The sequence below is a fragment of the Pyrus communis genome, chromosome 3 (assembly GCF_041283825.1).
Source record: "Pyrus communis isolate YQ-2024b chromosome 3, ASM4128382v1, whole genome shotgun sequence".
Taxonomy (NCBI): domain Eukaryota; kingdom Viridiplantae; phylum Streptophyta; class Magnoliopsida; order Rosales; family Rosaceae; genus Pyrus; species Pyrus communis.
Window position 1 is genome coordinate 18,202,538 of NC_142567.1, and position 71,736 is coordinate 18,274,273.

At 36.9% G+C, this 71,736-nt stretch overlaps 6 protein-coding genes, 2 long non-coding RNA genes and 1 pseudogene across 12 annotated transcripts in view; 1 reads left to right on the top strand and 8 right to left on the bottom strand.

The window, feature by feature from the left end:
- Window positions 1-897: 897 nt before the first annotated feature.
- On the bottom strand, window positions 898-2,543 carry LOC137714826 (casparian strip membrane protein 2-like). Its single transcript, XM_068453957.2, has 3 exons — window positions 2,107-2,543; window positions 1,867-1,990; window positions 898-1,290 (listed from the first exon to the last, which is right to left on the bottom strand). Exons 1-3 carry the CDS (start codon window positions 2,421-2,423, stop codon window positions 1,075-1,077), a joined length of 657 nt encoding a protein of 218 aa, XP_068310058.2. The 5' UTR covers window positions 2,424-2,543; the 3' UTR covers window positions 898-1,074.
- A 1,489-nt stretch (window positions 2,544-4,032) lies between these two features.
- On the bottom strand, window positions 4,033-11,243 carry ELM1 (fission ELM1-like protein (DUF1022)). Of its 2 annotated transcripts, XM_068454974.2 has the most exons (11): window positions 10,853-11,215; window positions 8,900-9,126; window positions 8,460-8,556; window positions 6,642-6,791; window positions 6,343-6,469; window positions 5,453-5,565; window positions 5,308-5,371; window positions 5,115-5,208; window positions 4,914-5,022; window positions 4,263-4,367; window positions 4,033-4,168 (listed from the first exon to the last, which is right to left on the bottom strand). In XM_068454974.2, exons 1-10 carry the CDS (start codon window positions 11,033-11,035, stop codon window positions 4,266-4,268), a joined length of 1,266 nt encoding a protein of 421 aa, XP_068311075.2. In that variant the 5' UTR covers window positions 11,036-11,215; the 3' UTR covers window positions 4,033-4,168; window positions 4,263-4,265. The 2 variants fall into 2 exon arrangements, with proteins under 2 accessions (XP_068311075.2, XP_068311074.2); XM_068454973.2 differs by having other exon boundaries at window positions 4,033-4,367; window positions 10,853-11,243.
- A 21,996-nt stretch (window positions 11,244-33,239) lies between these two features.
- On the bottom strand, window positions 33,240-34,997 carry LOC137715467 (capsanthin/capsorubin synthase, chromoplastic-like). The gene has a single exon (XM_068454808.2). It carries the CDS (start codon window positions 34,913-34,915, stop codon window positions 33,425-33,427), a length of 1,491 nt encoding a protein of 496 aa, XP_068310909.2. The 5' UTR covers window positions 34,916-34,997; the 3' UTR covers window positions 33,240-33,424.
- A 2,134-nt stretch (window positions 34,998-37,131) lies between these two features.
- On the bottom strand, window positions 37,132-38,549 carry LOC148698075 (uncharacterized). Its single transcript, XR_015960328.1, has 3 exons — window positions 38,363-38,549; window positions 38,188-38,261; window positions 37,132-37,327 (listed from the first exon to the last, which is right to left on the bottom strand). It is a non-coding gene; the product is annotated as an uncharacterized LOC148698075 (long non-coding RNA).
- Window positions 38,550-38,630: 81 nt separating this feature from the next.
- Window positions 38,631-45,037, bottom strand: LOC148698076 (uncharacterized). Its single transcript, XR_015960803.1, has 4 exons — window positions 44,851-45,037; window positions 44,676-44,749; window positions 38,863-43,815; window positions 38,631-38,768 (listed from the first exon to the last, which is right to left on the bottom strand). It is a non-coding gene; the product is annotated as an uncharacterized LOC148698076 (long non-coding RNA).
- Window positions 45,038-47,696: 2,659 nt separating this feature from the next.
- On the bottom strand, window positions 47,697-51,417 carry LOC137715767 (vesicle-associated membrane protein 714). Its single transcript, XM_068455112.2, has 4 exons — window positions 50,739-51,417; window positions 50,435-50,625; window positions 49,935-50,098; window positions 47,697-48,101 (listed from the first exon to the last, which is right to left on the bottom strand). Exons 1-4 carry the CDS (start codon window positions 50,953-50,955, stop codon window positions 48,011-48,013), a joined length of 663 nt encoding a protein of 220 aa, XP_068311213.2. The 5' UTR covers window positions 50,956-51,417; the 3' UTR covers window positions 47,697-48,010.
- Window positions 51,418-58,955: 7,538 nt separating this feature from the next.
- On the bottom strand, window positions 58,956-60,423 carry LOC137716401 (NAC domain-containing protein 90-like). The gene is made up of 3 exons (XM_068455849.2): window positions 60,209-60,423; window positions 59,764-60,071; window positions 58,956-59,624 (listed from the first exon to the last, which is right to left on the bottom strand). Exons 1-3 carry the CDS (start codon window positions 60,360-60,362, stop codon window positions 59,322-59,324), a joined length of 765 nt encoding a protein of 254 aa, XP_068311950.1. The 5' UTR covers window positions 60,363-60,423; the 3' UTR covers window positions 58,956-59,321.
- Window positions 60,424-69,781: 9,358 nt separating this feature from the next.
- LOC137716291 (protein WVD2-like 3) overlaps window positions 69,782-71,736 on the bottom strand; it is a 16,362-nt gene continuing 14,407 nt past the window's right edge. For all 4 annotated transcript variants that reach the window (XR_015960813.1, XR_015960812.1, XR_015960811.1 and 1 more), the window contains one exon: window positions 69,782-70,141. The gene's annotated coding sequence lies outside the window, so the exon portion shown is untranslated. The remainder of the gene's footprint in view (window positions 70,142-71,736) is intronic.
- Window positions 70,988-71,736, top strand: part of LOC148698077 (uncharacterized) — a 2,953-nt pseudogene continuing 2,204 nt past the window's right edge.

A 71,736-nucleotide genomic window follows, 5' to 3' on the forward strand; every position in this document is an offset into this window, starting at 1 on the left:
TTTAAAGAGTGATTTTAAAGCTAAGGGCATTTTTGGTATTTCATGGGAGAAGGTGAGAAGGGAATTTATTAATTATATACTTATAATTTCGTGTGATAGAAAATTATATGAATTCCAATGTAGTTTTTCTTTCTAAATTTCAAGAATAAAGAGTTTAAAATTAAAAAACAAAACTACACACCTACCTCTACCATCGTTGCTGCCACAACCCCACCACTACCATCGCCACCATCACTACCACATTGTCCATGGCTACCATCATTACTACAACTTCCACAACTCACCATTACTAGTGCCACCACCACATTCCCATGGTTATCAACCCCATCAAACCCACATTGCCGGAACCCCTAACTTACAACCATTGTTGCCACCACTACCCCACCACTATCTGACAACTCAGCGACCATGGGTGATGCTTCTAATAGATTGCTATCTATCACATGCTTCGGGTCTAGTACATATATTATTATACTTTTAGGTTAGTCAGACAAAAATCATCACAAATTCTAGAAAATTGAATTCAATCATTTTAATATAGGAAAACTAATAAAAATAACTTGAAAACTTTGAGTTTTAATGATAAGGACAAAATAAAGGGTAAAGTGAATAATACCAAGATTGACTTTTTAATATAAAAATTTGGTTTTTCGTTAAAGTAAACAGTATTGAGAGTCGTTAAAGTCCCCTTTTAATATTTCAATATTTCATAGTACTCTTAAATTTATTCATCTAAACATGGATTAGAGTGCAATCCAAAAAGGTAATCTTGCACTCTTTCTTCTATTTGGTTATTCGTTGTGGAGGTGTACAACCCTAACCTAAAGTACCATAGTTGTTAATTAGTATGAAAGATTCTTAAAAATAAAGGAAATAAAGAAAGAAAAACAAAATACATAAACAAAAACTACTTTTACCATATTCTTTGAAGCCAATTCACACAAATCTTTCATTACAATTATATCATTTTACATTCATCTTAATTTTAATGCAATTAATAACATACACAATCGACAATATGCATCTCTGCAATTTAGAAGTCTTAACTATACAGTACTTAAGCTCCTTAATTTCTCATTTTCTTTTAAGAGCGAAAGTAGAATTCACAACCAGAAACATAAAAAAGACTGCTGCGACAAGTGAAGACACAAGAGCTCCACTGAGTGCCTGGCAGAAGTCGTTGTATTGCCTGCAAATAGCAAGCCAGTTTGCGTTCATGTTCCCGTTATGCGCCAAGTACACAATTGCAGATGAAGCGCCATCGGCAGCTATGATTAGAGCAACCATCACCTGCAAAGCATTTAGAAATTAGTTTTTGCAATGCTTTCAGTAAGTCAATATATATATATATATATATATATATATATATAGATCAACATATATAATTAAGCAAAGAGAAAACGGGGATCTCTTTAACAATAGAGTTACGATATATATACCATGGGAGTAGGTTTTCACACATCCATTTTAGCCTCTCATACACGACACAACCTTCTTTATTTATGATGGTCGGATTTGAAATTAAAGAGAGATAACAAATATAATCAAACATGGGTGTGTAGGAGGAGAAAAGGAGTGATAATTATAATTTCCTAGATACATCTAACTGATCATTTCTAGAGCGTTGTTTCATTAATAATAAAAAAAAATTAGTAGTTAGATTCAAAAGGACGGATCACGTGATATGCTGATTATTATATGGACGCTAATTAGTCTCATATTTAGGTTTAAAAGTTTAGATTCTAATATTTTACACGTGTTATAATTTGAATGAACAAACACTCTAAAGTCACGAACAAAAAATAAAAAGCACTCATCATTATGCCATGCGAGGTATTGAACAGTAGAATTTGTTAGTCATATTACCGTGTCAAGGATAACGAGTAGTAGCCTTGGTCCTATTGCATGAGGTCGAATAATGCAGATTATAGAGAAGGGCAAGGAGAACCCTATGTATCCCACAGCTACTGCATTTGCAACAACAAAAAACCTGCACATATCAACGAATTAATCCATCACTTCCTTTTTAATCAAGCAAATAATATTAACTTGTTACTTGAAGGAGATTTCACAATTTGAACGAAGCATATAAATATTTTTTCGTACGTGAAAGTTGGAAGATCATTATACTGAGCATGGAACTGGAAGAACTGTGTGAAGAAAGGAAGAATCTGTTCAGTATTCCCTGCAGTGTAAGCCGCAGCAACAGCAGCTGAACCGGCACCAAGCCGCAGCACAATGTCTATGATCGCCAGACCCTTTTTCCATCCTCCTCCCATAGTCCTGATTTTGGTAGCTTTTGCGGTGACTGCAGCAGCAGCAGCAGCAGGAGGAGCACCTTCAGCAGCCTTTCCTTTGGCACTGGAATTCGCCTTTTCGCCGGTACTAATGGCTACTACTTCTCCACTCTTTTTCGATTCCATATTATCGATGCAGAAATTGAAATGATTTTGTATGATCAAGGGAATGCTGGGATGCGGTTTATATAGGGATATGCAGTGATTAATTAATGCATTAGTTTTAACATTGTTTTTAATTAGAAGATGAATTGAGGAACAGGAGTTGTTGCCAAAAGCTCACTTGCTCCACTAATTAAGCAACATCATGGGAAAATGGTAATCAAAGTGTTTAATTGTGTACATTAATCTAGCTAAAGCATTAAGTTTGATATGTATGATCTTGCTGCGAGTATAATCCCCACTTAATTAGTAGTATTTAATATATGTTAGTATATTGGTTGATGGATCAAGTCATTGGTGGGATGATTAATCAGCAATGAGATCATCAAATATCGTTATTTAAATTCATTTTAAGGTTTCCATGAATTAATTTGCATGAGACTTGAAAACATATGACATCAGAGAAATAAAGCCGTTATTACACGTTGTAAAAAGTTATTGTGCACTCCTCTATAATTTAAAAAACAAATAAAGAGAAGCGAAATGCCTTATTACATTTTAACGATCTTTACTCTCCTAATTTTTTGAGGCATCATTTCCCTCACGATCTCACTCTCCTCCATCACAATCTCAACATCCCCGTCTCCCTCACGGCCTCGCAACTCGATACACGCCTCGAACTGTCATCCACTTCACGACCTGCATCCACGCCTCCAACCCGTCATCCACTCTTTCTGTTAGACATCGTTGGTGGATTCGTTTCGTGGACCGGAGCTGGATTTTTAGTTTGGGCTTCAAGTGAAGATGGAAGAACTCTAACCCGAATAAAATTGACAGGACCTAACCTATACCGGACCAAATCAATTACTCGTTTTCAATCTTGGGGGTGAAGCAAACAGACCGGGTCCGCGCCGAATCAAAGTCCAATCTTAAAAGGTTAAAGTATCAAAGTCCAATCTTAATTTTAGCCGACTACTCCCTAGAACTTTTATAATTAGCTAATTCCCTCTTGAACTTTAATTGTAGCCGATTACCCTCCTGAATTTTTATAAATAGCCAATTTCTCCCATCATTGGATTTTAAAATTTTCATCCAATTTTCCATCCATCTTGATCACGAAAACAACATGACACCTGTATAAGGGCAAAAAAGATGGAAAATTGGATGGGAAAAATTGAATGAAAGTTTTCAAAATCTAACCGGGGAGAATTGGCTATTTATAAAAGTTCAGAGAGTAATCGGCTAAAATTAAAGTTCAAGAGGGAAATTAGCTAATTATAAAAGTTCAAAGAGGTAATCAGCTAAAATTAAAGTTCAGGCAGCTCCATACAAATTCAGAGAGCAAATTAACAAATACCTCAAGGTAAAAAAAGCTGGTTCTCGAAAGAACAATTTGATAAAATCTGTACATAACCAAACAGGTCACGGTGCATGTAAAAAATTATGTTAGCTAGTGAAATTTGGTTATATTCCTCCAAGTAATTGTAAATCAAACAGAATATAATAAACCACTTTTAAATTAAAGATGAATTGTTTTCAGAACAAGAACCATCCCACCTCTTTTTTTTTTTTTTTTTTTTTTTTTTTGAACAAACGAAATTATTTACACTAACAGAGAGAGAACCATCCCACCTTTAGACAAAAGAAACGCTCACCCCTCTTCAAAATTTACAAGCCGCACAATGACAGAAAGCCTTTAGTCTCGTCTCAAGACCACCGAAAGGGGAAGTATCAAAGATAAGAGCTACAACAGCCTTTAGCCGTCATTCCTATACAGTATCACAAAAAACCTAACTTTCAATGGGTCTATCTTTTAACATAAGATTTGAGTGTTTTTACAATTAAAAATGGTTATCGACTCACTTCCTATGGTCGCAATCTCCATCCACGCTCCGCAAGTGCTTTGTGCACTCGACTGGCTGCTTCTGCGGTTTCATTGAGCGGAGGGTAACTCCAGCTCTCTGAAATCTGTCAAAATATTCAAAGCAACGAAGATCATAAGATTGAGAAAAGAAGAAAGTATGCTTGAGACCAATATATAAATCTTTATTCAGTACAAAGAAGTTATTACACGGAAGGTTTGTCAAAGTATAAGGAAGTTCCAAGCATTCCAAATGCACATATTATCATCATTAGCAAACTGAAGTCGGACATTTGTGACTCCACCAAGAAACGAAAAAGTGTAAGACTTTAAAACTATAATGGCCCATAAACCTTCCAAAGAAAGAGAAAAAGGCTTTATCCTCACCTTTCGTGCCAAAATCCACCATTACAATGTGTGAAAACAAGAAATATTTCCTCAGTTTTGGTATAATCCTTTGGAATGGATAACAAAGCAATTTTTTTAGCAGCACTACTGAGAATCTGTGTGTGTATGTGTGTCTACAAGGGGAGAAAATGACGTCTATGTTGACAGAGAAGAATGAAAGAACAATGCAATCCTAAGAAGGGCATCCTTCTATAATCTGCCACCATGTATGGAAAAGTTAACAAAACAAATTAGTTTTTACTTACATTCTCAGAACCTGTAAACGGCCGAACTACTCCTCGATCCTTAAGTGATTTATGGAACTCTGAGAACTTCCATGTACATCTCTCAGCTCCCATAATATAGACAGGCTTCCTGGAAATATGCAGAGACAAAATTAATATGCTTAAATAAAAAATACGTTAAAGAAAATATCATCAATACAGATGTAATTTCCTCAATCATACCCAGTGCTGCAAACCTCACTTATCATACTGACAGAATCTGCAGTGACAACAAATGCATCGGCCCAGGCTAAATGGCCCAGGTGCGGGTTTGGCTCTGGAGACCAAAATATTTATCAGTACAGCACTAACACCCCAATTCATATCAAAGATAAGACTTGACCTAAAAGCCAAATGATTAAATTTCACATGATACCTTGACCATCCCAGATGTAAACTTTTGGATTACCACCAAGCTCTTTCGATATAACATTAGATACCTATAGACGAGCAAAAGGAAAACAATTAGTACCACTACAAAGTACAAACCAAAGTAAGAATATGTACATCTGTAGCAACACCTTTTCAGGAGTCCTATTAGAGAAACATATTCTGATACTCCCACAGCTATCAAGAACACTAAGCAGATTGGTTGTCAATTGCCTTGCAAGGTCCGCACCATAACGACAATTGCCTATTAAAGGAAAAAAAAACATCATACAAGCCCTAACGGGAATAAGTGGGCCGCTCCAAACAAAATTAACAAAGTAGGATGAGAACAAGTTGTTCCCAAAATTCTTGAAAACTCAGAAAATGAATGATCTAATATTCATCAAAGAAATCAGCTCTCTATTAACTCTCGAATCACTAATGTGCAGCAGAAATCTCTGTAACATAAAAGAAACTAAAATATCTTCAGTATACCTACATTTCTGTAATAATTTCAACTTTGAGATTCGACAAATCACAAAAAAAAAAAAAAAAAAAAAAAAAAAAAAAGAGACAAATAAAACAACTCTTGCATTATCCTTCTTAGTATAAATTTGGAGTAAAATTTGGGCTGGTGAAAATAACAAAACAAAAAGGTATGCCACACAACATAAGTCACTTACGATATCAAAGGAATGCATTTTTTCTAAAAAAGTTGCAAACTTCACAACATGAATCAACATTTTCTGGTAGGACAGCACTAGCTCATGCATAAATTAGTAAGTACATATTTTGAACTCTCTTTCCTAGCTAGCTAAATGGCCATTTGGTGACTTTAAAAGACACGGGTCAGTATCATGTTATTTCCACTATTTTATACTATGACTATGAGCAAAATAAACAGCTTAATCTAACCTAACATGAAGCAGGCCTTTAAATTCAAAAACAGCATAATAGCAATCATGACGTAGCAGTCAAATACTTATTTGTCAATCCTGTAAACCATAAAGCAACAAAGATCCAGAGTGTAACAAAATATTACCTGTAGGGCCACCAATGTTCACCACAAGTAAAGGTTTTGGCAAAGGTGCAAACTCATCACGCCATGCACTAGCTGCATTACGAAGTGAACCAGCATCAACTTGATGTAAAGCTCCAACAGTGAGGACCTGATTTAGAAGTTTTTAGTATGTCATAGCTTGTTGGGGGAGAGGGAGGGAAGGGGGGAAGGAAATTAAAATAGCTTCAACTTTCGAAGTACCAAGAGCAGTTGATATTTGAGAAGGTTAAACTTTCTTAAATATATCAAATGCATGCAAATAATAAGATCATCATACATACCACATGACTGTCAGGAGGTTCACGTGGAGTTATCCACTTACAAATAAATTGAGGAACCTGCTGTTGTGCTTCACGAGTCAAAGGATAGTAATCGTGCTTAGGGGTAATCACCAAGTCAAATCTATTTAGATGCAACCTGGGATGTAGTATCTGCGAAACAAATGGAGAAAGATGGGGTCAATAAAAAAAGACAAGATTACGAACATTTTGGTATTCAAATGACAAGGCAAAAAACAACCACAGCCACAAAAAAGAAAAGAAGGTGTGATTGTTGAGCTACAGAAAATTATGAATCTAGTCCTAGACTAAAAGTCCTTTCGCATCCAGGCAAGCAAGCAAATGATTTCCTTGTAATATAAGAGGCACCTACTCCAAAGATCTCTCTGACCTTAGCACCTAATAAAGAGAAAATTGTGCACTTCTTTTTCTGAGGAGATTTGTTCACTTCCAACAACTAAACCCTCATTGCAAAACAGATGAGTACAGGCATACTCGAGCAAATTTATATCATACTTGATGAAATCAATAGAAAATTATAACACTAGAAATGAAGCATTTCATGAAATCAAATGAGAAAAGATAATGATAACATGACCTAGTTTTCATAATTAAGAAATAAGACCTTAAAGACAAATCAATGGGCACTGAAATCCAACACTAACCAAAAAGGTCAATTCCAAACCCATGCATATTTCATACACACAAAACTACTCACTTAATCACATAAAAACCTAGTACAGTTTAAATACTTTAAGGTTGAGAAGTTAAATAGATGTATATAGATCATGTGTAAAACCACTTAGAATGCATGGGACAAATGAAAGTCACAGAGCCAGGGAAACCATGATTTCCATAGACTTAGGAAACCAGATATTCAATCTAAAATCTTTAATTACACTTTTATTGCCATTACAACATTAACAGTAAAGATCTGAAACCAGAAAGCTCATACAGAATTAGGTGCAAAGGCAGTGAGTAGCACTAGCTGTGGTATGTTGAGAGTTGTCTCACATTGGTGAGGGACAAGGTCTGCTATGTGCTTATATGACCTTGGGCTACTCCCCATATTGCCAATTGGTTTTATGGTGGAACCTCAATTTCATCATGGTATCAAAGCCAAGTTGTCCACGTGTGAAGCCCAACGGCCACACGTGCTCCAGGTCACCTAGTTGTTGTCCACGTGTAGGCTTGAAAATCCACCACACGTGCGGGGGCGTGTTGAGAGTTGTCCCACATTGGTGAGGGACAAGGTCTGCTATGTGCTTATATGATCTTGGGCTACTCCCTATATTGCCAATTGGTTTTATGGTGGAACCTCAATTTCATCATGGTATCCATAATAACAAGCATAAGTCTGAAGTCGGAAGAATACAGATTAAAATTGAAGTGGCCATTATTAGATATTTCAAAGTCATGGTAAAGCTGAGAACACTATGGAAAAGGTACATGAAATGTCAAACCAAATATAATGGACGACTTCATACAATCACCACCAAGAAGGTTGTTATGTGTTAAAAATACAAACCACATTTCCAGCCTAATAAATAAACTACAAAAATACCACCACTGAAAAGTAAAATATCCAAAAATTATCTCAAGTTGACCTTAACTCAAGCAAAACATACAGGAAATCATTAGCGTAAGAGGATACTGCAATCATACTGTCACCAAAAGATAAATGTAAGCATTTTGACATATTCATTTATCGTCATCTCAGCATCTACCACCAAACCATGCAATCAAGGCCAAAGTCATTTAGGAAATGGAAGACATAGCTAAAAACTGATACAAGAAAAAAAAGGGGTCCCATTGACAAACCTGAACAACAAATGCATTATCAGATGCAAGTCGTTTAATAGAACTTGAAACAGAAATGGTATCCCTTCCAGAAGCTACCACCAATATAGGTCCATCCCTAATAATAAAAAGAATAAGTACCAAGATTGGGTAGATATCAAGACAAGCACCACATTCTAAATTAGGCAAAAACCATTCAAGATATCGGCATGTTTGTTTCCCAAATACACTTTTTGATTTTGTTTTTTGTTTCTTTTTTAATACTTCCACACTACGTTGCAGACTCAGATTCGAAAATAGGCCCCTACCTACCCTACAATCTTTTGGAGGTAACTCCAGATAATAGATAGAGAGGTTCCCTAAGGAATTGAACCCCAGACCACGTGGAAGCAAACATGAGGCAAACAGTTTAAAAAGGCATTTCATACAACTAACTGTGAAAGAAGAGAAGATATATTTACTTTTCAAAAGTCTGACGAGCCATTGTCACAATCTGATGGACATCAGCTTCTAAAACGCCTTTCAACCCCACACATCCACCATTTTCTGCAGGTAGAGGCAAACGTCTCTGCCCCCGATACTTTAATATAATACAGATCTGTCTTATGATGTAATCTAAGTTTTTGTGAAGAGAAACTGGGAGCCAGTGAAGCCACTCATTCAGTCCTCCTTTCGGCCTTGTAACACGCTGCATGGCATTGCGAATTTAAAAGATATAACAGAGTCAAAACGTACACGTGTAAGTAAAAGTGCATCTGACACAAGAATAAATTTGAGGATCAAGCGAAACTCTTAATTACAAAAGGTTATTACTTAGGCCAACAGTGATGTTAACACCGTGTTTCCAGACAATGATTGGTTACAACTTACGATACTACTAGTATTTTTCAAATCACAAGAACTATAGAAAGCATGACCTTTCTGATGTTATTGCTTCAAGTAGTTAGTGCAGAATCACACGCACATTATAAAAATTGGAAGAAAATAACAATGAAAGATGACAATTCAGCCATTTGTATCACAAAGGAGGTCTAGTTAACATGAATATTGCAGAGTCAAGTTATAAATAGAAACTTGGAAAATTTATAAGGAAAATTAAGCTTCAAATGCATATTAGAAGCAAAAATTTCTTTACAGCAAGAAAGGTACTGTAACAAGCAAACACAATTAATATAAAAACGAAACCTTTCTAGTTGCTATAGCTATACCATCTTTAATGAAGACACCAATACATCAAAGACCACCTAATTATTTTTATCAAAACTGATAAGTAAGTCAGAACAAAGCAAACCAAAAAATCCTCCGCCAATGACCAATAAAATATCTCATACATCTTGAAACACAATGCAGCTTTCGAAAACTGTAATTGGTTTACACCAATTCTAGTTGGACTTGATAGTGAAATCTATTTCAGCCTAAACTAGTATAAAGCCAAAGTGAGGGATGAAACATTGAAAGAGAAATACACAAGGGGCAGATTTTGTAATCAGCCGTACAGTAGCGTTGATTGACAAAATATTGAAAGTCATATGTGTTACAGTTCATTATTAGTCTTGAATGGTAATAAATCTTTCAGCAATCATATATATTTTTCTTTTTGGTCGATAAGATGAATTGAACCATTAACATTAACTCCGTCATGGTTTATCACTCAATGAATTGATGGCTAAAACTCACTTCCAATTAATGAAACTAGCTAATGAATACCAACTTTCTACTGGAAAACTTTTGAACTGGCTCTGACCCTGACATATGTAAGTCGACAGTATTTTTTTCTTTTCACGGCTCCATTATAAATAGCTGGGTGGCCTTGTGGTTTGCCAAACATCCTTAAGCAAGTCCAATAGCAATATTGACGAATACAAATCATTCAGCTTTGCAAAAAGCAAGCCTTTTTAAACTTTTAAACGAAATTCAGCACAGAGGAGCTACGTTCAACTGACTCTAGAACACATAACAACAAAACAAGGAACCATGAACAGAAACGGATTCAAAGATGAACGCGGCCGCTTTTCAGTGAAAACACATTCAAAGCAAGTAGTATGTAACAACTAAATAAACCTATAACAGATTCAAGTATTGGACACCGATATAACATCGTTTTCTAACTGTTAGAGTTACTCATACATTATACTTCGGTACTAAATTGCTAGCACCTTTTGTATTCATATCAAGTATAATAAATTATATTCCAACAAAAAAAGTATAATAATTTATATTAAGAACCTAGTAAAATATGCATTTAAGTTGTGAAAGTCATATAATTTTGATATGTTCTTGAGCTTAAAATTACAACTATCACACAGAAATTTAGTACGAAATATTTAATGGGTAGTCTAGCATACAAAATTATAACCATAATTGGGGAAATCAAAAGGATTAAACCCATGATTAGGTTTAATCACGTAACTTACATATAAGACATGCTTATCAGCGAGGCCAAGAGCACGAACTAAGCCGATGCTCTGATTCTCCGAACCAGGGTAGCCGTTGCCAATCACGACGGCGCGCCTAACGACGCCGTAAACCCCACCTTCGAAGATTTCCGGTGTGCCCAGTTTGGGACTGGGCGGCTCCGGAAGCTGTATGGGTCTCATGAAAGTTGAGAATTTCGGATTCGGATCTTCAATTCGAAGGGTTATGCAAAGGAGCAGTAGAGTTGGTTGAAGGCGGAAAGATTTGGTGCGAACTCACGGTAGTTAATTTCCCTCTGCGTACTGTTTGGCTGCCAAGAAAGTCACTAAGCATAATTATTTTTTGGTTGGTCCTTTTGGGGTATTTATACTTTTTTTCGTAGAAGTCCTTAAAAAGGGAAAGATAAAGAAATAGGAATTTAAGCTTTCTCAATTTTAACGCACCTTTTCTTTTCTTTTCTTTTTTATTTTATTTTTTATTATACGTAATCGAATAAATTAACGATTGTTTTATTGACATTTTATAAATTGTTGAAAACACTTCACAATTAAAATTTATTCATGTAATTTCAGTTTTACTTTTTCTTCTCTTGAACCAACCTTACATTCTAAAAACAAAAAACTTCACAGTCATTGACCCGTCACCACATTGTCGTCCACGACTAATTTGTTAAGATCCTCAGCCTTTTTCTAAAGAATTCATGTCAAAACAAGTTTTTGAAGTTGTTCGGAGATGGTGCGAAAGCAAATGAGAAGAGCATTGGGGTTGTGAATAGTTTATATGAGTACATCAAATGGATTGAATTGAACAAACGTAATATCAAGACAACACTTCAATTGATCAAAGAGGAAGTCATCGGCGATGGTAGGGTGAGTGGTTGTGAGATTTTTTTGGTTTTGGGAGGTGGAGTGGATTCATCAGAAAAATGTTAAAAGTGGAATTGTTGGGATAAATTTTAAATATGGAGTGTTTTCAATAATCTATGGAGTGTTAATAAAAAAAAACCTAAATTAAATAGAATTAACAATTAAAATTAAACACACTTGTATAAAAAAAATTAAAAAAAAAATCTGTGAAAATATCTTTACTTTACAATTTTACAACAAAACCTGCACTCAAATGACGTCTTCCTTTTACCAAATTAAAATAATAAAATTTTCATATTCTAGTAATTTCTTGTCGAACGCATATCAGAAACTGAAAGAGAGAATTGAGGAGGAGTAGAATAGGCAAACTCCATTATATTGTATTTTCATTCATAAGATGAGCACCTATATATAGGTTTTCAAGTATGGATTTCCCCCTCAAGTTCATCCTTATTTGCAAATGTGCCATCCTCATCTTTTACAACACTTTATTTTGGATGGTCATTTACCAATATCAGTTGCTTTGCTTGGATCATTGATATAGTGTTGAATGGGCTTTTGTTGCCTCGTTAAAACCTTGCAAGAAAAAAACTTAATGAGAAAAATCCTAGACGAAGGAAAAAGAGTACAACATGCATGTCTTAGATGTTCCCCCTACTGAGTATCTCCACCTTATTCATACATTCTTCAATTTAACTGACTACTCAGTTGATGTAGCTCTGATACCATGCACCAACTTCTGGAATATAAACTTTGGCAAAGATTTGAAGAATCGGTATGCCACGTTATCGTTGGTTCAATAACTTTGGTTTTCTGGAGCTCATGTGTACATAATTTTTTTGGAGATATGAGTTCAATTTTATTGCCTTTGATGAGTCCTTCCTTCACTTGATCAATACATCCTGCATTATCTTCATGAATGATAGTTGTAGTGTTTATTTTTTAACATACATGAGTTCTAAATGTGATGGATCATTGATCTTAAACAAAAAACCTTCACAACTGGCTTCAAGGAGAGCAAGTATTTCTGAGTGATTAAAAGATGTACCAAATTGTGTCAGCTTCATTTAAGCACCATGAGATTGTTGTATTTTCTTAAGTGAACACATATCTGGTTTCTGAGCAGGCTTTATGTGAATCAGAGAGAAAACTAGCATATGCATATCAAACAAGATTTTGATTATCTGTGGGTTTCTCGGAATATAGTAGACCCGTGTTTGTTGTTACGAAACATCTTTGATTCTCTTTTCAACGTCGAATTGTTGGAGTGGAGCTATATCCCACTAATAGATTGACTGAAAGCTATACATTGTGATACATATAGGAAGGCACACACTTTACCAAGATATGGTACTTCTGGAGCAAATATCAATTCATCATCTCCCTTACAAGGATGAATGATCTTTCGTAGTATCTAAATATTGGTTAGTTATTTGAATGTTCAACTCATGATTTTCAATCTACATCGTTATTTAATACCATAAAACCTTTTGATGGATAAGAATTGTATTGGCATAATGTTCGATTTGCAACTCGAGACAATATTTGTCCTTCAACACTTTATAATCTTTCTAGACTCTTCAGAATTCCCAATCTAAGACCATTGACTATTTCAAGAGATTTAGTATGTTACAACAATATCATAATAAAAGTACTCACTTGGGCAATTATACCATCTTGGTATAGAGTACATAATTTTTGCTTTACCCTTCCAGGGCTTACTTTAGCAATTTGAATCCTTTAGGGATTTTCTGCACTTCATGACACGTTTTCTTTTAAAATTTATGCAGAGCAATTTACTTCTATGTATACTTAAGGGAATTACTTATGGAGATATGCTTCATGCATCTTATAAACCTTCGTATAATATATGATTCATTCCTATAAAATGAACTCGTTTTGACACACCCCGACACGGAAAGTCCACTTGGACTCTGAATCGAGCTGTGCTGGCCGATACCAGGAGGGTGACGAATCCATAAGTGTGGTGATGTGGAAAATGTGAATAAATTTAAACCGAAAAGTGCCTAAATATAAGAGTGCACTGGTGAGCAAGAATGAACCAATTTCACACATGATGACAGAGCATAAGTAAAGTACAGTAAAGTAGGATAAGAATTATATCATCGAAGGTAACCACCTATACCAAGATTGCCCAAGAGTCCTAGTCGATACAAAAGTTCAGCTGCTAAAACCTGGAGGGGCGAAAAACAATGGTAAGTGGGCCTAAAAATAAAGTTTTATAAAAACCTTTTCAAAAACATAACAACCCCTCGCCGTAAAACATGTATAGTTTCCAAAATGTACATACTACGTATGGTAAGAAAATACTTATCGTAGACTGCAAAATCTCAAGAATTCATTACGGCACAATATCTTGTAAATAAGCGCATGACGTCCATAATCACATAATCTCGCATGAGTAAACATACCATATTGAGTGCTCATCGACATATGCTGACACATGAGTTCATGTAGAGATATTCTGACATGAACAGGACTGGGTGTAACTTTAATATACGTTACAGTACTACAATCACGTGAAGACTGGTGATTTGCGCATCACCTATGAGTCCGAATTGCCTATAGCAATCTAGGACATGATTGGCACTTACAATGGATCCAAAGTGAGCATACGGTGTGATGTGCACATACATGTGAAAGACTGGCCCTGGCTCGGGCAAGTACTAACACCGATGCAGCAAACGATGAGTAGATAACACAAATATAGTCATGCCATAGTGATTCGATAGTTCTAATCCACATAATATCATTCATAGCAGTAAATATAATTATGGCATCAATAATAATACTCATACTTGTGCATCTCGTAGGACGTAGCATACCTTCACAATTTCTATCGATGTGCTCAATCTTATAAGCGTCACACTATTCTAGGCGTATTGTTGAAAATTCTTTATGAAATGTATAAATGGAAACTAACGAATATATATATATATATATATATATATATATATATATATATATATATATATATATATGCTATATGAAACAAAAGACCTAATCACAGTTACTTGCGAGGTCGCAGCCGTTCGGGCGTGAAAAGCTGAAGTCTCCAATAGTAATCGCACCTAAACATAATATTAGGACCCATTAGTAAAACTCCACTAAAACAATTAAATTTGGGAAAACGGAGTGCAAATTTGAAATCAGGGCGTCGAAATACACTAAGGAGGGTCCTTGGTAAATTTTGTAAAAAGTCAACGAAAAGGTTAACGGTCAACCTTAAAAAGTCAACCAAGTCGCCTCAGAGGTTAACTACACTAAAACTTTGGAATTTCACTAAACGGATGTCAAAAATGGACTCGGGGCGTCGAATTTAGCCTAGAAAGGTTTCCGAGAAAATTCCGAAAAAGTCAACATGTGGAATATTCCCAGGATATTCTGAGCCCATTTTGGAACTGGGCTGGGTTGAAACATCAGCCCAAAGCTTTGGGCTAGTTGGGCTAAAGATTTGGACTCAGTTTTGGGCCTAAGGGCACCCCCCCTTTTTTTTTTCCTTCCTTTCCTTATTCTCCTCCGGCCGGTTGCCACTACAACCGTCAGATTCTACCCAGATCCGACCACACCAAAACTTCACTAAACCTAGCCTTCCAATGTATCAAATCAAAGCTCAAAGGACAAGGAATCAAAATACACCTTTGGTTTCTTCGATCGTGGTCGGAGTTGGCCAAAAAACGGCTCGAAATCTGCCGGAAAATATGGGAAGTTCCCCTTATGTGTTTTTGCATCAGATTGTCCCCCAAACTCGTTTTTAAAGTTAAAACAACATAAGAGCTTTAAAATAAGAAGGATTGCAGGCTCTCAAGGCTCACCTTGGTTTCGTTGGGTTCTAAGTATACCCTCTAGAGAAAATGGCGAGGTCATTGCACCCTTTCGGTGCTTGCATGGAGGAAATAATATTAAAGATGTGAGGGTTCGTGAGAGAAGGGAGCGGTATAAGGTGGAGGTCTGGGTGATGATGCTCACCAGAGACAGCGAATGATGGTCGAGTTGCAGGTTTCTCTGCACTTGCAGAGTGGGAACATGGGCGAGAGAGTTGAGGGAGAGATGAGAGAGGTGAGGGATGAAGGAACTGAGAGAGTATAAGGATGAGTGACATGGGGACGCAAGGGATAGGAGACCCACATAGGTAGGTCCCACCATGCAGAAAATCCTCCCAGAAAATATATAAAAAAAAAAGAAGGAAATTTATCTTATATTGAATTTACCAAAATGCCTTGAACTTCGTAAGTTCGTAAAATTTCCAACGTAGCTCCAATTTCGAATCCGTTTATGCCCACGCGTTCGCATCGTCAAGTGCTACACAATTATGCTAAAAGAATAAGTCATGCGTCTCTTGAAATGATGGTCAACGAAAGTCAAAATCCTTCCCTCTAAGGGTATTTTCATAAATTCACACCTTTAAAATTTATAAAATTGTAAAATTAGGGACGCATTAACACACGTTTCATAATGGGAAATCATGTAAATAGGAGTATATCATGATTTTAGGTTTCAACTGGAAACCTTGTGTCATATCATGTGAGTTTCATTGTATTACAAATGCCTATATGTAACTTTCTGGGTTTAACATCATTTGGCTATTTTTACTATATAGGTTCATTTTTCCATGTTCTTTACTAGTTGTAATGGAATTGCCTCTCCATTATGGCCAATAATTTTTCTTTTCATCAAGGAACAAAAGAATATGGCTCAATCTCAACACAGCTTATTGATGAATCTAGTAGTTACAATAAAACCAAAATTAACATTGGTTATATCAATTGGTGGTCCCATAATTCTCATGTGCGCGCATGCATAGTTTTTAAAAGATTTTCATTTCTTTGGACATCTATTGCCTCTTCAGGGGCATTACATTGTCTCTTCCAGGATAATCATAGTTTAGAGAGTGCGGATCATAACCTCATTTCGAGGGTTATAGAGCTTGGCTTTTTCATCATATTGGTTGTCAATGGAACCCATGCATTAAAAACATAAATAAAAGGAATTTGACTATATCTTTGTTTGCTCTAAAAAATGATAGCCATAAAGCAAAGAGTCAAATGACATAGTTGCCACATCAATTATGACACCTTTTTTTTGGAGAAAACCTTGATATCTTTTTAGTTCTATTTGGCGTATTTAATATCTCCTTTAGTCTAAGATTCGTTACCGAAAAATGTTTTGGAATAAATTTGGTCCTAACAAGCCAAGCCCATAAATCATCCTTAGTGTAAAAATATCATTGTTTTAAAAAATAAAATCCCAATCTTCCTTTGTCCAAAAAACAGAACTCCATTGTTCCTAATAGAATAAAAAAGCAGAAATAAAAAGAAGTCATAACATATCTTGCCCAAATGATGAACATAATGTCACTACATATAAGTCTAATTATAAAACTATAAATGAAGGTCATGAATTGGTTTTAATTTGTAATATAAAAATCGATTTCCTAATATGTTAATTTCTATTTTATATGCAAATATTTATTCCTTCCAACAAAACGGGGGCATTTTACAAGCATGCATAAATCCTATGATCACTTATCCTTTCATGTATGCATAAATACTATGCAGAAATTTGTAGCGCCTAATTGATATTAATATTACAACCAAGGGTGGATCTAGAAAAAAATATTAGTGAGTTAGTAAATATAGCGTGCGTAATGTGCAAGGTTTTTTTTAACATATTAGCATGCAAAATTTTTCAGTCAAGCATTTTATTGAGCACTTGGTAGGCCTGAGTCATTTATTCACCCATATTGCACGACTGTCGACAAATGCCAACAACTTCCAGGTGAGCATGTCGACATAAATCGGGTGAGTCTAGCGACAGATGCCACTTGCAACACATGCAACGGCATGAAGCTACCAACTGCACTGCCCAGTGCCCATGAAGACAATTTGTTGAGCTGTTGTAGGGCATCTTTCATTTTAGGGCAACGCTCAACTCTTTTATGGAGGATTCTGAGCTTATTTTTTGGTAGGTTACATCTCCTATACCGTGCCTCCAAGTTACATCTATTATGTTATGTAAATTGCACAAATGCTGTTTTCTTTTTGCATGACATAGTAGATGTACCTGAAGGCATGATTCAGTATTGTATATCTTCATTGCTATTGAAATAGAGAATTTTGTATTGGCGTTCAATATATGAAGAGGCTTGTTATATATAAGAGGAGATGAAGCCTGAACATTGAGTTGTACACTTAATTTTTGTTTTTAGATCTATTACGAAATGATCATTTTACCAGCCTTATGTAAACCAGACACTTGGAAGACATGCAATATTGTAGCCACGTTACCAATGTGATTTTTTTTTTTTTGAACAAACGATATTATCTATACTAAGGGAAAAAAAGTCGACTTAACCTTATAATGGACTAGCAATAATGTGGTAATTGAAAGGGTAATGCAAAGGAAATTAAATTTGAAAGTTAAAATAAAATAAAAAATGCTAGCCACGTTACCAATGTGATTTTTTTTGTTTTTTTTTTTTGTGAACAAACGATATTATCTATACTAAGGGAAAGAAGGTCGACTTAACCTCATAATGGACTATCAATAATGTGGTAATTGAAAGGGTAATGCAAAGAAAATTAAATTTGAAAGTTAAAATAAAATAAAAAATGCTAGGGGACTGGTGGTGCTCTAATAGTGCATGGGGTCGAGTATCCTAGTACGAATTCGGCTCTGGCCCTGTTTCTTGCTCTAATTTGCATTTTAGTTAAAGTAGATAGGCTAATTAATGGGTTCAAAGTTAACTGGAGAAGAGATAATTGCTGGTATTTAGTTGGGTTTTGTGATTTAGCTAATGGCTTTAGCGTAAATGCATTGTTCAATGATAAGTGTGGGTGGGCTGAATGTATTCATGCATGCAATTTACAATCTAAATTGCAGCTTCTTGTCTAATTGGGTTGTCTTTACTATTTCTCCTCTAGATAATTATCAATGGTGGGTCTTGGGGAGTGGAGCTCAGTGGCAAATAATCAGAGCTCCCATGTGTTTCTTACTTCCAATTTAAAACTGGGTTTGTGGGCATGCAACGATTTGGGTGCCGAGGAAGGTAGGATGATTCTTGACCCCCATGTGGCTCTGTTGGTTGAAATTAAGAGGGTGCTATGGTCAATTGGTGATGTATTTGCGGGAATTGGATATTATGATGGGTCTGGAGGTAGGGATAACAGGAGAAAATTAAATATGGGGTAGGTTTTTTTGGTTATTGTGGGACGTCTGCAATTGAAATGAGGCATTTGCATCTGTTCAAATCCAATTCGGGTTGGCTGTGATTCAATTGAATGGTGCCCCACAAAGCCATGGTTTCAGGTTTCTAGAGCTTAATTGCTCAATCCCTCGCAAATATATGTGGTTTATAGCTTATTTGATGTTCAATAAATTTGGGGAACATGAGATAGAAGCCCTATGTGAGAGTTCATGTGCTATGCGGGCTATCTGGTGAACAAGTAAAGATACAGGGCGCTCAAGGAGTGAAGATCTTTGGGAGTGGTGACGAAGTTGGTTTTCATGAAATCCTCCTCACCTCAGCCTGTCAGGTGCAGGACTAGAGAAAGACTGACAAGGTTGTTGACTGTATGCAAGAGATGAGTACTAGGTTTTATAGTTTCTGGTTTGATAAAAAAGTATAGTTGCTTGTTTGCTTTTATTGGGATAATATGCTGATAAATAATCAACTATGGATTGATTTTACGCGTAAGGTGTTAACGGTTTCCTCTTGTGAGAATTATGTGAGCTGGAACTTGGCTTGTCTAAATATGATTGCTGGTAATTGTATGCTTAATCGCCAGGATATAGGGATTCAGGTAGGAAGTAGGAATGTGGGGAAGGGAAATACGCTTGTGGGGGATGGTGTGGCATCCATCAAGGCAGCTGGAGCTGTGATGTCTTCCCTTAGGCTAAGTAACGAAGTGTTAAGTCCAAGTAATAGAGTCCGTGAGGAGATTGCAGAAGCAAGACCGAGCTACAACAGTCTGATTAAAGAAACAGATTAATGAAGTGCATGACGTGGAATTGCATGGGTCTTGGAAGACCTGATTTTAAGAGAGTAATTTTAATTTCTTGTGTGCTAGTTTTAAGGTGGATCTTTTTTGTATTGTTTAGCGAACGATCCTTATTCTAATCAAGATCACTTTTTCACTTTGTGTATGCATTTCCTAAAAAACGGTTATAGTTGGAATTGTGGGAGGATATCCTTAAACTAGATCCAAAAGATAAATCGTGGTGCTTAATGGGTGATTTCAATAATATAGTGGACATAACTGAGAAGTAAGGTGGCTGCCAATCTACGATGTCGTATTTGACCAGGTTCATTAGTTTCTTAAACAGAGGAAACCTTTAATCTCTAAATGCTTCTGGTGTCCCTTTTACTTGGTGCAACAACCAAGCTGATAACAAAAGAATATATGAGAGACTTGATAGGGTTATAGCTAATTCGTATTGGTTAAATGAGAAACCGGATTATAACCTGCATAACTACCTAATTTATGGGTTGGACCATGGACCTATTCTCTTAACTTACAACTTAAAAAATTGTTATAAGAATAATTATCCCTTTAGATTTGAGCTATGTGGCTTCTTCATCCTGATTTTAAGGATTTTGTTAAGAATACCTTGCGATGCAAAGGAGTGTTTGGTCCTATTGACACTTTTAGGGCTTGTGCTGGGACTTTCAAGTACTTGGTTAAAGGTTGGAATAAAACAACTTTTGGTAATTTAAGAGAGTGTAAGGAAAAAATTCTTGGGACCTACAAAAAACCATCATGAAGAATCAAATGTTGATTCAGAGATAGATTTAGAAATAAAGCTTAGTGAGGAACTTAATTCAATTTCTCGACAAGAAAAAATCATGTGGGCAGAAAGCTAAAGTAAATTGGTTGCAATTAGGTGTTAAGAACGCAAGGTATTTCCAAATGGTGGCAACTATTCAAAAAAAGAGAAATGAAATTAAAAAGATTAAGGATAGTTGTGGGTTTGGTGGAATAAGGGTGAGGGCATGGAACAAGTTTTTGTGCAGGATTTTAAACTGCAGCTTTCTTGTGATAGTACCCCAGCTCTTGCGGACATATCTTCTATTGTAGATAATATTAATCTTTATATTTACAATCATCATAATGAACTTTTACTCTCAAGTCTGGTGAGGATATTGAAATATGGGATGTAGTTAAAAACATTGATGAACTGAAAGCACCATGTCCGGATGAAATTGGTGCAAGTTTTTATCATGAATGTTGGGATATAATCAAAGATTTGGTGAGTGCAATGGTTAAGGACTTTTTTTTTTTTTTTTTTATTTATTTTTTAAATAGTACTAGCTTGAGGCTTATTAATCATACCAACATTGCCCTCATCCCAAAAGTGGAAAATCCTGAGGTAGTTAGTAATTATAGACCAATTAGTCTTTGCAATGTGCACTATAAAATAATCACGAAAATCATCATTAAAAGGTTAAAGCCCCTTCTCGACCACTGCATATCTGGAAATCAAGGTGCCTTTGCTCCAGGACGTTCTATTCATGATAATATTTTGATTGCTTATGAAATGTTTTCCAGTTTCAAAGGTAAGAAAGGTTGAACTGGGGCAATGGGAATCAAGCTGGATTTAGAAACAACATATGATTATCTTAATTCGAAGTATATTAGGTATGCGCTTCTTAGATTTGGTTTTGCAGAAAGATGGGTGAACTTAATAATGGACTGCATTACTTCAACTTCCTTCTCAATTTTGATAAATGACTCTACTCATGGTTACTTTTACCTAAGAAGAGAATTAGGCAAGAGGATCCTTTATCGCCTTATATTTTCATTCTTTGCATGGAATTGTTGGTTAGACACTTTAATGAAATGGCCACTAGCCCTAAATCACATGTTGGTATTCTGTAATCTCGTGGTGGATTTAGAATATCAAATCTAGTGTTTGCAGATGATTGTTTGTTATTTACTAGGGCAGCTACAAAAGGTACTAGGAATGTTCTACAAGTTCTTAATATGCTTGCCAAAGCTTCGGGTTAACAGGTAAATTTCCACAAATCCTATCTTTATTTTTCAAAAAATACTAATGCTCAAACTAGAAATGTTATTGTGAATGTTTTACATATTCAACATAAAACAACCATCGGTAAATATCTGGGTATTCATAATATTGTGTTTTGGAAAGATCTAGTGAATGAATGTGAATGAATCAAAAGATAAAGTAAAAGCCTGCGGGGTGGAAGGCTAATACTCTTTCTAAGGCAGGAAGACTAACCCTCATTAAGTCTAACTTAACAGGTATACCGAACCATATCATGTCTTGCTTTAAATGCCCAACTCGAGTAACAAACAACTTAATTAATGAGTGTAGGGACTTCTTTTGGGGAAGAGATAAGAAGTTAAGACCTATGGCATGGAAAAAAGTGTGTACTTCTAAGAATCAGGGGGGGGGGCTATGTGTGAGAAGAGTGAATCATTTCAATAATGCCCATCTGGCTAAATTAGGATGGAAAGTTTTAAAGGAGGAAAACAAATGGTGGGTGAAGATTGTTAAAAGAAGGTACTTAAATAATGATGATTTTTTGAGCTGCAAAGTCAAGTAAAATCACTCTTTGGCCTAGAAAAGGATTTTGAATAGTAGACATGTTATTCATAGGGGAATAAGAGATAATGGTGAGGATATCTTTTTTTGGACCCATCATTGGGTTTTTCCTTAATCACTGTTTGAGATAGCTAATTCCTGAAAATCAACGGCAAAGCAACAATTAGGAGGCTAAAGTGAGTGATTTTATTGATAATAAGAGTTGGGATAGCGTTTGTCTCTCCAAAGTGTTGGATGTGGATGTGGTGAAAATTCCCTTCAAAATAAAAGTGATAATTTCGTGTGGGAACAACACTCTTCTACTGGTGAGTTCTCAATAAAGTCAGCAACTTGGATTCAGAGTAATAATAAACAAGAAGTTAAAAGGTAGAAGCTCCTTAAGAAGATATGAAAGTTAATGATACCTCTCAAGATAAAAAATTTCGCTTAGCTTCTTGTTCATGAAAGACTTCATACTAGGATGAGCTTGAGTAAATTCATTCAAAATATTGACAAATTATGTCCTATGTGTGGCAATGAGGATGAGACTCAAAATCACCTTTTTCTTAATTGCGAGCATGTTAAAGAAATATGGAACCTTTCCTTAGTAAGTCCCTAGAAGAATAATTTGACTCAGTTTAATAATGTGTTAGATTGGATGGAATTAATTGACAATGCTGAGTGCAGTGATTTGAGTGATCTTAGTAAAGCTCTTCTGAATTGTTTGCAAATGTGGAATGATAGAAATAATAAAGTTTGTAGAAGTATGAATCCTAGTCCGGCTAGGAGTATCTCCATTGCCGCAACTGTAGGCTTATCTTTTTTAAAGGTTAATTGAAAGAAGATCTATAAGGGTGATGATGCTTGCCACCAAAACCCCATTTGCTGGTGTCCTCCTCCTCATGGTTATGTGAAATTAAAATTAGATGGGTTTGTTAGTTCAGATCGTTCTGCAGCTATTTTTGTTCTTAGAAATGAAGAGGGGCAACCTATTGATGCTGGGGAGTTGAACCTTGATGGGCCCACCATTTCGGTTGCAGAGGTTGTTGCTTTAAACGAAGGGCTATTGTTTGCCAAGTGCAAAGGTTTAAAGAAGCTGATGGTGGAAGGGGAGTTTAAGCTTGTCATCTAGGTGGTGCAAGATATTGGGATGCCCCCTTGACATCTTAAACCTATCATAGAGGATATCAAATGGTCGGCTTATAGGTTTCAGCATATCAGTTGGAAGTATATTTATATGGAGGCAAATTTTGTGGTGGATGCATTAGCTCATATGGGCCTCATTGTTGCCAACCCTCATTTTTAGGATTATTATCGATTTCGGCTATGGAGGCCTTTAATTTTGAAAACGATTGTATTAGAGGTTTTAAACTTTAATAAATCTGTTCCTCATCAAAAAAAAAAAAAAAAAGGAAATTAAATTTGTGGATTGAATTTTATAAATTAAATGACATAAAAGTTAATGATTATATTATTACTTAAGTGTAATTAATGTGCTTATTTTTTTATTGGTGAAACATCATTTAGTTTGCAAATTTAGTCTACCTTTGTAATAAAAATATTTGTTTTTTCTTTTTATGAAAACCATGCAAATATGATTGAAACAAGAGACTTTATGCAAATATGTCCACCATAATACAGCTCAGTAGTGTTTTTAGTTTTGAATACAATAATATATTTATACTAAATGGCTAGGAATTTAAGCTAATTTATACAATAGACTAGTTAGAATAATTAGATGTTAAACTCACTTTTCAAGTGATTCGAGTCTAAAAACTTCTTAATGGGGAGATGAATACCACTAATTCTTACTAATAAGTGTGACAACTAGCTCAGTCTTGTGGAGATGAAAACCAAATAATCAGCTTTGCCTACAGGTCTTTGTGTGGACCAGACGATTGGAAGTCATGCAATATGATAGACTTTTTATTATCCAAATAAAACTCATGTTGTATATTTACATATCAACAATGTAACTCAAGTTGTATATTTACTGTAAGTTAACTATAATATGCACATTAAAAGTACTAATCTTGAGAAGCCATCGAATTCAAGCTCAATGATGAACCACGAACACAGCAACAAGCAAAGATCTTCCGCTCCTAGTACACGCTTTATGCACTCCTATATGGGGTAGGGTTTTGTGCGAGAATATGTGTGTACAAAGGTGGTGACCTAAGCCTTATAATTATAGGTGAGTATATTAGGTTTCTTGCCCATAAAGAAATCCCTAATACATATCTTGAGCACCTCTAGAATCCATGACCTAATAGGAAAGATATTCCCAATCATTATAAGTTTACTTGACCACCAAGTAATCCGGGATAACCAAATATTTCTTCCTATCTTATATTCTTAATCAATTAGGACTCCTAAATAGATGTAAGCCCAATAAAAGTCTTACATTTATATATTAACCAAGTATGTTCTTTGGGTGTTTGTCAAAGGGTCTTTGATGTCTATGTCAAAAATGGGTTTAAGAGAAACTAAACTTAAATATTTCTGAGTAATAAGTTGCATTACTGATTTTTCTCGTTAACTTGGCTATTTATAGGAGAGATTTCTCATAAGTTGTATGTCAGTATGAATGGATTGTGCTAGGAAGACTAATGGAATAAACCTCTTGGTGGAATACTTGTCGTTTGGAAGGTGGCATGTGGTAAGAGGGGAAACACTCAAAGGACTCCAAAGTGCGGTTCCCTACCTGCTTAAGTCCAATAGGCATAGAGTTATGAAAGAGACTTCACGAGCCGGAAAAACATCATGATGTCTAGAAAAGCCTGTTGGTGATGGGTAGTTCTGCTAGAACCATCGAGGTGAAGAAGATGATCTGCTCAACATGTCAAGGGTAGATTCTGTTGGAGAAAAATTCAGAAATAAATAAAAATAACAGAAAAACAGAACTTGAAATTCTAACACTTTATTAACCAAAAATACTTGCTTATACAGAAGAAATTGCTTATGCAGAATGAAATATAGAAACAAATATATAAATTAAAATGGTACTAACTTGATTAACTACAGGTAGAGGCTAGCGTAAAAGCTATGTCATTCGAACAGTATTTTCGTCCCACTCTTGTGCTTGTAGTTCTACAACGTCTGCTCGACTAGGATACAACCACCTAATTCTATAACCCGCACTGGATTATGGAATTCTAGCGAATTGTTTTGTGTGTTTATTCTCTGGAAAGTTTCTACGGAAGAGAAGGAGGAAGAAAAGATAATTTCACTTGGAAACTGTGATTGCAAATATATAGGTTGTTTCACACCCTTTCAAATACATGTTCAACGTATTTGAAAGTACACAACTCTTTCTAACAACTGTGTATTTTAATCAAAACGTTTTTAATTAATAAATTAATTAAAAACTTAATCTGAAATTAAAATTAATGAATCTAATTAATTTTAACTTCCAAGGGCCAAAGGCCCTTGTCTTGATTAATTAATATTAATTGTATTTAGACTATATTATACAACCCTAATCCACACAACCATAAGATTCGAGCCTTCGATCCATTTCCAAATGGTTCAAGTTCTAATTACTAGAACAAAGGACTAGACCTATATAAATGGCAATGGGAACTAAAGGTTCCCCGATGTGGGACACCAAAAGTCTCAAAACTCTTACAGATTCGACATCTTGGTCACCTAGTCCACGTGGCATATTCTTATTAGATTTGGTTAATTCATGTCTCCACAACGTGCACATTGTGGGTGGCTTGTCCAACCCCCCTTTTTTTTTTGTTCATGTGGTTCGTAGGTCCTTCTTCTTGGCAGTGGCGGCTGATTTGGTAGAGGTGGTTGTTTCCCTTTTTCATATCTAGTTACTTATTCATTTGTTTTAAGGAGCCCTAGGGTCCTCTTTTTGAGGATCCGTGAGGACAAATATATATTAACTATAAGATTATATTAGTTTAGATCCAAATGTTTAAAGTATTTGACAAACACCTCCTTTCGGCCTTGTTTCATTGAAATTTCTCTTATGTTGGATTGATTTTTATGTGTTTGTTTTGGATTATCTTTCCAATTGCTTTGTCATTACCTTGTATTTGCTTTTCCTTTTAACGAAATCTATTAGAATTGGAAAAAAAAAACACTTGTCTGTTCACGAAAAGTAACTAACAAAGGACGCCTCGATCATTATGAGAGTCCATACAATAAAGAGAATTTTGTGGTGCTTAAGAGTATCAGATACTTCAGACTTTTTTTAGTTGGCTCTTGGTTAAAAAATCATAAACCAAGATCCAATGGTTAAAAATCCTACAATAATCTATACAGCTGAGCACCATAGAAAATTTTGTACAATAAAAGTTGTGTTTCCTTTTATGAAAAACCATGAAATTATGAGGTAAGTATGAGCAAATTATAAAGGTTCTCAAGAAAATAATCAAATAATGTATTATTTTCATCATGTAACAACATAGCTTAACTATTTTAACCAAAAAACAACAAAATCTTGCTCCAATTCCACCCATTTGCCTGGACTCTTGGTCTAAGGCAGTTACTTCCACCAATTTTCTTGAAAAATTCTCAAGCAAATACTATTCATTAATTTTGGAGATTAATTTGTATGGTGGTTTAGTGTGGGGAGTGAAGAAGGTGTTTGAGTATTTATAGCAAAAAATTCTAATTTTTTATTTTAGAATTTTTTTTCTTTTTAATTTTGTTATGTTTTCTCAAACACATTCTAACTGAGTTTTTTTTTTCTTTTTTTTTTACTTGTGAATATCCAATCATAAAATAAAACTTGACTTTCAATGTGCCGATCCTAATAAACTGGTAACACCTCACTTTGCCGAGAAGGCTGATGAGATGACCTCTAGCAACAAGGACTCAGAAATCCTTGTCGATCGAGACTTGGATAATAACCAGTCAGTCTTGAAGTAGTGCTGTTTATCCAAACTGAAGGTGCTCCTTGGTCGGTTGATTCTACGGCTCCAATGCTATTTATTCAAACTGAAGATGTCGCAGGTTGCCTTCACAGTACTGTTTATCCAAACTGAAGATGTGTTGGCAGGAAGACAAGGGGAGAGGAAAAAATTTCAAGGTTGTTGAGAAGCTTTGTGCAGGGCAATTTATGTGTTGATTTGAAGGGACTCTTCGAGTTGCTGATGTTTCTGTATTTATAGAACATATTTACCTCGGCATAGCCTAATAATTTTATAAAGTTCATCTGCAACTCAAACTAGCGAAGCTGATCCGTGCCATAGGCTAAGGCCTATCCCCCTATCTGAAACTTATCACGTCACCATAAATAAACAAGTTTATCTCCATCAAATCACTTCACCAATTGAATCCATCATGTATATTTCCCTTGATGAAGACCACGTGCATGCATGATGATTCTTTCACCAAATTAAACTCTGAAAAGTAATTCTAATTGATGAAATATAATCACCATATCTCAAGATAAAGCCATGTGCTACGACCCCATGCACTCCAACAAGTCCATGAATCCACCCACTTCCATAACAGAGATAGGACTTAGGTTTTCATAATAATTAGCCACGTAGGAGATTGCATGCACCTGGGGCTTGATGAGCCTATTTGAATGTCTTCGTGCAATCCTTTGAAGACGGATCAGATCATCTCTTTTCAAAACAACCAGCTGGATATACCTAATATTAGGTTTAGATATCCTAATATATATTAAGAGATAATATCATGATTAAAATCACAATATTATTTCTTAATAATAATTGAAAATCATTTCAACCACTTTGTCATTCAAAGGTATAAAATTCTGCTCATTCAACGATCATGATTACTTGGGCTAATAATGTAAAATTGGGTCCAAACATTACCCCCCAGTTTTCTTGAGCATCGACCCATAAGCCGAATGGTTAAGGAAATTAAGTTTTTCCGGTCAATCATAAGTAAAGCGGCGCCAAGAAATATATCGAACCAGAATCTCTACCGAATGGGTCAATACCGCCAAGCTCGGCTCATAATGCAACCAAATTCAGAAATGAATTGATACACCGAGCAACAGATGCTGGCTCATCAGCGGAGAATATCGCTCAGTTGACCTCTCAGCTCGACGCTATGCGTTCTCAGTATAGCGAGCACATCTCTTTTTCTTTTGATGCGGATCAGAATAATTCTGGAAGCTTCATCTATGATTAGAGCTTCGAACTGCTGACTGTCATAATGAAACCTTCCTCACTGCCGAGCTTGACTCATAAAAGTCATATGCAGACATTTTCCTCTTCTTGAAAGCTCGGCATATACTTCTTAACTAAAACCTTATAATCCCTTCGACCGTCCACTCCGTGTGGTCGACACTCAAGAAGAAATGAAACCAAGTCAAGAAGCCGAGAAAAAGAGCTGCTTCTCCGTTCTCACTTGATTGATAACTTTTTACTTTTGTCTTTTCTAGGCCAAAGAAAAAAAAAGCTGACAACCCCAAAAATTAATAAGGGAAGACGACTACCACCGAACAAAGAGTAATGTAATTATTTGGTCATGGGAACAAATAGTTGCAGAAAATATCCATATGCATGTTGGCAACCGAAATGGAACTAAAGAACTTGGATTATCACCACTAAAGCAACCTTAATGGGCAAAAAGACTTCGCTGAATATTTGGATGCCAAGATTTTGGCCCAAATAGCATCATGGTTCTCTCGGCCAATACAAATACCAAATGAATTCCATCACTAAATCTGTGCATGCCATGATTTCAGCCGAGATTCCAATCCGGTAGGATTTGTCAAAAAGACTTCGCTGAATCATTGCATGCCAAGATTTTGGCCCAAATAGCACCATGGTTCTCTCGGCCAATACAAGTACCAGATGAATTCCATCACTAAATCTTTGCATGCCATGATTTTGGTCGAGATTCCAATTCGGTGGGATTGGTCCTATTGCAAACGATGCTCTAATTGCATTTCTTTTGCCTACCATCGAATTAACCAGAAACCTCTTGAAAGCCGAGCCTAGGCGATGTGAATAAGATACTTTAAAAGTGAGTGGCCTAAAACTTCATGCCATCCCTTTCTTTTGTCTACCACATTCTGTCCCAAAACACGTGTGATGACAATTGGAGCTCCAATTGGGACTCCAATCCGGAGCAAGCATACTCAAAGAGCATGACGGTTTAAAGCAACCAAATGACGTACGCCACGCATCTCAGTGAAGAGAAAATCTCATCGACTCGGCATGATTCGCTTAATTTTTCACCTGAGCTGAACTTTCAAAATGACTCATTCGACTGCTGCTTCCTTCAGCTTGTTGGTGGAAAAATACAAGACCGAGAAACAAACTATCATCGAGCTCGACCAACAACCCTCGTTTTTTGAGATCATGTCCCTGATATCTATCGAACCATCACGACTTCCTGCTGTCTAAATAAATTTTCTTGAGACTTGGAGACCGAAGCAAAAGAAACACTTGGCAGAATGTTCTATAGCCAACTGAACATCACAAAATGTCCTCCTAACTTGGTGTAATGCAAAATTCCTCAAACCAAGTGTTAGTATGTAGTTACCAGTCTGAAACAAGTCTTCATGTTCACAATTCCACTAAAATGAATGAAATGTGACCTGAACGAAACCAAGAAATAAAATAAAATCTACCGAATGGCAACCCTTGCTGATTGCCAAGATTAGGCACGTGATGGCCTACCACAAATGGGTGGCCTATCACCTAATACCTCATGTTTTTCTTTTCTCCCTCTTTTGGCGTAGCTTAGCATATGGGGGACCACCATCACAAGAATTGACCATAACCTACCAAATGCCATGGCCTAGCTCCTACCGAGTGTTCTCCCTTCTCCTTGCTGCTGTCCTTCACTGAGCAACAGGAGAAAGACTTCTTTTCCTTCAGTACTGCACCGAGCATCAGGCCTCCACTGCTTAAATTTCAGGAGCTTATTGAGAGCAAGCCTATAATGTCTGCCCCCCATTTTCTTTACATTGGCTTGCATAGCTGGATGTTTAAGAAAATAATTTATTCATTATATATATATATATTAGCAAACGAAAAGAAAAGTGGCCAAACCATAATCAGGAGGAGGCCAACGATGCTTTATTCCGAGCCAAGATCTTTTTATATCAAAATTCTCAATTTGATTTCGCTTTAGGACGAATAAAGAATCATTTCCAAATATTTTTGACTTGGCGAAATTTTTTTGATTCTCAGCCGCCGAATGTATTGAACAATTATTAAGCCCCCCCCCCCCCCCAGGCATAATAATTTCGCCAATTTCGGCTTTTAACTCGAACAACTTAGCCGAACAAGATTTCTCCATATCGGCTTTATCGCCAAGAATCATATCGATTGGCGTAGTTTTGACGTCTAAGACCATGTCCCCAATTACCATATCAATTAATGTGGTTTTATGGCCTGCGTATCGGTCTTGTTCGTCATTGGAACACTCGTTTGACGAATCATTTTCTAAGTTGATTTTTGACTTTAAAACTTGAACTTTTTCTTCTAGACCTACCACACTTTCAATCTCTATCAAAAAAAACAGGTGGCCTAGGTTTTTCTTCAGTCGTCTTGACAATTTTCTTAGACTAAATTTTGATTGTGACCGGTGCAGAAAATTGCCCCTTGGCCTTTTGAACCAACCATTCTTCAAAAGGAATTGATTTGAACATAAGACCAAAAGGTGTTTTCTTATCGAGCCACTCATAAAATCGAGCTCTATCTTCATTTAACCATTGATCTTGTAGGATGTGATGAACTTTCACCTTTATCATTTGACAGAAAGATTTTTGCCTTTCTTCACATGCTTTAAGGATTTGTTCCGCATTAAGTTGAACTTGGAATGCATCCAATCGGTTGAACGGAGCTAGATTGACATCTTGATATATCATGTGAACTTCGTAGTTTTAGCACTGGGTCCCACTGGGTGTGCCAAAATGTTGACCCTAAAAACTACCAAGCCTACGTGGAGCGTAGGCCGAGTAACTAATAAACTAACTACGTCATTCGGTTGTGTGCGAGACATACCAACTCGTCAGCCAAGCAATAAAATATGTTGATGTAGCGTCGGGCACGCTGCTGACTTCTTGATCTTGTGACTACGGCTGAGGAAGGAACACGTCTCAGCCTTTGGGTTCTAGAGCCTGAAGACAAGGCTGCTAATCTCTTCGAAGTTCACAAATCGTCGGCGCCAGGTTCAATCTTGGTAATTATATTTGTGAGAGTATAAGTATGCCGAATTGGCACCAAATTGTACGAATACAAATACTTGAAAGAGATAAATGTCTTGATTGTAAAAGTGGTTTGGCCGTCAGAATGCTGAACTCTAAAATCTAATTGTGAATATCCAATCATAAAATAAAACTCGGTTTTCAATGTGCTGAGCCTAATAACCTGGTAACACCTCACTTCGCCAAGAAGGCTGATGAGATGATCTCTACCAACAAGGACACGAAAATCCTTGTCGACTCAGACTTGGATAATAACCAGTCGGTCTCGAAGCATGTGCTGTTTATTCAAACTGAAGGTGCTTCTCAGTCGACTGATTCTACATACGGCTCCAGTGCTGTTTAACCAAACTGAAGATGTCGCCGGTTACCTTCACAGTTCTGTTTATCCAAGCTGAAGATGTGTTGGCGGGAAGAAAAGGGGAGAGGAAAAAATCTCAAAGTTGTTGAGAAGCTTTGCACAGGGCAATTTGTGTGTTGATTTGAAGGGGCTCTTCACGCTGCTGATGTTTCTGTATTTATAGAACATATTTACCTTGGCACGGCCTGATAATTTTATAGAGTTCATCTGCAACTCAAACTAGCAAAGTTGATCCGTGCCATAGGCTAAGGCCTATCCCCCTATTCGAAACTTATCACGATACCATAAATAAACAAGTTTATCTCCATGAAATCACTTCACCAATCAAATCCATCATGTATATTTCCGCTGACGAAGACCACGTGCATGCATGATGATTCCTTCACCAAATTAGACTCTGGAAAGTAATTCTAATTGATGAGATATAATCACCATATCTCAAGATAAAGCCATGTGCTACAACCCCATTCACTCCAACACGTCCATGAATTGCAAGCCAATTTGAATTGCACCACCCACGTCCATATCAGAGATAGGACTTAGGTTTTGATAATAATTAGTCACGTAGGAGATTGCATGCACCTGGGGCCAGGTGCTTGATATGATGAGCCTATTCGAATGTCTTCGTGCAATCCTTTGAAGACGGACCAGATCATCTCTTTTCAAAACAACTAGCTGGATATACCTAATATTAGGTTAAGATGTCCTAGTATATATTAAGAGATAATATCATAATTAAAATCACAATATTATTTCTCAATAATAATTGAAAATCATTTCAACCACTTTGTCATTCAACGGTCTAAAATTCTGCTCATTCAACGGCCTCGATTACTCGGACCAATAGTGTAAAATCGGGTCCAAACAAAAACGTAAACACAGATTTATTCATGATAACATATTCTTATTTTTCTCGAGAGAGATATATGACCTTACTACCAGTCTTATAAAAAGGCATATACACGAAATTGTAAATACAAGGGGCGCAGCCGCGCATGGCTTTCCCATGTTTCCAACAACTTACAAAAGAATGGCTTGAAAAAGTGGTAACGGGAAAAGCTTCGCTTGTACTGACCGAACAAGGATAGATTTTCCCCCCCCCACAAAATTCTCATCCTTACAACACTTCTTGTATGTTCAGAAAAAAGTATTGCAGGAACAAATTCTTGTATTAGCCGATTGTCGAAAATGATTTGCCCTGTAATTCACTCCCCCTCGAGTTTATGCACATCTCCAAGCCTTCTCCGGTGTATGGAAGCCTTCCACTACCAATATGTCTGTTCATGTAATGCTGCAATGTTTCCTTCGTACATATAAAGAGAATGGCCTTCCAGAAGAAAATATTGAAACGAAAAAGAAATTAAAAAAGAAATACTAGCATAACCAGTGGCGGAGCCAAGAATTATCAGGGGAGGGGTGAAACCAACTACAGATTAAGAAATTCGGGAATTAAGTATACCATGAAATAGCATTTTACACACGCTCTGTGTTCGAGCCCATCATTTGACAAGAGGATCACTTGAAACTAGAGTTATAATAACATCATTATTCTGTATAAGCTATGGAACAAAAGCCAAACTCCTGTTTCTCACAAATAATTATTCCATGTGTTGCATTATTATGCAGCTTCAAGTGCGAGATTGCCCATCAGTTTAACCAAGGGCACAGGACACTTTGTAACAATATCAAACCTAGATGGGGCGGAGGCTCGGCCAAACAGAGATAAGCTCAACAAAGCGAGCTCTCTTAGAGACAACCTTGACGATAAAAAGCCTTGCCAGTAATAAGGATCCAAGTCAAAGAAAGCGTCAAAGAAGCTTCTACTCCCATTCAGATCAAGCTTCAACAAAGTCTCCATACCAAATGAGTAAAAGTCCCTCGTGCATCTCCTCTCAATTGGCCACAAGCCATTCCACGCTTTATGATAAAGCGGCTGCCCTCGGATCATTCTGGTTGAGCCAAGGCACTCTGCAATGGCTTCAGCCAATACTGGGGCTAAAGCCATGGTCCGAGCCACCATGTACCCAGTCGAAGGGTGAACCACCCCAGAAGTCCCTCCAATTGCCATCACACGTTGGGGGATCCGAGGAAGCGGACCCCCCATTGGGATCAAACACTTCTCCTCTTCAATTACCCTCTTCACTCTAATCCCCAAATGCCTTAGCCTCGCAACCATTCGTTTCTTAATCTCCATATAAGACAACACCGGCCTACTAACAAGCGAAGTTTCTTCCAAAAACACCAAGTTCGAATCAAACGGCATTGCATACAAAAAAGTTGGAAATCTAGAATTACTAGTGCGCAAATAAGGCTCATTTCCGAGATGGGAATCTCTCCAATCCATTAGAAGCATCTTATCCAAATCAAAGGGGTGTTCTTCCACTTCAGCCAAAATACCATGAGCAATCTGATATCCATGGTTCCTAGGCTTCTCATACTCTATGAAACTGCTTGCAAACCCACTAGCATCAACAATCAAGCTTGCCTTGAGCTCATTCCCATCATCACACAGAATCGAAGACTCGAACTCTTCGTGTTCGATTTTCCAAACCTTGGCCCTATGAAATTGAACCCCATTGGAGAGACACCTCTCCAGCAACAAAGTCTTGAGTTTCTTCCTACTGACTCTGCCATAAGGGCGGTCCAAAAACTTAGTCTTACTATCATTCACATGAACAGAAGCCGTAGGCCATATTTTGTCCAAGCAACTTTCAAGATTCAAGCTTTCAAATTCATCAACCCAAACTCCATAGTTATTTGGCCACATAGAGAGAGGAGAAGGATCAACGCAGCATACCTTAATGCCGTAGCGAGAAAGTTGCTCCGCAAGGCGAAGCCCGGCCGGGCCGGTCCCGATGATGATCACATCTAAGCGAGACCGGGTTGACGGGTCGAATTGATGGAGATCGAAGTGCAAAGACTCGGGTTTTGCCTCTGGTTTTAAGTCGAGAAAGTTGCCGAACTTGCTGCTGTGGATTTTGGAGAGAGATTTATTTGGAGATGAGTAATGGGTTTTGGAGAAATGAAGAGGAGGGCTGGAGGAGTGGAAGAATTGGGAAGTTTTGGCGGCAGAAGGTGGCGGTGGAAATGGCCGGAGGAGGGTGGCCATTAGAGCGAGGAATGAAGGTCAAAGAAAAGTGGAAATTAGTGTTATTAATAGAAGCAGAACAAGAGAGAGAGACAGAAGGAATCTAATGTTTTACCATCAAAACGATACCCTTTTTATTTTTATTTTGATTTTTGGTGGAATACCTAACTTCTTATTTGGAAAGAAAAATTGTAGAAACGGTCTCTTAATTTCAATTAAATTAGAGTGATAGTCCGTCAGTTAAAAATTTATTATTATTGATCTCTTAACTCATCAAAACTTGCAACTATAATCATTTTCATCAATTCTATTAGAATTTGGTCAAAATGAGTCATGTCGGAAGAGCAATTGCTACAATTGGTTAAGGTTGAGGGATTATTGTTGCAATTTTTCTCATTTGGTTTTTCATATTTGTTCTTTCATTCAGCCTCACGTGCGTGACACGTAACTCATTTTGAAGAAAGTTTAAATGGAGCTGACGAAAAGAATCATAACTGCATGTTTTGATGAGTTAAGGAACCAATGGTCATGGATTTTTTTTTTTTAATTGAAAGACCATTACTTCAATTAGGTTAAAGTTCACCAACTATTTCTACAATTTCCTCTTTTTATTTTGATGATGAAATAATATCTTTATATTGCATTATTCTAAAACTCTAACACGAATGAAATTGTTAGCATTGAGTTCGGTATTGTAAGGGGAAATGATAAACACACGCCATTTTTTAATCTTTTACACACATTTGCTTAATTATGTTTGTAATTTTTGTTTGATTTATTCAATCCCTTAATTAAAAATTAAAATGTGTATGAAAAGTTAAAAGGAGTGTGTGAAAAATCACTTCCTATTGTAAAACAGGTAGGAGGAATAAACTAATCAGGTACATTGTATATACATGTAGGTATTAGAAGGTATAATCAAGTACTGCATCTTTAGCTCCTTTATGTGAGATAACTTATGTTTGATTTTCGTAAATGATGACTTCGATTTCAAATTATTATAACTAGCATTTTTGCCCAATTCGACATTGAGTGAGGCACTTCGTATTGGAGGATCCAAAAATATGTCAACATTGTAAATTGAGACTTTTTTTTTTTTATATTTTTTTTTTATTATCACAGTTGGTCATTGACATTGGCCTAACTTATAATTTTGGTCTCTTAATTTCAAAATTGACAAATTTATTCCCGGACATATAATGCTGCACATCAATGTAGTACTTCCAATAATCTGTCAAACTCTTCGTTAAAAACGCACATGACGACCCATGTGGCCTTTTGGAGGAGGGCTTTTCCGTCAAATCTCCACCCACTACTTGGCAATTGGGGATTTTGGCGAGGGAGATTCAATTATGCTTAGATTAGGATTCAAACTATGAAACTCGTGAAGAGTCATTAAACTTTGGTGGACCATGAGTAAATTTTGGTGAATTGTGAGCATGCAAGAGAAATTTTGCAAATCTGAAAAGCCTCCAAAATATATTGAGTTTTGTCGTCTTTCCATGATTTGCCTGTATTTTTGATAGCCTGAACCCAAGCACCAATTTCAGTCACAATCTATACCTAAAATGTTTACGTCACTTGTAAAGAGAGGAATGCCGTGGCAGCCTTGAAGAATTTGGTGAAAAGTTGGCAATTTGGCAGCTTGGTTGTGTTTTGCACATCTTTCAAAAGTGGCCAAATATTTACGTTTTTTTTGTTTTTGCCTTCGAAACACATGTGATGTTATTTTTGTTTTTTTTTTAATAATATTTTTAACAAGTGGTATTATGATTAAAAGAGAGGGGGTGGACTTGACCTCACAACGGACTAGTAATAATATGGTTTAAGATTCGCTTTTACGGGAATCAAATCTAAAATCTCTTACTTACAAGTGAAGAGAAATACTACTAAACTGTAGTATTAAGTGGCGTTCTTATTTAATGCTTTTGGAATTGCATGGGCATGCAATTGTGAACGATGGGATATATGTTTTGTTATGGTAATGCTATTACAATGAGATATGCAAGTTAATACATGTATTTTTTTTAGGAAATTTTAACGAAAAACTTCTGGTACTTTTCACTTTAACGAAAAATCATATTTTCACACTAAAAAATCAATTCTGGTACTATTCACTACCCTTTATTTTGTCCTTATAATTAAAACTCAAAGTTTTCAAGATATTTTCATTAGTTTTCTTTTTTTTAATCTATTTGAACATGTGTCATTTTGTCAATTCGGTAGTGGTCAAAGTTATATTGACACACCCCGTCCCGAAGGAGGGCATGCTGGCCGTCACGTGAGAGTGACGTAACCATTTGCACAGTTCGGAAGCTTTAAAATATACAACTTCTAAGATGAAACACCCGAAGGTGAGTCCTCATTTTTGGCCATTCTGTCAGAACACCGTTGAATTTCCTCGTAGTCACCACACCTTTTCAATTCTTGAACCTGGAGGGGCGCAAAACAAAATTGAGTGGGTCAGCAAAACGTACGTATTCAAAACCTTCTTTTCTCTTTGAATATACTAACCCCTCGCCGTAAAACAAATATAGTTTCCCAGAAAATAAACATATATACGTATGTATAGATATGTCAATCATGCTCCATGATATACCATTCATGCTCACGATATGCCATTCATGCTCACAATATGCCATTCATGCTTGAGAATATGCCACAACAGAATCTCATAATCAAATATAAATGCTCAAGCGTAATTCACATCAATAACATATAATCTAGTAGCCGGGAGTCACCTAACGTGACCTGTACGGCTGCATCTAGAGCTCCAATCTCAACTCAATATCTGAATCTGCACACGAGTCGGAACCACCTAACGTGGTCTGTACGACAGGACTGGGTGTAATATATACGCTCTAGTGCTACGATCACGTGAAGACTGTGCGAATAATCGCGGGTCACCTACGAGTCGGAACCACCTAATGTGGTCTGTACGACAAGGCTTGCACCTAACTTGGATCCAAGGCGAGCGTGTGGTGCTGGTGAACATCACGTGAAGGACTGTGCCCTGGCCCTGGGCGGGAGCACTAACACCGGGGTGCAGATTATGAGCTCTCTAAACATCTCAACTACTACTATTGCATACAAACATGAATACCACTTACCTGGCACTTACCTGGGCCTCCTCAGCACCATGCAACAGTATGCATAATTATGGTAATGCACATATTAAAATATGATGCATATATGACAGGATAATTAATTCGTATTTCTTTTAAAATACGTTTCTGGGAAATACGTCAAGCATACGTATATATATATATACTGAAAAATAACTGCCCACTCACTGATCACATCGACGTCTCATAGGTCCCTGAACCTCCCTTAGCTTGGTTACATTCTCCCTCTGTATAATTTTCACCTATACAAAAAGTAACCAAATTGACGTTATTTAACGCGCATACACCAAACATTCGTCCATAACTTTCTCATACGTTGCTCAATTTCGGTGTATGAATATACCACGGTGATCTACACGACGTCACGAACGCGTGACAATTTTCAGAACTCAATTTGGAGCTCTCACGCGCCCCCACGCGCACTGTTCACGCGCTGCCCACGCGCGCGTCTTCTTCCTCGCGTCGCCGGACTGGTTTCGCCGGAGATGGTGTTTTGCCGGAATTTCTGGGTAAATTTCAAAGTGTCATAACTTCTTCATTTCTTAACCATTTTCAACGTACTATATATCAAATTGAAGGTATTGACGAGACGAACACATCCATACCTGTCTCGACCCCTATCTCGCCGTGGTTTCGCCGGAAAAAGCCCCGACAGCTCCGGCCAACTTTGAACACGACGATCCCGACGTCCAAACTTCTCCAACGAAGTACTCCGAGGCTCCTTGGGACCTCACTAAGACATCTATGAGCTTCAAAATCCCAAAAACAAGCTAGATTAAATTCGCATGAACAGTGTTCAAAACGGATTACCTCGGATCGACGCGAAAACGAAGGATTTCTCACCTGAAAATGGTATGGTTGTACTCGTACGAACTTCACGAGTTCGATGGTGTCCTTAGTTTCTTCGATCCATCAAGTTTTGGGTGATTTGTGTGTCGTCCGTACGTTTTCAGAAGGAAGAAGAAGAAGGAACGGAGCTTGGGAGAGAGAGAGAGAAGTGACAGAAAAGAGACAGAGGGAGAGGAAAACACGGGAGAGTGAAACGGGGTGTATGAGTGTGTGTGTGGTCCTACAACACCACACAACACAAAACTACACGTAAAATAACGAACTAGGGGTAAAATTTGTAATTTCAAATGTACGTTTCGATATTTCCGGGACGGGATGTCACAACCTACCCTCCTTAATAGAATTTCGTCCCGAAATTCAAAACAACCAATCAACGACCCCTAGTGGTCAAAGAACAATCTAGAATACAAATTCCTCGTCTGATCTTCTGTCTCCCATGTAGCTTCCTCGACTGACTGATTTCTCCACAAATTCTTTACCAATTACACTGTCTTAATTCTCAATACATTCTTTTTCCAATCCAAGGTCGTCCTTGGTTCCTCAACCAGTTTAATCCGGATTAATTTTCAATAGTTGCATCGGAACTCCATGTGACGAATCTGCCACCTAGTGACAACGCATCGAAATATAATACATTATGCACCTTAGCCAATTCTGAAGACATCACCACTTGTATGCAACTTCATCGATTCCTTTAGTGGTCAAAAACGGTCTGATGTGTTTAAGACTTATTTTGTCTCCTTTCCAAATCTCACTATTTCTTTTCGTGATGAAATTTCTAAAAAATGTTGAATCATGAAACACATCATGCTCTTACAATAACTCTGGAAGTAATTCAAGCAACTTCACTTACTCTTCGATGATCACATAAAGTCCGATGTACTTAGGACTTAATTTGCTTTCCTTTCCCAGTCGAAACATACTTTTCTAAAGTGAAAACTTCAAAATTTTAAGATCATCTACGTTAAACATTCGATTAGTGACATGTTCAACTCTTAATCACTATTGCCATTCCTGACTACTCTCAGGTTAAACTTAATCACCTGAATACTTTGAGAAGACTTATCCATAGTTTCAGGGCCTACCAAAACTCTTTCGTGATCGAATCTTCTCTATCCAGAAGTATTTCTTCCACAAATCAACAAAAATCGACACATTTCATGGTCCTTATGGCGTTACTTTAGAAACTGTGCAACCAACATACTTAAGAAACTCAGCAGTTCCGTAACCCAAATCTCTTCTCCATAAAACATATAAGTACTGTTGCACTGTGGTTGTTACTCAACACTGGAGTAAATGTACTAACTTGGTACATTGATCAACTATCACTTCAAGTTCAATCATAACCATCCTATTCTCGAACTCAGAAATCTTTCTTTTTCCCTTCTTTCTTTGCCTTGGTTAATTCTTAATTTTCTTCGTCAACCATTTGAGTCTTGAGTACGACCTTACTAAAAAGACTTAACTTGAAAATTAGCAATTACAACTTCTTCTCAATCTTTCATTCTCAACTTTACTTCAGTTGATTTCCAATCCACAAGAAGACAATCTTGGCAAGCGTGCCAGACATTAATTCTTACCACTGTCTTTTCACCAAGTGCATCAGCTAGAACAATTTTACGATCACCCTGGTCGTACAATCATGTTCACTGAACAATTCAATTCACCTTCGCTGCCTCATATCAAAATCCTTCCAAGTAATGGATATTGGAGACTTTTTGGCTTCGTAAAAATCTTGCATTCTTACTAAATATAATGTCTTCCTAACTTCACAGCAAGAATGGTAATCATGACTTCCAAATCACCAGTAGGGTAATTCATTTCATGAGGTTCCTTTCGTCGTGAAACGTATGTAATCACCCTAACATTTGCATCAACATGCATCCAATACCATTCAAGAAACATCACTAAAATTTATGATTACCACTATTCTCTGGGAATACTAAATTACGTGCATGAGTGAGGAAATGCTTCAGTTGTTGAATTCTTTGCTCACAATTTCCTTCCCACTCATACATAACCTCTTTCTCAACAATCTCGTCAATGACAAAGTAATGACTGAAAAATCTTTCACGAACCGTCCATGATAGCTTGTTAAGCTAGGATAACTCCGAATCCCAATCACGATTCGTGGTTGTTCTAGATTCTCAATTTCTGCTACCTTTTAAGAATTCATTTGAATACCTGAAGCAGATATAACATATCTCAAAAATGCTACTTGATTCATCCAGCATTGGCATTTGCTAAGCTTAGCATATAATCGACGTTCCCTCGATCTTTGCAATACCAATTTAAGATGTTTAGCATACTTTGCTCTAGTCTTATCAATCTTTTCAATAGCAACAACAACAAATCGGTCTAGATATCATTGGAATACTTCATTCATCAAATTCATAAAGTAGTAGATGCATTCGTCACTCCGAATGGCATCACCAAAACTTGAAATGACCTTAACGAGTCCTGAAGGTTATCATAAGGGCATCCTCACCGATAATCTTCAGCTAATAATATCCAGACCTCAAGTCCATCTTAGAAAATATACAACCACCTAGAAGCTGATCAAACAACCATCAATGTGAGGTTACGAATAACGGTTTTCAATTGTTACTCGATTCAACTGCTTATAATCAAAGTACAGCCTTAACGTCCATTTTCTTTCTCACCAATAAACTGGGGTTCCCCCAACGTACTAGGTTGAATAAAAACTTTTATCAACCAATTTCCAATTCTTTTAGTTCAAAAGGCAACATTCTATAATATATGGTTTGTACCTGGAGACAAATCCATAGGGAACTCTACATCTTTAACTGGCAGCCATCCAGGTAAATTCTCAGGGAAAATGTCAGGTAAATGTTTGACTACTCCCACTTCTTCCACACTACTAGAAGTGATATCACTTAGCACCACATGAGATAAATATCCTTGGCAGCCTTTTGATAATAATCTCTTTGCTCTCACAGCATAAATAACGGCCTGCCTCACTCCACTTTGCATACTTACAAAAGTAATCTCTAGTCATCCAGACCGATGGAAAATAACTGGTTTCCCGGAATTAAAGTATATACTCATATACGTAATATATCTCAAAAATGCTAGACAATATGAATGTATGTCATGCCAAGTATCATAATAGAATGCTCTAGAATAACATCGAAATCCACAATCTAATGAAACAAAAATAGCTGGCAACAATACATACTCTACTATTACTGAGCACTCTAAATAAGTACGATGCTAACATAGGATAACCTACCGGTTTGCTTGCTTAACGAATCCACGAATAAGTTATTAATATTACGGTCTGCAGCCCGCAATACTGATAAATCATCGTTGTCTCGATAAGTAAGCAATAACTCTCGAGGGTGTAATATTACTATTTTGTCACTCATTAGGAAATACATACACACGTCTCAACCGCGTTTAAATACTACTTTCTAGGCAATAACAATAATAACGTAAAATTTCTACATTATTACCAAATAGACTCTAGCTAAGTCATTAAGAATAATTATCGTACCCCTAATCAAATCCAAATAATTCTGAGTATCTTGCAGTGATGTGTGGTTAACACATCCCTGGGCTTGTTGTCGTCTCCCACAACCTCTATTAGTGTAAATACTTCGCTCGTGTACACCACGGCCTAACTGACCATAATTAATAGATCCAGGAACTTGCTGGATCGGCGCCAGTTATGGCAAAGAAGACTGCTAGGGCTTCTGTTGGCTTTGGACATAATTTGTAGTTCTATGTCCCATCTATCCACTTGTAAAGCGTCCACTGCTTTCTCGCCTACATTCTCAAAGGTGTCCATTATTGTACCTACAGCCCAAAGGTACATTTCCTTTACCAAAATCACCTTGTCTCTGAGATTTGGGATTACCAATACATCTATCACTTTGACTTTGACTAATGGCATTAAAACCTTTGCCAAAAGAACTAGAATTAGCTTCACTTCTTTTGAAGTTCCGAATCTTTCTATATTCTTGATATGACGAATCATTAACTTTATCGTCCTCTTTTGATTCCCATTCTTTTATCATTCTTCTTTACTCTCGCTGAACATGTTCTCAGAGTCCTTAAGGCTCAACAACATCTTGTATACTCCTGGTAAGAATTACAATGGATAGTGGTCACCCAAAATACCACTGCCTTATGCCACCCATCCTAACACAATATAACACTTCAATCAAAATAGCAGCAATATTTGAATGGGACGAGGCAAGTCTGGGAACTTTCTATAATTCTCATTGATCGTCAGCTTTCCTTGTCTCACATTTGCAAACTCTTGCTTTCTACCATCATAAGATGCCAAAGGAAATAATTCTTTTCTTTAAACAAGTCCTTAAACAATTCTCAATCGGCTGTTTCCTTCGGTGACAACGAATTATACTCCTGTTTCCACCAGGATACAAGTTCATAACTCAAACCAGGTAGTCGTCTCAACCCTTCTGTCAAAAGGAAGATTCCTTTGACTTGCATAATCCAAAACATCTTTTCCAATTGGTTAATCCATCACTTTGCTCCCTCAGGTTCCTCATTTCATAAGGTGATTCAAATTCAACTCATAACCCATCTTAAAATGTCCCTTTTTGATAATATACTGAATCACCAAAATAATAGTTTCCCCTAATAGCTAAATCAGGGAGACTAAGTTCCTCTAACTACGTGGTTTGCAACGAGGCGGTGTAGTTCTGACAGAATTCACTAGAACTTCTCAAGATGTCCAAGATTGAAACTTAGGCTCTGATACCAACTTGACACACCCCGTCCCGAAGGAGGGCATGCTGGCCGTCACGTGAGAGTGACGTAACCATTTGCACAGTTCGGAAGCTTTAAAATATACAACTTCTAAGATGAAACACCCGAAGGTGAGTCCTCATTTTTGGCCATTCTGTCAGAACACCGTTGAATTTCCTCGTAGTCACCACACCTTTTCAATTCTTGAACCTGGAGGGGCGCAAAACAAAATTGAGTGGGTCAGCAAAACGTACGTATTCAAAACCTTCTTTTCTCTTTGAATATACTAACCCCTCGCCGTAAAACAAATATAGTTTCCCAGAAAATAAACATATATACGTATGTATAGATATGTCAATCATGCTCCATGATATACCATTCATGCTCACGATATGCCATTCATGCTCACAATATGCCATTCATGCTTGAGAATATGCCACAACAGAATCTCATAATCAAATATAAATGCTCAAGCGTAATTCACATCAATAACATATAATCTAGTAGCCGGGAGTCACCTAACGTGACCTGTACGGCTGCATCTAGAGCTCCAATCTCAACTCAATATCTGAATCTGCACACGAGTCGGAACCACCTAACGTGGTCTGTACGACAGGACTGGGTGTAATATATACGCTCTAGTGCTACGATCACGTGAAGACTGTGCGAATAATCGCGGGTCACCTACGAGTCGGAACCACCTAATGTGGTCTGTACGACAAGGCTTGCACCTAACTTGGATCCAAGGCGAGCGTGTGGTGCTGGTGAACATCACGTGAAGGACTGTGCCCTGGCCCTGGGCGGGAGCACTAACACCGGGGTGCAGATTATGAGCTCTCTAAACATCTCAACTACTACTATTGCATACAAACATGAATACCACTTACCTGGCACTTACCTGGGCCTCCTCAGCACCATGCAACAGTATGCATAATTATGGTAATGCACATATTAAAATATGATGCATATATGACAGGATAATTAATTCGTATTTCTTTTAAAATACGTTTCTGGGAAATACGTCAAGCATACGTATATATATATATACTGAAAAATAACTGCCCACTCACTGATCACATCGACGTCTCATAGGTCCCTGAACCTCCCTTAGCTTGGTTACATTCTCCCTCTGTATAATTTTCACCTATACAAAAAGTAACCAAATTGACGTTATTTAACGCGCATACACCAAACATTCGTCCATAACTTTCTCATACGTTGCTCAATTTCGGTGTATGAATATACCACGGTGATCTACACGACGTCACGAACGCGTGACAATTTTCAGAACTCAATTTGGAGCTCTCACGCGCCCCCACGCGCACTGTTCACGCGCTGCCCACGCGCGCGTCTTCTTCCTCGCGTCGCCGGACTGGTTTCGCCGGAGATGGTGTTTTGCCGGAATTTCTGGGTAAATTTCAAAGTGTCATAACTTCTTCATTTCTTAACCATTTTCAACGTACTATATATCAAATTGAAGGTATTGACGAGACGAACACATCCATACCTGTCTCGACCCCTATCTCGCCGTGGTTTCGCCGGAAAAAGCCCCGACAGCTCCGGCCAACTTTGAACACGACGATCCCGACGTCCAAACTTCTCCAACGAAGTACTCCGAGGCTCCTTGGGACCTCACTAAGACATCTATGAGCTTCAAAATCCCAAAAACAAGCTAGATTAAATTCGCATGAACAGTGTTCAAAACGGATTACCTCGGATCGACGCGAAAACGAAGGATTTCTCACCTGAAAATGGTATGGTTGTACTCGTACGAACTTCACGAGTTCGATGGTGTCCTTAGTTTCTTCGATCCATCAAGTTTTGGGTGATTTGTGTGTCGTCCGTACGTTTTCAGAAGGAAGAAGAAGAAGGAACGGAGCTTGGGAGAGAGAGAGAGAAGTGACAGAAAAGAGACAGAGGGAGAGGAAAACACGGGAGAGTGAAACGGGGTGTATGAGTGTGTGTGTGGTCCTACAACACCACACAACACAAAACTACACGTAAAATAACGAACTAGGGGTAAAATTTGTAATTTCAAATGTACGTTTCGATATTTCCGGGACGGGATGTCACATATATAATCGGATCTTTTTTTTTTTATGGTTTGGTGTGTGGATGGGACTATAATTAACCAAACTTATTTTATTATTCAGGTTATTTTTCCAGTAAAATTAGCATTATGCAAAAAATCATTTACTAACTTGATTGGGTATTTTTTGTAGAGGAAATTATAGCAATAGTTCCTTAATTTTAATCCAAATGGAGTAATGATTACTCAACTAAAAATCTATGCCTATTGGTCCTTTAACTCATCAAAATGAGCAACTATGGTCGTTTTCATCAAGCTAGCTACAACTTCCATCAAAATGGTCACATGCAAGGCACATGAGGCTGAATCAAGAGGTAAATATGGTAAACCAGATGAGAAAAATTGTAGCAATGGTTCCTCAACTTTAACTCAATTGAAGAAATGGTCTCTCAACTTTAATCTAATTGGAGCGATGGTCCCTCAACATTAACCCAGTTTCATTCGAAGATGACTCATTTTGACGGAATTATGATGAAGTTGATAAAAATGACTGTAGCTGCACGTTTTGAGGAATTAAAGGTAATGATCATGAATTTTTAATTGAGGAAGTATTGCACCAATTAAGTTTTTTTTAGGAACCATTCTTACAATTTTATTTTTTTTTGTAAGTGGGAAATGGCCTTGCTTTAGCTTTTAGAAGGGAAACAATCACAAATGTTGTTGCCAAATTCAACAAGGGGAAGAAGTGGAGAGAAAAAGTGAAGACAGTGGACCAAGTAGTGGTGGGGTGATTTGACAAAACTTATTTTCCATTAAAAGGTCACTAGGGACACAACGTGCGTTTTTTACGGAAAAAGAAAAAAAAATGTTTTAGAAGACGCTAGGCGCTAGTCGGATGATGGATTGGGGTTTAGCGCCTAGACGGTTAGACGGGTGCCTAGGCAGACTAGACGGATTTAAATAAATCTATTATATTTCATGTAAATAAGTGTATGTTTATACTTAAAATATATATGATTTCATTATAAACTACAAAATAGAATGACATATACATTATGAAGTTTTGGAATATAATGAAAACATATGGAATAAGCATATAATATGTGTTCATTTAAGTATTTAACAAATATCTTACAATTTATTAAAAATAAAATAACATAAAATGCAAAATGAAATTTATCTATTTTCTGTCTAAATAAGTTGCAACCTAGACGGGCGCCTTAGCAAGTTTAAGCACATTTTCTTAATTTTCTAACACCTGTGCATCAATCAAGACAATGATCAATCGCCTAACACCTAAATGGGGCCTAGGCGGCACTAGACATGAATTTTTAGAACAGTGCGAAAAATTAAAAGATTATTAATGGAAGGACCACATTGACGTACGACATTGAATGTTAGGGACCAAATTTTTTTATTTTAAAACTGAGGGACCAAAATGATGAGTTAGACAATGTCACAAACTATTTGTGATAAAAACCATATAAATTCGTAAGGACCATCACGAAGGCCTATAGCCTCTGCCGCCGATGCGACACTTTTTCATGTAGCTAGATTACAAACCGGTACACCACATTTCATAAAGTAGAGAAAGAAATACATTTTTCAACATTCTTTTATTTGTATTATGAAATTTAGTGTACCAGTGTGATCAAGCTAACTAGAAAATCACTCGCCACATTCGACCAAAGGAGAAAAGAATACGTGGCAGCAGTCCTCAGCCTGCTTATAAACAAAGTGTTGCATTGCGCAAGCATTAACAAAAAATGAAAACCGAAAACAGCAAACAGCCCTCAGCTAGGTAGGTAGAAGTTTGTATGGTACAGCCACCAGTCATTTAATCCCTTGTAAATAAAATTTGTGCCAAACAAAAGACCAAACAAATATTTAGGTATCTCAATGCAAACAACCTCCTACGCTACTATCGAATCAGATGCTGCATAGATAGGGATTATAATGCGTATTGAGAAAGCTTATCGACAGATATTGGAACTTCGTGCTGGTATATGCATTTTGCTACCATCTACAGCTAGAACTCGTCAAAGACCATAACTAGTAGTAGTTAAGTTTTCACAATCAATGATAATTTACTAACCATAGTGTTTCAAAAAAATACAAAGATGATATGAAGCACTGTAAGAACAACTTGACAGACTTCCCCGAAAAAATCTCTGCAATTCACTATAAGTGCAACAAAAGAACGAATCTACAGGATTATTACTGGTACAATGCAAAGTATAATATATTTCACTTCCATATACACACAAAAAATTTGAACCATCAAGCACTGGAATCCCTTTCCGTATATATTGACTTGAATAATCTCAAAGTAATTGTTCCATACCTCAGCAGAAATTTGAACAAGAAGCGAATTAGTCAAGATCTGCATGAAGGTAGTGTGATGCCTCCACAACAAGCAGCTATTATGATGTACAGAAGCACGACAATCAAGCATGTCAACAGGGCCCTGTAAGGATTAGACAACCTTCAATGCACTGAACTGGGAATTGCGATACCAATCTAACAAAGCATGGAAACATGATATAATATCATCTAGTTTTTTGTATCTTTATAACATGGGAAATACAAAGGCTATACAGTTCAGTAAGGAAAAGCAATTAGTGCTGATCACCCAGGGATCTTGGAGTTGATTATGAAATCAAAATATTAGATCTTGTTAATAAAGTCGATATCTTACTCATTGAAAAAAAAAATCCAGCTGCATTCAAAAACATTTGTAGTAGCACAAAACTTAATGATTCTCGTGTTTATAAAAATCAAAATGTCATTTCAAGAAGGCAGTGGGCATAACAAACTACAGATTTATAATAAACTTAGAGCATGATATTGTCAACTGCGAAATTAAATTCATATGCATTGGGTGACAAGGGTGAGCTCCCTAACTTTCAAAACCTAGTACTTGTTAAGCTTTCTTGATCATTAATTTATCAACAATGTGGCTTCAACTATTGTAGGAGTTATCTTGCTCTTCAAGGTTTTTGATTTCGGGCTTGTGATTGCAAATTGATACCACTATTACAGGCATACCTGCAATTAGCTTTCCGCTGTTTTACCCGTGTAAAATTTTGACTTCTGCGTTTTCATTCTCAATCAAATACTTAGACTTTATTTAGTCCTATAAAAATTATTCAGAAAAGAGAAATTTCATGTTTGATTTTCTTTACTTAGTGTTGAATTCAGAGGAAAAAATGAGTATGGGTAGCATATATCCAAGCTATAAAGGATATGTATGATGGAGCAAAGACTGCCGTAAGAACTCATGAAGGACAAACCGAAAGCTTCCCCATAATTGTAGGGTTACATCAAGGCTCATCTTTAAGTCCTTATCTTTTTGTATTGGTAATGGATGAATTAACGGGACATATTAAGGATGATATTCCTTGGTGTATGCTTTTCGCAGATGATATAGTGTTGATAGATGAAACTCAGGAAGGGGTAAATGCGAAGCTTAACCTTTGGAGAGAAGTGTTGGAATCTAAAGGTCTTTACCAAAGTCGATCAAAAACAGAATATATGGAGTGCAAGTTCAGTGCAAATGGAGGCTCAAATGAGTTAGGGGTGAGGATCGGAGACCAGGAAGTACCAAAGAGTGACCGCTGTCGCTACCTAGGATCTATCTTGCAAAAGAACAGAGAAGTAGATGGAGACCTCAAACATAGAATACAAGCTGGATGGTTGAAGTGGAAGAGTGCATCCGGAGTGTTGTGTGATTGTCGTATGCCACTGAAGCTCAAGGGAAACTTTTATAGGACGGCTAAAGGCCTGTGATGTTGTATGGCACGGAATGTTAGGCGGTGAAACATCAACACGTACATAAAATGGGTCAGCGGAGATGAGGATGCTTCGTTAGATGTGTGGGCACATGAGAAAGGATAAGATTAGGAATGAGGATATCCGAGGTAAAGTAGGATTAGCCGAAATTGAAGGAAAGATGAGAGAAAATCGGTTACGGTCGTTTGAACATGTGCAATGAAGGCCTACTGACGCTGTAGTTAGAAGATGCGACTACACGACAGAGGTCCAAGGCCGAAGGGGTAGAGGAAGATGACACTGAACCGAGCACAATGGCGTTCTAGGATTCGTATAGCCGACCCCACTTAGTGGGAAAAGGTTTTGTTGTTGTTGTTGTCGTGTTGAATTCAGAGCTTTTCAAATGATCTTTTTGTTACCTCCTTCTTTTCTTATGGGTGTATGGGCTTTTATGTTTTCAATGAATTCTTTCCAGAATATAAGTCTACAAGTCCCCATCATATCATATATGCATATCAAAATAACTTACAAGAGCTTGGCATTTTTCATCCACAGAGCTCGACGAAGGCGTTTAGACTGCTTCTTGAAGTGAAATGCACCATCTTGCATAGTTGCAGTTTTGTCAACAAGAAGATCAATACGGTCACCCCTATCCAATATCTTTTCTATGTTGTCCACCATTACAGTTCGTATCTAGATACCAGAAAGTGACCTTTAGAACAAAATAAGCATAAACTAGAATGGCATTGAAGAATGAAACATCAACCTAGCAATGAACACAGTTTCGTTTAACTTTGAATGCTATAAATTAAACGCTTTGGTATAATATTTTGTGCAATGAGACAGCAAACTATCTGTGAATGTCTCGATAATTATACGGTTGCAACACCAACTGATTTGCTTTCAAATAACAGATGTGTTCTCTTGAAACACTCATTTTTCCCGAACCAATGTAACGGGCAAATTGCGAAACAACTGAAGTTAAAATAACCAAATGATCAAAATTCCAGAGAAGCACAACAAAATTACCTCACCAACTTCGCCTCTCACACGGTTGAGAGTATCGGCGCTAGGATTACTGGAGAAAAACTCCATTTGTTGATGCAACACCCTCGAAAATTCGTCGTTCATCGCATAAGCCGGAGCATAAGGGGCAACTCTGCCATAATTTTTCATGAACCTCATATGAATATCCTCCAAGTACGAAAAGGGTAATCTCCCTGGATCAACAGCAATTCACCAACACATTCACAACCCATAAATCCCACACATAAAAAAAAGGAATTCCGATAGCGAAATTGAAGAATACAATTGAAGGAAATACGTTACGCACTGCCGAAGGTGTCGTTGGCCATACAGAGGAAAGTGAGGCCATCGGCTCTGAGTATGTGGAAGATGTATCGATCTTGAGAGAAGCAAACCCTAGCATCGGCCTCCGACGGAAGCTTTTCGCAGATCCGCCGAGCCACGGCCCCTGTGTTCCCTGTAACCGCGCTGAACTCGGCCAACACCACCGTGCCTCGAGCCACCACGGCGTAGAGTATCGCCATCGATGGTTCCGATCGTCGGGAGTTAGGGTTTGGGGCTTTGCAAGCTCTCTACTTCGATCGCGATCGAAGTCTCATGGAGCTGTTTGAATTCTGATTTACTAATTATTTTGTACTTTTTTTTTATATTTTATTTTTCTGTATCGTGAGGAAAGGGGAAGGTGACGATGTTCGTTGTCACCGGTGAGTCCAACTAGACATTGGGGTGTGTGATAAAATAACAAGGACTCATGCAAAATAATAGACCTCGATAAAAATTTGTTGGAAATCTCATCCTTATCGAAAAGAAAAAGGGCGTTCCACACACTTAATTACAAAGATAAACAAGTTCCTTTATAAATGAATATCATAGTTTGAACTTAAAAAAAAAAAATACAAGGAATCGTACAAAAGCTTGATCCTACGAGTGTTTCGAATTCTTTTCAAAGTCTCTAGCAGTGTGTGTTTCTATTAGACTTGTAAATCGATTGAATTCAGATCAAATTACTCTCAATTTATATTGGGATCCGTTTAGAATCGAATTATTTTACAATTTATATTGGGATCCGTTTAGAATCGAATTATTTTATTTGAATTGTAGCTTGGATCACCACATTCGACTTATCGATTCATATTCGATAAGCATAAGGTCGGATTATTATCGCATTTATGTTTTTTTTTTTAATTTTTTTTATGGTAAATCTCAATTTACTATCGCGATTTTTTCTTGCTTTTCAACATTTCATACATGAAGTATTTTTCGTCCCAGTCTGGTATCTAAACTCATAATTTTGAAACACTTTCATACATCCGTTAAATTTTCTGTCAGAACCTCCGTTAATTGATAACATGAAGTCATGTGAACAATGACTGGGCACCATGTGTCAATATGGGCCCACATGGATATTAAAAAATTTTAAAAATTTTAAAATAAAAAAAATTGAAAATTAAAAAAAAAAAAAAAACTTTTCTTTTCCCCATCCTTCTTCGACTCCTCGATCCCTCTCACTCCTCACTCTTCACCTTCATGATCCACTTCCTCCATCTCCTCCACCCTCTTCACCTCCCCGACCCACCTTCTTACTTTTACCCTCTCCCTTATCCCATTCGTTCGTACCATCACAAGCCTTCTGTACCTCTTGTGCATAGTTTTCGCAGCCGCTCATCCACTGATGCTGACGTGTCCACCCCCCAGAATCCCCACAGCCTGCGTGGTGGTATTGTTGGTCGCCATTACCCAAGACACGAGTGAGAAAAAAAAAAAAGAGGATGAAGTTGGTGGCGAGTTCCCGAGGCCGCCAATCTCCTTGTTCGCGCTTTTGAGTTCGCGAGGCCACCAATCTCCTCGTTGATGGTGAACTTAGCAGCACCGTCCAGGCCATCGATCTTCTTGTCGGGGACGAGGGACACATGGACAGTGCGGATATAGGTGATGAATATGAGGGGCTTGGATTTGGATAAGGTGAAATTAAAGGTTTGGATTTGGAGGTTTAGGGTTTGGGTGATGGCGGTGAGGAAGGCAACAAAGGTGGCGTAGTTTGGATTGGGGTAGGTGCAGGTTGATTTGGGGAGAGAGAATAGAAAAGAGGTAAAGATGGAGGAGTACCTCTCCATACCTCCAAGATTCCTTTCACAAAACTCAAAGAGTACCTCTCCAAACCTTCGCTGTTGTCCTAACCTATCGACGGAGAAGACCTATACCTATACTTGGCTGTATTAGACTGTGCGGTAAGTGCAACCTTCACCCAAGAAGACTCGAGGGAGCAGAAGCCAGTATATTACATATGAAAAACTATTCTTGAACTTGAGACAAGATATCAGAAAATGGAAAAACTTATCTTAGCGTTAGTAATGGCAACTAGGAAGCTTCGTCCATATTTCCAGTCATTCAGAGCAGTCTATAAGATGGAATACCCGCTGAGGCCTATCTTACACAACCTTGATGCTTCATCCAGAGTCACAAAGTGGGCTATCGAACTAGGGCAACACAAAATAATCTACCGTCACATGACATCGATCAAAGCCCAAGCCTTAGCTGACTTCGTGGCAAAATTCACTCTTGTAGCGCAAAGCACCAAGGAGGAAACAAGTTCCCAAATCCCCCCAAAAAACTCTCGCCTCTGGAAGCTTTATGTGGATGAGTTATCCAACATCCATGGAGCCGGCGTGGGAATGGTGATGCAAACATTGGAAGGGTCTTTAATCAAACAAGCTCTGAAACTAGGATTCAAAGCAATCAACAATGAAGTGGACTATAAGGCCCTCATAGCCAGACTCAAAGTCATGAAGGAACTCAACGTAAATGATTTGGTAATTCATTGTGACTTAATGCTCATAGTTAATCAGGTCACAGGAGACTATACTGCTTATCACCCCTATCATGAGACTTTACCTAAACAAGGCTAAGACATTCCTCGAGAAGTTTGAAAAGTATGAGATCACATAAAGACCAAGATGAGAGAATAGTCATACTGACACACTTGCTAAATTAGCTTCAAATGTGGATAACTCAATTCGGCAAATAATTCCCTTCGAATACCTAGAAATCCTTAGTGTTCACGAAGTGGAACTTGAAGTAGTCGTTATCATCGATGCTCAAGAAAATTGGATGGATGAAATCATTGATTACATATGAGATGACAAATTCCCGGATGATTGCAACCTGGCTAGGAAATTAATTCAGAAGGCATCAAGGTACATGGTAATCCGCATAAAACTTTACCATTGCTCATATTCCGGACCTCATAGCTTATGTGTCGTGCCAGAAGTTGACTTGCAAATTCTAAGCCACATCTACTTCAGGTTTTGTGAAAATCATGATGGAAGAAGATCTTTAACCCAGAAAGTGATAAATGCAGGCTACTATTAGCCTACCATGCAACAAGATGAAATCAGCTGTGTCCAAAGCTGCGTAAAGTGCCAAAGGAACACTCTTATGAGACATTAACACGCAAAATAACTCAATACTCTAAAAGGTTCATGATCCTTCATGTAATGGGGCATCGACTTGGTTTGACCCTTTAAGAAAGCCACAGGGAATAGGCAATACTTGATAGTGGCAACATACTACTTCTCCAAGTAGATATAATCGGATTCTCTAACAAAAGTCATTGTCGCGGGTATGAAATTCATTGTCTGGAAAAACATTATATGTCGATTTGGGATTCCCCATAAGATATCGATAGACAACGGACTATAGTTTACTAGCTCTAAAGTCACGGATACCAATTCACCACCTCACTTCCATGCCCAGATATCCATAAGGAAACAAACAAACAAAAGCTTCAAACAAAACCATTTTGCAATGCTTAAAGAGTAGACTCGATGAAAAGAAAAGTAAATGGCCAGAAGAGCTATCGGAGTCCTGTGGGCTTATTGTACAACAGTCTGGAAAGCCACCAAGGAAACATTATTCCTTATGGCTTATGAAACCGAGGTTGTCATCCCAATTCAGGTCACAACTATGCCAAAATTGCATACTGAAGAACGGATAACCCTAGAGAATGCGGGGATCCTAAAGACAGATCTCAGCGCTCGAGTCCGACTAGCAACTTACCAGCAACAAATCCGATTATAGTACAACGAAGACGTTAAGCCCATGAGTCTACAAGCAGGAGACTTAGTCCTAAGAAAAGTCTTTGAAAACATTAAAGTCTTAGGAGAAGGTAAACTTGGGGCAAACTGGGAAAGTCCATACAAGGTCGCAAGAGTAGGAGGCAACAGAATCTACCACTTAGAGCACATGGATGGAACCCTAATCACTATGAAGTGGAACATTGCCAAGTTGAGGAAATACTATCCATAGATGCACTACACGAACTACACGTAATTTGATTCCCTCTTTAGGGTATGTAAGGGTCCACTCCGGATTCAATAGCAACGTAGCTGTCTGCCCGAATACAAGTCTATGGAAAACTCATCTCCCAACGCCCCACCATAGGCTTATTGTCAAAAGTGATCCTTGGTGTAATTTTTTACATCATATCATCTTTTCCTTAGAACAACACCAATGATTTGATTCTCCATCCCGAAGATATGTAAGCAATCATTTTCAGATTAAATCACGCCCCATTGTCAATCAATTTTACTTTGATCATGAATAAAGAAAATCTACACTGTTCTTTCTTTATTTTTCTGATGATGCAATGAGTATCCTCCTCGTTCAAAAACAGGGCCCAAACTTTGAAAATTTCGCACGAATGCAAGTCTAAAAAAGTTCAAAGTTACACTGTCAGAGGAGTCTCTTTTAGCCCAATCCGTCTGGAACTTAGTAGCTTAGGAGACTCGAACCATAATAAACGCAGTAACAATTGGCAGGCAACAAGTGCAAGCACATGGCACCATGACCCGAAAGTCCAATGCACTATCCGGCCTCCGAAAAGTTTATTTAACCAACAATATTGTGGGTTATTATATTCAAACCCGGGCTCTACGCCATTCGAGTGAATAGTCGAAAGGGTAATCCAAAACTCATTTGAGGGTGGCTCTGAAATTAGACCCTGAGTACGACTACTTCTATCCTGAAACAGCATGCAAGTTAAGTATGTTCTGCGACATCTAATGTTTACAAGTTCAAATGCGGTATTTGGACTAGGCAATCCCCATGAGGAATTTTATTCCAATGGAGTTGACTCCGATATGTGCAAACATTAAGACTCTTAACCCATAAACAGACAAAGCATTGAACATTTTTGCTAATTTATTCCCAGCATAATACTTCAGGAACGATGCAATCATCTCAAGTTCTATAAATGTTCGAATAAGCTTGGAACGAAGGGTTCCTCATGGGTTTAAATCCTTGCATTCCTGGTATTGGAGTAAGGTGGTACTCCGACTATCGCGATGAGAATCCTTTACAGTTGCAAAGTTTGAGAGGTAATGTTTCTCCAAATCAATATTACCAAGGGTTTTTTTTTTTCTTAATTTAAACTTTGTTCCGGGTCCACAAACTTATTCGCATTCTGCTCTGCGACTTATTCTGTTCTTTAAACTTCGTTTACTTTAGAAACATTTATTAGATTGAGAAGTTTTCATGAAGAAGATGTATAAGATCGGAAAGTCTTTACACAAACACATGTTTCTTATCAAAGTTACAAAGAAGATCAAACTAGTACAATAGTTTGAGGGAGACAAACCCTGACCCCTAGCGAAAGGGAAAATCCAGAGTCAAAATTAAATGTTGAACTGGAATCGTTGATTTAAGAGAGAATACCACCGTCAAGATAGTGGTAAGCTACACCTATATTGCTGCATACCACGCACAACACTACGTTGAGGACGAGTACTCAGATGGAGATCCGTCACCGCCTCCGTCCATAAGTAGAGGAAATGGAAAGAAATGGAGATGAATTCACAAGAACATCCCATTATCCTGAAGAAGCTGGACACCAGTACATATTCTACACAAGGTGTTTGGTGAGAAGAAGGTTGGTGATCGGGAATTTTCATGAATGTCGCATGGGTGAGTGTTTGAACAAAGGCCATCACCATCACCGTCAACAAGCATCAGATGACGAAGAAAACGGTGTTGAAAGACCATTTAGGGGGATCTTCACGCTTTTTGCATATCCTACCCTTCTATAAAGCACACATAGTGAGCTTTATGAAGGAATGAATATTATAGGATAAGTTGCAAGAAACGTGGAAAAGTATAGAGCAAGTTGCAGGAAGTATGGAGACATTTTTTAGAATGTATAGGGATTTACAGTAGGCAACACAATTTTTTAGGATCGAAGTTTTCTTTAGCGAAGGACTCAGAAGAAAATTAGGATTAAGCAAAGGAAAAACAAGCATCATGGCGAAACTAAGGAAGGATTGAAAAAAAAATTGTGATTTGAGAAAGCCATTGAAAGGCAAATCACCAAAAGATCTCACTGTTAAAGATGAAGAGTCGTGCACCTTAGGATCGACACGTACAAAGATCGAAGTTAATTAATAAAACGCTTGGAAGAAGCTAGTGCACAAAACATAGATGTTCGTCATCATTGCAATTGATTTTTTCATGATTCTGAAGATTATGTGATGGAAATCGAAGCGACTTGACTTCCCCACTTTAATGACAACTTACTCGCTTGCAAAGCATTTGAAGATTAAACGGTACGTAATCCAGCTTACTTCGAATGACATGGGCTTTAGGTGACAATCTATCAAGGGGAACAGGTTGCTTCTCAAACAGTTAGTTAGGGGCAATTGTGGGACCATGATTTTCTAGAATCAGAGTAAGGCTAATCTAAATGCTCCTACCTTAGAAGTCTAGTCATGGACTCACCAAATCCAGGTAGAGCTGTATTAAACGGAGTAGGGTGCCACCATCACTCTACTTTGGAGCACTATGTGGAGTCCTAATTCCATAAGACACACGATCTGATTCGGATATGGACATAATCAGATCGTATAAGTCTGAAAATCCCTAAAATCTAGGAATAGTTGTGCGCCGCAAGTAATCACAACTACTAAGAGGATGCAATATCTACTTACTAGATATCCTCTCGGGTTCTCTCTGCTCAGGATAAGGATTTTATCCTAAAAAGGTCCTTATCCCCATGGTATAAATACACCCACCTAGGTTTCATCTATGGTAACGCAATCTATACACTTCAAATCTCTTGCCCGCTGCTTGAGTCTAAAATCATTCACTAACTTATTCATTGGAGAGCCTTTGGTAGGACAACCCCCCCTCCCCCATTCCTAGGCTTACTCACAGTTGTTTATTGTTTTCCAGGTTGCTCAAGTTTGTACTTAACCACCGCTCATGGAGGTATGCTAATTTTGTTCCAACAATGAAGTAGGAAATCTACTTCCCAATAACATGTTCATAATATATCCATAATATTTTGAACAATGCTTATTATTAGCTACGCCCATTGAACTCGATTTTAATCTCACTTTGCCTTGTAACTCAAAAGTCGCCACTTTATTCCATGTGCCTAGAAAATTGCTCCACTTTGCCCCTGAAACTCAATTTTGATCCTATTTTCTCCTTGAAATTCAAAAGTCTGCACTTTACTCTATAAAGCTTAAAATTCACTCAATATTAACTTAATTATGTTCAAAAGCCATGAAATATGCTGACGTGAATTAAAAATGCATATGTGAACAAAAGAGGAATGTGTATTATGGTAAAATGGTGAACCAAAACCCAAAAGAAGGAGAATGACTTCTTGGCGTCTATCCTACCACTACCTACCCTATCTCGCCTGCACGAACTCCCTCACCTCTTCCTCACTATCAACCTAACCTCTCCCCTTCTTTCTTTCTTGAAGATTGATTTACTATCTGTGGAATTTGAGCAAACTCCATTAGGTGGGTTTGATTTGGGTGTATCAGGCTAATTAATTTCTTTTCTACATATGTTTCATGGGCAACTTTTGAGTTTCAGAGAGGAGAGAGAGAGAGTCCACAAGTCAAAGTGAAGCAAATATTGAATTTTAGGGAGTAAGGTTATGACTTTTGAGCTTTAGGAGGTAAAGTGAGATCAAAATTGAGTTCCAAGAGACATAGCTAAAAATAAGCATATGATAGTCCAATTTTACCAATCTACATTAGCAATTTTAATAGATATTTGATAGAAGACACGGAAAATGGTAAAGTGGAAGAATTTTGAGTTTCAGAAAATAAATAGGTGACTTTTGTGTTACAGGAGCCAAAATGGAATCAAGATTGAGATCTAAAGAGTGTGGCTAAAAATAGACCATCGAACAATGAGAAGTTGAAAAATGCTAATGTTTTGATCGCTGTAATAGACTGTTAATTTAGCCTTCTTTAACAATATATGTGTAAACAGCATTGAAATAGTCATCTCTCCATAAATTTGTTATATATGTAAATAGTATCATCTTAATCGATTTTAAAATTTGAGCAAGGCCAAAATTTACTAGTATAATCTAATGTTAATATCGAAATGTGTTGGAGCGGTGCCACGCAACTCTGTTTGAATTGTTTATTGACATTGTTTTCATTTTCTTTCGATTTCAAAGACTTTCTTTTTCTTGGTCAACTGATAATTCATTCATAAAAAAATGAGATTACAATAGAAAAAAGCTTCTTAATTCAATATAACCCAATTTTCAATAAGAACAAAATACAGGTGGTCTTCTCCAAAATCAAATATCAGCCTTCAAAAATTAATTCAACACTCAGCACTCAGCTTGTAATTATATTATCCATTTTACACCCAATATCGCCTCAAATGTAACTTTATTTTACATGAATTTGAATGGTTTACTTTCTTCTAATTTTTCACACTCCTCTCTCTCTTATACTTGACAATGGAGTAGTAAAAGAAAGCTTACATTCTACTGCATCTAAATTAAGTTATACTATGCCTTGCTTCCTCTAATAGCTTAGCTTGATGCCTAATCCATGTTTAAAAATTGACTGTGGGCTGCTTCTTAGAGGAAATTTAGTTGTTCCCATTCCCATAGAGGTTCTTCAAAACCTTCATTAATCTCCCAATTACTACTATTAATCCCTGCTGACGTCTCCAGGAGATCACCAAGCTCTCCGGAATGTGAATAAGTTTCGTCTGATGAGCTTGCTTTGTCCACCATTGTAGTCTTCAAAGAAGAAGTACTTGCTTCTGTAGAGTTACTAAATTTTTGTTGTGCCACTACTGGCTCCAATGGCCGTCTGTCAAATGCTCGAGCACTCCCAGATACAACGTACACTCGACACAAACTGAATTCATCCCTCAACTACAGTGAAAAAAGATAAATTTATTAAGCGTAATGGCTTCTGATGATAATTTTGAACCGGAACCTCGAGTGCAGAAGTGAATGCTTATAACCAACTGAACTATAGCGGGTTGTCAATACAATTATTATATATACATACCTTGGGTGTACTAGTGCTAGCACTAGCACTAGTGTTAGTTAAGTTGTCTACTTCAATGGCTCTATACACATTCATCTTCCATTTGGTTTTTCTTCCAGTTGGAGCTTTGTCTTTATAGAAAACCATGGTTTTCTTCACTCCAATCACCTTGTTATCTGAGGAGTAAACATAGCCAGGTGACCCGGTGGCCTTCCAGTACCCAGAGGCAGTAGTCCTGTTGGGCCTCCCTCCTTGAGCTTCTCGTTGTTGCCTCGGTGTAAAGAAAAACCATTGCTCTCTGTCTCCATTGCACAACTCCCCCGAAAACTCTGCAACATGTATAGAACAAACTTATTTGCACAAGCAGAAGTACATGGTGTAACTGAACAAGCTAACATTATAAGTACGTCATATTGGATTGGATTTCGTATGTTAGAATCTACAGATTAAATGGAAGAGAATGTACTTGGAAGGTCCCATGGCTCTTTGCTGTAAACGTCTATAACCGGGATTACGCGACGAGTATCTACTTGCTTCCCTTCGAGCTTGTTGTGCAGGTAGAAGGAGATCAGTTCTTCTTCTGTTGGGTAGAAGCGATAACCTGGTGGTAGCTCCTCCATGTTTTTTGTGTTGTTTCTGTACGTGTATATTTGAGTTTGGTGTCTCTGTGTTTGGTAAGGAAGCCATTTATATAGATGGAGAGGTACAAATAGAAAATGATGAGGAGAAAGAGATTCCGAGTTAAATTGGAAAAATGGGAAGATTTGGGTTTTGGTTGAAACTTCCACGCGTTTTTTTTTTTTTTTTTTGTTTTAAATGTTTATTCCTTTTTATATAATGCAGACATGATCACTCGTCTAATTAAACCTCCTTTTGAACAAGTCAGCTAAGCTATTCACTTTCTTGCCACATCAAGCTCTATCTCTAACGTGAAAAGAAAACACTCGTACAGGTCCAATTCTCTTGTGGGTTTGTGGTCCATATGACGTAACGTTTCCAGCATGATGATCACCAATTTTATATCAATTGCAATTTGTAGAATGGAAGTTAATCTTGACATCCGTGGTTTTATGGAAACCAACAGGTGACCTGAGTTTTAGTGGAGTTATTCAAAATTTTCTTTAATATTATGTATCACTGCATGATATGTAGCATTGAACGCACACCTGAATTAATCATCAAATAATATAATCATGGTTCTATTATTTAAGTTTAGATTTACTCTCGACTTCTATCCTGAAGAAAAAGAGAAAATCTAACCTCTAATTGAGACAAGGAGGTAGACAAAATTGAAAATTATTATCGAAATAATTAATTATTAAAAAGTCATTTACAATATTTCTCTTCACTTATTAGTAGACGGTCGTAGGTTCAATTTCTGTAAATGTCGAGGTTGATATTAAATTATTATGACTAACTAATCCTATAATTCAGCTCAAATCCCTAATTTTTAATGTATTTATATCGTTATATTAATATAATATATTGAACTTAAATTTAAAATTGTCTTAACTTATTTGCATACAAATAAGAAAACATTAAACTTGTAATTGATGAGATTGTCTCTCTCTCTCTCTCTCTCTCTCTCTCTCTATAAGTTTGATTTTCTCCTGCGACTTTCTCTGTTGTCTCTCTCTGTCTCTCTACTCTTTTTATTTATTCTTAACAAGTTATAGGCACGATGAAACTTTTGATTTCAACATAATAATAAACCGACAAGACAATGATATGAATACTGCAACAAAATTTACATGTTATACAAGAGCATGATTGTATATGCTTGAACTACAACAACATTCTTTTAAGTTTCTCAAACAGGCTTATCGGATGGGCACTCTTTTTATTTTATTCTTAACAATAAAGAGTTAATCAATATGTTCTTGAAGTGTTTTTTTTTTTTTTTTTTTTAAATAATTTTTTTTTATCTAAAATATGTAGTTGTAATAGTATTTTTCCTAATTCAAAGAAGCAACAAAAGGGAAAAAAGAACAAAGGGGCATAGTTCAGGTAAAGAGTTAAGAATTTTCTTTATTGAAGCAACATATCTTGAGGAAGAACTACATATGGAACAACTGAAATGTGTCATTTCTAAAGGTGATGAGCATATGGTATGCAAACTTCAACCTTCCATTTATGGCCTCAAACTAGCATCCCAAAGTTGGAATATGAGATTTTTGACAAAGTCATATGGGAATATGATTTCGAACAGACTTCAGACGAACTATGCGTTTACAAGAAACAAATTGCGGACTCATTCACTTTCCTGGTGTTATATTTTGGCAACATATTTTGATAGAAAGAATAAATCTATTCTTATAGAAGTAAAAGCTTGTCAAAATATGTTCTCCTTGATGAACATGGGAAAGGCCTTGTATATTCTTGGTATGTACAAGTTCAATTACATAGATAAGATGCTAAAACTGTTTAGCATGCAAGATTCGAAAATGTGCTTCCTTCCTCTTCGATATAGCATTTTTCTCACCAAGGACATCGGTCCTAAGCCACCATGTGCGAAACTACTTGAGATGAGAAAATTATCACAAGCAGGTTGTGTGATGTCTTATGTATCACTACTACAAAAAACACTTTGTGCGACGAAATATGTTTTGTTGTGCAGAGTAAGATTTCATCACTCAAAACCTTGTGCTACGAAATTTTTGTCACGCATGGTTCGTCGAGCAAAGTTTTTGATTTTTGATTTTTTGATTTAATATCTTGCGCAACGAAATTTTTGGTAGCGCAAGATTTTGCACGGAAAAAGTTTTTGGTTTTTATTTTTTTATTAATTAAGTTGACTTTTGTTTTATTATTTCTATTATTTAATTTAATTATAGTAGTTATTTGCACGACAAAATGTTTGGTAGGGCAAGATTTTTTGAATTTTTAATTTTTGAATTTAATTTAATTGTATGGCTGTATTTTTTTTAATTACTTTAATTTAAATTGACATATTCAAAATAAAATTACATATGAAAAATAGTGATCAAATTATCCATAATATACATTTTATTAAAAATGTACATATAAATTAAATAATAAAATCCTAAGACAAGTCTATTGTGGTGGTGGTGGTGGGGGAAATGGTTCGATAGCAATATAATCCTCAACTCCTCAACTTTCACTGTCAAAGTCCCGACAATTCCCTACACCTAAAAAAAAAAAAAAAAACATGGTCAAATTGTTACATCCCACATCGCCAAGGGGAGTGGACCTTGTAAGCCTTATATTTATATTCCTATCTCTACCTAGCACGAGGCATTTTGGGAGCTCACAGGCTTCGGGTTCCGTAAGAACTCCAAAGTTAAGCGAGTTTGCACGAGAGCAATCCTAGGATGGGTACCCCACTGGGAAGTTTTCGTGTGAGTTCCCAGAAACAAAACCGTGAGGGCGTGGTCGGGGCCCAAAGCGGACAATATCGTGCTACGGTGGAGTCGAGCCTGGTATGTGGTGGGGGCCCGGGCTGGGATGTGATAATTTAGTATTAAAACCACTCTGCCATGTGGTGTAGGTGTGCCGACGAGGATGTCGGGCCCCTAAGGGAGGTGGATTGTTACATCCCACATCGCCAAAGGGAGTGGATCCTGTAAGCCTTATATCTATGTATATTCCCATCTCTACCTAGCACAAGGCCTTTTGGGAGCTCATTGGATTCGGGTTCCGTAGGAACTCCGAAGTTAAGCGAGTTCATGCGAGAGCAATCCTAGGATGGGTGACCCACTGGGAAGTTCTCGTGTGAGTTCCCAGAAACAAAACCGTGAGGGCGTGGTCGGGGCCCAAAGCGGACAATATCGTGCTACAGTGGAGTCGAGCCCGGGATGTGGTGGGGGCCCGAGCCGTGATGTGACACAAATAACCAAAAAAAAACAGCATAAAATAATACCAAAAAATGGGCATAACCTCCCCTACAATCGGCATACCCCAAACTCCACCCCTTACCTTATATCTGACCCCAAACCCAAAATTAACTCCAAAAACATATATTAATGAAAAATAAATTCAAATTTAGAGAGAAAATACCTTTGGGAAGATTGAGAGTGAGTGAGAGATAGGGAGAGAGAGGAGAGAGTGTGAGAGAGTGAGTGAGAGTGAGAGATAAAGAGAGATGGGAGATTGAATGTGAGAGAGGGGGTCGGATTTGGAGACAAGGAAAGAGAGGAGAGGTAACAAAACTAGAGAGATACATTGATAAAATTGTGGAGGAGTTATTTTGGTTTTAAAAAGCGTATCACTTTGCACGACGAAGGATACGATTTTGCGTGACGAAAGATTGGTCGTGCAAAGTCTTAAAAAAAAATTTATAAAAAAAATTCCCGCACCCCATTTTTGGTGCCCACCCAATTTTTTAGGGTTTTGAGCGACGAAACAATTGTTCATCGCGCAAAACTTTGTGTGACAAAATATTTGTCGTGCAAAACTTTGTGTGACGAAAGATTGATCGTGCAAAGTTTTAAAAAAAATTAAAAATTAAATTTCCCACGTCCCATTTTCGACACCCGCCCAAATTTAACAATTTTGCGTGACGAAATATTGGTTCGTCGTGCAAAATTTATAAAAATAAATTTTATTAGACAATTTAAATATAAAATAAAATAAATAGGGTTTATGCGACGAAATTTTAGTATTCATTGTACAAAGTTTTTAAAAAGTAATAAAAAAGAAAATAATTTTATTTTAAAATTTAAAATATAAATAAAATAAAATAAATAGGGTTTAGGGGATGAAATGTTGATTTGTCTCACAAATAAAATAATTTAGGTTAACAATATAAAATATAAAATTAAATAAAAATAAAATAAATAGGGTTTAGGCGACGAAATGTTGATTCGTCACACAAAGAAAATAATTTAGGTTAACAATATAAAATATAAAATTAAATAAATATGGTTTAGGCGACGAAATATTAATTTTTATCATGGAAAAGTTAAAAATAAAAAATAAAAACTATGATAATAATTTATTTTACAATTTAAACTATAAAATTAAATAAAAAAAGAAAATAAATTGGGTTTAGGTGACGAAATATTTGGATTTCATTTTTAAAAAATAATTTTTATTTTTTTAATCATATTGCGTGACGAAGTTTAAAATTTTGTCGCACAATGGGATTTTTTTACTAGTGTCTGCCATGCTATGTATAAAACCTGATATTTGCTTTGCCATCGGGATAATGATTAGGCAGTCCTTAAGTATTTAAGAAGTACTAAGGATATGATGTTTATGAAAAAAGCGTTGAAGGGGTGGTGTTTGTGAAAGACAACACTAAGTCCAATTACATGAAATCTACAAAGTGCAGGTCAATATAAGGGTGTGTCTTCATTTTGGATGAAGAAGATGTGAGTTGGAGAAGCAATATGAAGAAGTGCATAATGCTCTCGAACTTGAGAAATAGAATATAATTCTACTTTAAATGATAATCAAGAGGTTGTTTTAGGTAAAAAAGCAACTTGAGGAATAGAATATAATTCTACTTTAAATGCTAATCAAGAGGTTGTTTTAGATATAAAAAAGTTCATCATTGAACTTGTAGATGTTCCTACCATTGAATCATAAATACCATTATTAGGTGATTATAATGGGGTATTTGCTCAAGCAAAGGAACTATGGTTTCATGAGTCATCCAAACAAAATCGAAAAGCGCTGTCACAAGATTAGAGAATCTGTGAAGAAGAAGAATGAGGTTCAAGTTTAAAGGGTACGCTGCAGAAAAACGTAGCGAACCCAATCACTAGCGCGATGACACATAAGCAACTTGTTTGACATCTAAATAGCTTTGGTGTGCACCATTATGATAATTGGCTTTAGTGCAAATGAGAGAGTACTGAAGTTGTGCTCTAAAAGCCAATTTCGTTATATTGGATATTATATAGCGACTTCATTTTAATTGAATAATAATTTAGTATGAGTTTGACTTGATATTATAGAGATAATATACTATGAATGAGTCCATAAGAATTAAGATATGGAAGCAATGTCCTAAACCATGTTAGGGCAGGCAGACTTGTATTCCATCATAATCTAGTCCTTAATCTAAGTTTTGTAGCCATTTGGAAAGTCAACTGGACATTGACTATCTAGAAAGGCAAGTGTATAATGCATTAAGGTTAACATGGTCTCGTGCTATGCGTTTTGGACACATGGGGGATATATAAGTGCTTGTCTATTGAACAAGTTCACTGAACATTGACTTACCAAGAAGCTTAAACATATGGATGCTTACTACACGTTAATCATTACAAAGCTTTGGTTGCAGTATGCAAATATTTCTTAGGCCTGAGGCATCTCAGATATCTTGTGCTTATATATATGAACTTTAACTTCACCTCAAAGTCCTCACTAACTTGTAGGACCCGAGGTATAGTGTGTTGCTTGAGTTTATATGTATGAGTATGAAGATATATGAATGCGCAATAATGAATATATAATGTTCTGAAAATTTTTCAATATAAGGTTCTAAGAGCTTACACACTTATGTTAGTACTAAAGACGTTACGAGGATGATGACAAGATATAATTAATTATTAATTAATCGAATTAATCGTTGGGCCTATTAAACATGTTTTAATTAAAATAATGTTTGAGCTTTATTCAAGTAAAAGGGGACCCGCATGCCCAAAGGGGACCAAGTCACAAGCCTTAGTGGGCAAGTGAAAAGGGGTAGAGGCATGGGATAAAACCCATGGCGTCAAAGGCTTATAGAGGTGCGGCAAGGGGGGTGTATATATACACTATCTGTTTTCTCATACGTCCTTAATGCGAATGCAATCAGTTTTTGTTCCTCGGAGAAAAGAGAAAAAATCCTAGCTGAAAATTCTCTACAGTGTGTCGCCCAATGTTATTGTTCCAAGTGGATGATCTTGCTAGCACAATTGAATTCCTCACTCCATCATCCATTGTTGGTGTATCAATGTGAATATTCTTAAAGATTCAACACTTGCGAAGCTTTTTGGTGATCAATCATGAAGAGAAAGACATATATTTCATTTGCTAACTTTCTTCATGTAATAGTTCCTATGTTACTTTTTAACTAGTTTAGAAATAAGATCCGTTGAGGATTCTCTATGTAAATTTCTATCATCATTCAAAAACAAATAAAATTGATAATTTCTGGTATCAAAATCGAGATCCCTCCCTTGAAGTTTGATTGTACATTGTAATTGTAAACACATGCACACATACTATCAACCCCATCATAAGAGTAATTCCTTTGGATGAATAGTACAAGGGGCTTGTTAGATCTCTATGTAAGACTCATTTTTAAGAAACAACAAAATTTAAAATCTCTTAATTATTTGACCATCACCATGAGCATTTCATTGTTTTATAGAAACACATCATGTTTGTTTATTATGGTGTTATATATAGTTAGATAATAAGTCTTGATTTATCTAATCATGTTTGAAGTTAGATCGGATCAGATGCAAAAAAAAAAAAAATAATAAAATAAAACCTCATTTCGATTTAAGAATTTAAAAAGACAACTATCAATTTACAAGTAAGAATTGGAAGGCCCTAACTGTCAGGGTAATCAACCACTTACAATCTCTTTAAACTATTGACTACACAGTAAGTATACGAAAAACATTTTTTTCTTCAAAAGATAAGTAAGCACGATGAAAAGAAAAAGACAAGTACCACAGAACATCAACATCTTCTATGTAGGATTAAACCGAAAGCGACATGCATAAAACTGACAAACTTAGTATCAACTTTTCAAGCCTCATTAGCGGCCATAGACTCATTCTTTTCCAATATCTCATGTGATTATAATGAGTAAACAAACTGTCAGGTATCCAAGACTTAGTCTTGTAGGCCACTGAAGGGGACATAAATCTAAAACGGGAACTTAACAGTGGTATCTTGTATTCCATTAAATCTAATCTTTGCACGCGTTCGTGACTTGGGAAACAAATTCTTTCGTTTACCTCTTCATACCCGCGTTCAAGTTTTGTTGTACCGGCGTTCAAGTTTTGTTGTACCCGCGTTCAAGTTTTGTGGTCGCCCAACTTGCATGCATGGGGTCTTCTGGTCTTGTCCAATATATATTCGTCCTTTGATGTGTCACAAAAGTTAAAATGGATGACGGACAAATCACAAATAGTGAGGGCCTCAAAGACTGCCTTTGACACTGCAACGTCATGGTGGGGGTGACTATGAAGACAAACATAATTGTGTTTTGGATATTCTGCGTTCTATATGGAATTTTAAAATCAACTACGAAGTTTTTGACATCAACATAGACCTTACATTAAGATCATCTCTAATGGTTGGGCTAAAAGTCAAATATTTTAACCCGAAAAATTTAGCTTTTAGCCCAGAAACAGCTTTTCTGCTCCAACCGTTCTAGCCTAAAATTTTAGCCCGGGATTATTAAAGAATGAACTTAGGCTATTTTTTTTTGGTAAATTAATTTAAAAAAAAAAAATAAATATGTAAACTATCGTAAATTAATTTTTTGAACATTTTAATCCAAAAAAATTTAAATTCCGATAAGTATTGGGTGGAGTCCACTCCAATTTCTGGGCTAAATTTTGGGGGGAATTTGGCCTTGGTTTAGCATTTAGCCCAAATTTTCCTCTTGGGTTGGAGTGGGTTTGAGGGGAAATTTTGGGGGGTAATTTGGCTTTTAGCCCACCATTCGAGTTGGTCTAAGAAAATTATTTGGTCATATTATTGTTAAGGTGGGGAAGAAAAATAATAAAAAATAAGAAATGGTACAACCAGAGCTATTATGGGTGTGCGTAAATACCATCTAAACTAAAACTATTTTAAATTTATCTCCTAAACTCATGTTTTAGATTAAACTAGAAAATGTGCCCACGCTTTGCTGCGGGCGTTAAGGCCTCGTTTGACAACTCGAACTGTACTGACTATTTTAGTCGGATAGTATAATCTGCCACCGGATAGTAATGACTAATTTAATCGGACGTTTGATGTAGTATCGAATTAAAAACTAACTGTTTTGTCCTGTGTTGCTACTATACCGGATAAGAAGTCTTCCAAATTGTTGTTATTATATTATTTTGTTGAATGATTACAAAATTGGGGATGTAGAAAAGCCCTCACAACCACCAATTTTTTTCCAGATAGGCATGCCGACTCCAACATTTGGGAGGAAACTGATTAGAAATTACAATCCAACAAGCAGCAAGCCAATCCAACAACCACCAATTTGTTCTTTTCTTTTTTCCAAATTCAAAGTTTCATTTCACACAAATTTATCCTAATGCGAGAAATCATAAAACCCAGACAGCAACAAAAACAAAAGCTGCTGATTATAGAGGAGAAATCACAACAAAACTAGACTCCACAGTCCAAAGGCTAATTGAGAAAATCGCGGCAAATGGTAAACCTAATTTAAATTCAAACTTAAATTATACAATCAATTAACAAAATCTGAGAAAGCATAATACTGTTAACTAGATTGGAGACACAAAACAAGGAAGAAAAGATTCTAATCGGCCAAAAAAAATGATAGATTGAGGCTGGAGAACGAGAGAGAGGGAGGGAGAAAGAAAGAGAAGATAATAGAGCTTAGGTTGGAGAAGAAGATGATGAACCGACATTCCGGTTCGTCAAGGAGCAAATGCGCGAAGAGGGACGAGAACATAAGCGTCCTTTTGGTTTAGCTCCCCCGGACTAATTATACGTAGCTTTTGGGGGGATTAAGATGCGGGTGTCAACCGCACTATTTTGGGCTGACCGGATAGTTAAGCGGGCGACTATTTAAGACGTGAGTGCACCATTCCGTATTATTAGTCTTATCCAATACTTAATGCGGTGTGCCAAACGAGGACTGAATGTATTATCCACGACATGCGTGACTAATTTCCACACAAAGTAACTAAAAAATATGGTGTAATGCCTAAGAACCAATGAAGTGAAACTTGGCTTTTTATGCATGGATATGCACGCAATAAGAAACCATTCATTTGTAGATCATAATCAATATTATACTCTTTGTTTCAAGTAATCAGCCTACTACATGAGGGAACACAGAAAAGGGAAAGTAGAAAAATAGAAGACATAATACTTGAGCATATGGCAGGAAAAGTAAGTTTTTGAAAAAATTGCTAAACTGTCTTACAAATTCAATCGTTAAACGTTATACTATGATCCAAGATCTGATAAAGTAAATAGTCCATCTACATATCAAAACGAAGTGCTATGAAAGGAAAATGATTAAGACATTGAAAATACAAAATTGGATTGGGCAACCATATCTTTCATTGGTGACCAAACGAATAATTTAGAATGGTACAAACCCAATTCCAGCTCATCTGGCTCCTCCCTCATCCACAACTCTATATTTGGAAGACTAAGTAGTCAAGTTTGGAGAAGTCGTCAAATAATCACCATCTGAAGATTGAGAATAACCCCTCCATTCACTTTGCACAAAATTCTATAGAAAAGAGGACAAATTAAAATATTTAAAATAAGTATTACGAAGCAAACATTTTTAAGATAGATTAAGCAAAAAAAAAAAGAAACGATTCCAACAACAATACAAAAGGAAAAACAATTAAAGAAAAGTTACACTTATATTTCAAATTAGTGAATAATTAACCAGTCAGTCAGTCTCAATGATATAGCAATACCAGGGACATCATACAAAAATTCAAGTAAACCCTGTAAACTCTCAACTCCTCAACTCCGCTCTCCCACCATTGTTTCTAATTCACCTCTCCTTCGAGCTTTTATATTACGAATTTATATACAGCAAATTGAACTGTCCATTTCAAATCATACATACATAGGTAGAAAAGCAAAAACTAAAGTCCCACCGCATAAAATAATCAGTAACCAAACAAAGAAAATTTCTTGGAGACCAGAACAAACCTAACTGAATTTTCATGCGAGTGATTGTGATTGAAAAAAAAAAAAAACATATATTTAAGTGCCCAAAATTTAATCTTTACATTCATAAAGGAATAGAATTGACGGAGGTCAACAATGTAATCCATTGATAACTCATATAGTCCATTTATAACTTCATATTTTCTTGAGTCAATTCTTACATACAATTAACAATATAGGTTGTATATTTATATGCATAAGCCATCAAACTACTTATCAGCACCCCCCAAAAGAAACCCTTATAATGCCATTAAGAAGCTTAAACCTGAATCAAATGTCACTGTTTGACAAAAATAAACTCAATATTTACTAATTGAATGTAGACATTGTATTGCATAATATGCCTACTTCATATAATTGCTAATAAATTGTTGGATAGGGTTGGGATAAGATGACCTACCGACACTTATCCAGGGATTACAAAGTCGAGCAAAAGGTTTTCATCTTAGAGGTGAAAGATAAGTCTTTTGGTGAAAGGATTCTTTTAACAGAGAGAACTAGATACAGAGGGTACCAGATTTCTTTCGATTTGGTTGCGCTGCTTGGCTCATTGATCAGTTAAAGGAGGCGGTGGTTACAAGCGGTCAGAATTTCTTCAGAAAATATAGTGGTCATAATTATCAGTTTTGGGCTGAAAGATACCACAACAAAAACAGGGATTTTCTTGTTCTGTCTAAAACAGAAAAGGATGGTTTTGTCAGGAATATCTTCGTTCCTAAAGGAAGTAACTTTTTCGACTGGAGAAGTTTGGAGGACCTACTGTCTGAAATTTTCCGAGGGGGAAAGAGAGTCGGGGCTTCTCAGAGGAATGTGAAGAGGGATGGAATTGAGCCTTTGAGCAGTCACTTGGGGTTTGGCCCTCAGGTTTCGTATAGAGACGCGGTTCTTGGAGGCAAGATGTTGACAAATGGGGCATCCCTTCGAAAAGTCAGAGAGGAAAGATGGATCAAGAAAAACTGGAATATGAGAGATACTTCCACGGAATCCTATAGTTGGGGGAGTGTAATCGTTTGTGAGAGACTTGTGGTGCATCAGCCTTGGAGAGTTGTGGAGGCCTTACTTCAAAATCTGCTGGGAAAGAAAAATTGGCTTTCACCGTTCTAATGCAACAAGGCCTTGTTTGTTAGTCAGAACGAAGAG

Coding starts and splice junctions, on each gene's coding strand:
- LOC137715767 (XM_068455112.2), bottom strand. CDS start 50,955: ATGGCGATACTCTACGCCGTGGTGGCTCGAGGCACGGTGGTGTTGGCC. Junction 50,626..50,738: donor GGCCAACGACACCTTCGGCA/GTGCGTAACGTA, acceptor CTGTTGATCCAG/GGAGATTACCCTTTTCGTAC. Junction 50,099..50,434: donor TGAGAGGCGAAGTTGGTGAG/GTAATTTTGTTG, acceptor TCTGGTATCTAG/ATACGAACTGTAATGGTGGA.
- LOC137714826 (XM_068453957.2), bottom strand. CDS start 2,423: ATGGAATCGAAAAAGAGTGGAGAAGTAGTAGCCATTAGTACCGGCGAA. Junction 1,991..2,106: donor AATGATCTTCCAACTTTCAC/GTACGAAAAAAT, acceptor TGATATGTGCAG/GTTTTTTGTTGTTGCAAATG. Junction 1,291..1,866: donor TACTCGTTATCCTTGACACG/GTAATATGACTA, acceptor AATGCTTTGCAG/GTGATGGTTGCTCTAATCAT.
- LOC137715467 (XM_068454808.2), bottom strand. CDS start 34,915: ATGGCCACCCTCCTCCGGCCATTTCCACCGCCACCTTCTGCCGCCAAA.
- LOC137716401 (XM_068455849.2), bottom strand. CDS start 60,362: ATGGAGGAGCTACCACCAGGTTATCGCTTCTACCCAACAGAAGAAGAA. Junction 60,072..60,208: donor AGAGCCATGGGACCTTCCAA/GTACATTCTCTT, acceptor TACATGTTGCAG/AGTTTTCGGGGGAGTTGTGC. Junction 59,625..59,763: donor CTAGCACTAGTACACCCAAG/GTATGTATATAT, acceptor TTTTCACTGTAG/TTGAGGGATGAATTCAGTTT.
- ELM1 (XM_068454973.2), bottom strand. CDS start 11,035: ATGAGACCCATACAGCTTCCGGAGCCGCCCAGTCCCAAACTGGGCACA. Junction 6,792..8,459: donor ATAATGCATTTGTTGTTCAG/GTTTGTCAATGG, acceptor TTTGTTTCGCAG/ATACTACATCCCAGGTTGCA. Junction 5,566..6,342: donor GAACATTGGTGGCCCTACAG/GTAATATTTTGT, acceptor TTCCTTTAATAG/GCAATTGTCGTTATGGTGCG.